The sequence below is a fragment of the Muntiacus reevesi genome, chromosome X (assembly GCF_963930625.1).
Source record: "Muntiacus reevesi chromosome X, mMunRee1.1, whole genome shotgun sequence".
Taxonomy (NCBI): domain Eukaryota; kingdom Metazoa; phylum Chordata; class Mammalia; order Artiodactyla; family Cervidae; genus Muntiacus; species Muntiacus reevesi.
In genome coordinates, this window is record NC_089271.1 from 97,646,327 (window position 1) to 97,718,415 (window position 72,089).

At 48.4% G+C, this 72,089-nt stretch overlaps 1 pseudogene; it reads right to left on the reverse strand.

Moving 5' to 3' along the window:
* Window positions 1-21,276: 21,276 nt before the first annotated feature.
* LOC136154612 (protein EOLA1-like) lies at window positions 21,277-45,490 on the reverse strand (annotated as a pseudogene).
* Window positions 45,491-72,089: the final 26,599 nt, after the last annotated feature.

Genomic DNA, 72,089 nt, shown 5'->3' on the forward strand with positions numbered 1-72,089 from the left:
GGCGAATCCATTCAAGGGAAGTACACAACAGAGTGAAGAAACTAAACCCACCCACCCACCCCCGCCACTCTGAGTGAGAGGACCAGAAGGAAAGCCTGCTGGTAGCCAAAGAGTGAGGGCAGAGAGTGGAGAATACCAAATATGACCAAGGGATTCCAGCAAGCTGTAGTAACCCCTAAGTTCGACCTGAGCTGTGCATGTAGGACTCTCACCAGAGGCAGAATACCAAAAGCTTGGAGAACTGCACCATTCCCCAAGGGACAGGCTGGGCCCTGTGTGATTCACAAACACTATGCATCTAAGTATCACTGTATCAACCAGAGCAAAATGCACATTTTTTTCAAGCACATGGGAAACATTCACCAAGATAGCATCCTATATCATCCAAACTAATTGAAAAAATTTAAATGATGCAGAGTTTGTTCTCTGACAAGAAAAGAATGAAACTGGAAGGCAAACAATATGGAAGGAGAAGAAAAATCTCAAAACACTTAGAAATTAATCAACCATCCATAGGTCAAATAGAGATTCTCAAGGAAGTAGAAACTGCACTGGGATGAATTAAAAGGAAAGTGCGATGTATTACAATTTATGGGATGTAGCTAAATCAGTGTTAAGAGGGAAAATTATACCATTTAATGTTTAGATAAAGAAAGAATAAAGATTAATAGATCAATAATCTATGCTTCCACCTTAACTTAGAAAAAAAAGAGAAAAATTTACCCAAAGAATCTGAAAACAAACAAACCAAAAACACAAGAGGAAAAGAAAAAAACTAAAATCAAAAATAAGGAAAGGAATTATGGGGAAAAAAGAAAACTGATTCATTGAAAAGATCAACAAATTGATAAAACTCTAGCCAGATAAGCAAAATTGAAAAGGAGAAGACAAATGACTAATATCAGAAATGAAATGCTGACTAGCACTACAATTCTACAAGCCCTACATTAAAGATGGTGGAAGGATAAAAAGAAAATACTAAGAACAAATTTATGTACAGTAGATAAATTCAAGAACTTAAATAGAATTGTACAGTTCCTCAAAATCCAGAAACTACACAACACACCCCTGATGAAATGTATAACCTGTATAGTACTACAACTATTAGTGGGAGATCAGAAAGTGTTCACTAAATAATGTCTTACTCACAGTTCCTGCAATCTAGTTGGATCAACTTTATTTGGTTCTCAGTTCATGAAAGGTCAACGTGACCACAAACACAAACAGGAGCAGTGACAAGTACGCCTCGGCAAACATCTGTAGGAGAGGTGACTGACACTTACATAGCCAACAGAGACAGAACTATTTTAAACCATGGGTAGCTTTATTTTTTTTTCCATTTATTTTTATTAGTTGGAGGCTAATTACTTTATAATATTGTAGTGGTTTTTGTCATACATTGGCATGAATCAGCCATGGATTTACATGTATTCCCCATCCCGATCCCCCCTCCCACCTCCCTCTCTACCCGATCCCTCTGGGTCTTCCCAGTGCACCAGGCCCGAGCACTTCTCTCATGCAACCAGCCTGGGCTGGTGATCTGTTTCACCCTAGATAATATACATGTTTCAATGCTGTTCTCTCGAAACATCCCACCCTCGCCTTCTCCCACAGAGTCCAAAAGTCTGTTCTGTTCATCTGTGTCTCTTTTTCTGTTTTGCATATAGTGTTATCATTACCATCTTTCTAAATTCCATATATATGTGTTAGTATACTATAATGGTCTTTATCTTTCTGGCTTACTTCACGCTGTATAATGGGCTCCAGTTTCATCCATCTCATTAGAACTGATTCAAATGAATTCTTTTTAATAGCTGAGTAATATTCCATGGTATATATGTACCACAGCTTCCTTATCCATTCATCTGCTGATGGGCATCTAGGTTGCTTCCATGTCCTGGCTATTATAAACAGTGCTGTGATGAACATTGGTCGTAGGCCTATTTTTTGTGCTTAGGTATCTATCACCTTACTGTCTCGACCTCTCTGTTGCTAGAAGGGTGGGTTTGCTAACCAAACACAGTCTCAGGTCCTTTTGACTTAAGCGAAAGTGAAACAGAATTACTAAATACTCCTTTCATACGCTCACTTTTGTGTAATAGTGACAGGAAGGCCAGGCCTGGAATTCAGACTGTGCGGGCACTTGTTTCTTGTGTACTGACATTAAACTCATACACTATCAGGGAAGGGCCAGAATGTTTATCCTGTTACAAGGGTCAAAGGTCTCTGTGTCTTGATATGTGCCAGAGAATACTTTAGGAAAGACTGGGTTTTATACTTCTGGAAGTCATCAGAATATTGTACTCCTCCAAACCTAAATTCCCTTCCTGTTGTGCCTGGTTGGTCATTTCCTCCTAAATGCCACTTTGGTTACCCAGCACTTGGAGGACGTGGGCTCAGATTGTCATTTTCTGAGGAGCTCTTTCTTGCCATCATTTTGTTCTTTCACAGCAGTGATCAGATTTTCATGAAAAATGGGATTTTTTAAAGCTACCCATGGCAGTTCTATTTCCAGTATTTTTAGATAGAAATGCAGTATTGCACATGACCATAGTTTAGGGAGTCCATAATACACAATGTGGATGCTCATCTGGTGTTTTCAGCTCCTCATGAAGACTTCATGCTTTCCTGGGTTTGGGGCCATGATGTTGAGCAGTCACTGGATGGAGTTTGACCTGAAAGAATAAAGAGAACATAGGTGAACTGAATGTGTGTCTTATTGAAACACTTTAATCTCAAAATGAGCAAAGGATTGTTCTTAGATGGGAGTTTAAATGCTGCCCTTCTTTTGAGGTATTCATCAGTACATTGCAAACTGAGAACATTTAAGCCTTCCTCATACCCAGAGAGGATAGTATAGAAGAAATCAGATCCAAATCCCATACCCAAAAGGAACTGAGGAGGATGAGAGGAGCCCAGGTGTGATCATGTCACTCTGCTGCTTAATTCTCTACCACCCATAAAAGAAAAAGCTTCACAGGTGTTGCCAGTGGAAACAAACCTTTCTGCCAATGCTGGAGACATAAGAGATGCAGGTTCGATCCTTGGGTTGGGAAGATCTCCTAGAGAAGGAAATGGCAACCCACTCCAGTATTCTTCCCTGGAGAATCCCATGGACAGAGGAGCCTGGAGGACTACAATCCACAGGCCTGCAAAGAGTCTGCCACGACTGAAGCCACTTAGCATGTAAAATAAGGTCCACACCACTTCCTCTGATATTCAGGGTCCCTCTAAGTTGGACACAAACCCCCATATATTCTCTATTTACACCATGATCCCATTTATTGCTTTCCATGTTGGAAGACTTCTCTTTCACTGCAGGAAATAGGGCTTAATATTTTTTGTTGGGTTGTAATTTGTGTCACAAGTTAGCCATTGTTAATAGTGATTTCTGGGCTGGTTATTTAGGAAATGATCCAAGTGCTAGCTTCCTCTCTTCCTTATTTCTGCCTCTGAGCTCAAGAGAGGAGAAAACCTGACAAACACTCCTTCAGCTAGGTGATCAAGGTAAATATCAGTGGTGATAAATCATGTTGATAGAATGTACCCTTGATATGATGTGATAAGAATGGCACTTTGTCTCTCTGGTCTTCCTCCCCAAAACACATTATCGCAGTTGAATACTTTGGACTAACACTTATTTTTATGATGACTGGATGTTGATTTTTATTTGATGCTTTTCTGTATTGACATTGGTCTGATTTTTCTCACTCAATCTGTTATTGTAATAAGGCAATCCTGGGCTTATGCATTCCCAGATCCATCCCTCATTCCTCCTTGCTCTGTTCTAGTGTATACAGGAGCCGGCTCTGACAGGCTGCAATCGAACTAGCAAAGAGTTGGCTGCCATTTTGGTTCAGCTTACCAGAGACACCAGCAAGAGATTAGAATCCTGGAAGACAGAGAAGTCAAAGATTTTTCTCCTTCCTCTGACTTCTCCCCTGGTGGCTCAGATAGTAAAGTGTCTGCTTACAATACGGGAGACCCGGCTTCGATCTCTGGGTCAGGGAGATCTCCTGGAGGAGGAAATGGCAACCCACTCCAGTACTCTTGCCTGGAAAATCCCATGGACAGAAGAACCTGATAGGCTACAGTCCATGCGGTGGCAGAGAGTCGGACATGACTGAGTGACTTCACTTTCACTTTCTGCATCAAGTGGCTTGTCCTTCAGTGGTTCCATATTCTCCATGGCTCCTGCCATTCAACCATGAGATTGACCCATCCTGGCTCTGAATCCTGTTGATTCCAACACCCAAGTTCCAGTAACACGATCTCCTTTCTTTGTCCTTCCATCCTAGAGGTGAGTGATTTCCTCATGTTGCTAATCATTGGGTTTCCCAATTCTCTCCTGCTTGACTTCTTACCACTTTTGTAACCAACCTCATGCATTAAGTTCTCTCCATTTTACATATTTGCAGTGGCTACTATTTTCCTGGACAATCCTTGGCTGTTACATGCAGCCAATTATAATGACTGATCTTCTAGTGTTAAACTCCTTTGCATTCCTGGCATAAACCCATCTCTGTCACCAGCAGTTACAAATGTTTGTCTCTTCTGTAATTAATAAAAATAATAATAAAACAAAATACCCCTGGGCTCTGAAACTTTCCCCAAATAAAGTATCTTTCACCATCATCTTCACAGCCTTCTCAAAACTAATTTTTTACACTCACTCGTTTTGGGGCATACATTGAAAAATTCAAATAGCATACATGATAGAGTGATTTAGTCAACTTGTAAAAAAAATTCAAGCAATATACATGAAGTTAAATAGCATGGCTTGTGTAACAGAGCCAAAATGATGCTCAAAGGAAAATATATAACCTTAAATAGATGTATTAGAAAACAAGAAATATTTAAATCACCCAAGAAACTCAAGAAGCTAGGTAATGAACATCATATGAAACCTTAAGTAATAGAAGGTAGGGGATTAATGAGGATAAGTGTAGAAATAATGAATTAGAAAGCAATAAGGCCAAACAAGAAATGCCAATTACTTGAAAATATTTATGAAAAAGACTTTTTTCCCCCAAAATATGACCAGATACTAAAGAAAAAATATAACATGTAAAAAATATAAATTAAAAGTGTATAAACTATAGATGCAAAAGATATTTAAATGTTGTAAAAACACAGCAAATATGTTGTATGATTCCCTCATAATAAGTAAATGGTGATCAAGGAAAATTTTCTCCATATGAAAGTATTTCAGGTAATAAGCTAAAATTGAATGAGAGAATTTGAAAATTGCCCCTCTGCAACCTCCAGTGGGTAAATGAAGGTGAGGATCATCAATGACTGCCAACTCAGCACAAAGGACAACAGGCATTATGTTCTTCTTAATGGAAGTACGTGGTGTCACCTAGGTAGCAGGCTTGTAAATAAACAAGTTAATCAAGCTTCTACCTGTTACTACCAATTTAAAAAACTGTTGAGGGGCTAATCTGATTTTGGTGTTGATGATCTGGTGATGTCATGTGTAGAGTCTTCTCTTGTGTTGTTGCAAGAGGGTGTTTGCTATTACCAGTGCATGCTCTTGGCAAAACTCTATTAGCCTTGCCCTGCTTCATTCTGTACTCCAAGGCCAACTTTGCCTGTTACTCCATCCAGGTGTTTCTTGACTTCCTACTTTTGCATTCCAGTCCCCTATAATAAAAAGGATATCTTTTTTGGGTGTTAGTTCTAAAAGATCTTGTAGGTCTTCATAAAGCTGTTCAACTTCAGGTTCTTCAGTGTTACTGGTTGGAGCATAGGCTTGGATTACCGTGATATTGAATGGTTTGCCTTGGAAACAAACACAGATCATTCTGTCGTTTTTGAGACTGCATCCAAGTACTGCATTTTGGACTCTTTTGTTGGCCATGATGGCAGAGACATTACTTTGTCAACAAAGGTCCGTCTAGTCAAGGCTATGGTTTTTCCGGTGGTCATGTATAGATGTGAGAGTTGGGCTGTGAAGAAAACTGAGTGCGGAAAAATTGATGCTTTTGAACTGTGGTGGTGGAGAAGACTCCTGAGAGTCTCTTGGACTGCAAGGAGATGAGAGGTCAACAGGCAGGAAGGCCAGGGGTCTCCAAACGGAAGAAATAGGCTGTAAGTGCCAGACATTTTTATCTCTCTTAAGTGGCAGGAGGAAACAAACCAGCGATATTTTTTTCTTCTCTATACAAATTTAAAAGGAGGTTTCTCTTAAAATGCTGTGTTGCCATGACACCTGGTTTCACCTGAAGCTAACTATTCTCAAACCTTGAGTTAACCAATACATTTTTTATGGAAATGTTTATCGTAAAGCTATGTTAATTTACCCCCAGACTCTGTAAGTTCCTCCGAATGGCCTAACCTCCTTCCTCAGATATCGTTCCCCTAATCTATGTAAACGAAACTATTTGTTTGGTAATCTGCCCTTCTACAAGATTCAAGTCAATCGTTTTATGACCAGGGATGAATTATCTGGTGCCATTCTAAATTCTAAGACATTCCTTTCTTTTCATTAACAGACTGTGAGTGACTATATAACTTACAGCTAAAGACTAGGAGGTGGGTACTCTCCTCCCCATTCTGATGCCTGTGTCAGAAGCTTTCTCTATCTCCTTTCTACTTTAATAAAAGTTTATTACACAAAAGCTCTGAATGATCCAGCCTCGTCTCTGGCCCTGGATTGAATTTGTCTCCTCCGGAGGCCAAGAATCCCACGTCTTATTGTTCAGCAACAACCTTTCAGAGATCCAACCAGTCCATCCTAAATGAGATCAGCTCTGGGTGCTCATTGGAAGGACCGATGCTGAAGCTGAAACTCCAATACTTTGGCCACCTCATGCGAAGAGCTGACTCATTGGAAACGACCCTGATGCTGGGAGGGATTGGTGGCAGGAGGAGAAGGAGACGGAAAAGGATGAGATGGCTGGATGGCATCACCAACTCGATGGACATGAGCTTGGGTAAACTCCGGGAGTTGGTGATGGACAGGGAGGCTTGCCATGCTGTGATTCGTGGGTTTGCAAAGAGTCAGATACGACTGAGCGACTGAAGTGAACTGAACTGAACTGAGGGGCCAAACGTGCTAAACAACATCAAACCGTTTCATTCAACATAATCTATATTATGGGAAACTTGAAAAATACAAAACCTGCCTTTTTTCACAACAAAAACTACAGGAAAAGAAGATGATGCAAAAAGTTTCCCTACTGATTAAAAAAGACTTAAGGAACAGAAAAAAATTTTTTTTCTAGTTGATATCAGAGGCTTTTCAGAATGAATACGGTCCTTCTGGTTGTTGTGGTACAAACAAACTAAAAAACAAATTAAGGTATAAGATAAATGTGGAAAATTGCTATATATCTGTTCTTGTTAAAACATTTAAATTTGGGGGAATGATCATTGTTTTGGGTTTGTGTTTTATAAAAGATTCCTTGTGTTTTAGATATGCATACTGACATACTTAGAGATGAAACACCCTGATGTCTTGGACTACCTTCACATTAGTCCATTGGCAGAGATGTGGAGAAGGTAAAGGTACATTGGAACCAGATTGGCCATGTACTGCAGATGATTGATGCTAGCTGCAAAGTATATTGGGTCCCTTAAGCCATTCTATATTGCTGTATGTGTCTTGCAGTTTCTCATAATAATAAAGTTTTATTATAACTATCATGCAATTAAATTTGAAATTCTGGGTGAAATGGACAATTTTATTTTTTAAACGACCAAATTGATCCATAAAGAAATAGAAAGTTTTCAACAATACGAACTTTAACTGTACTCAACACTCAAGCTACCGTCTGATGTTCCAAAACAGGCAATTTGGATGGCCAATTCTACCAAACGTCAGGGAAAGTTAATCACCGTCTTCAGTAAACTCTTGTGAAGCACACAAGAAAACTGGGAAATTATTTATTTTCTCAGACTAGCTTTCCTTTACCATAAAACCAGATGAGCACCCCCACTCCTGCCATGAAAAGAACACTTGAGCAAAGTTCACCCACACAGTAGCAAATATCCTAAGCAAACTAATAGCATATTCAGTATAGCAGTGAATTACATGAACAGACAAGTTATGGCTAAAGAATGAAAATAGGATTCAAACTAGAAAATAGCTCAATTATAATTCTCCAAAATAATAAATTAGGGGAAATCATTGAAGCATGTCAATGGATGTGGAAAAGCCTTTGAAATCAATTCAATATGAGCACAACTTTAACAAATTAAGATTAGAAAGGAACTTCCATTTCCTAATATCTACAGCATACATACTTAAATGTGAATTGTTGATGCTTTCCCATCAGAGAGCCAACAGCCACCAGGCCCTGCAAGCTCTGCCCAGTCCCTCAGGCGCATCCTGCAGCCCAACACATGGAGCTCCCCACACCCGCTCGCCTCCCAGATGAAGAACTGAGGCCGTGGGGCTTGGGCATCTTCCCAGGACCAAATGCTAGTGAGGGCCAGGGTAGGCTCAGAGCCCTGATCTCAATTCCTCTGGAGACCCCTCCCTTCCCGCCCACCCCAGGCCTCGGCCTGACCTTGCAACTTCTCACACCTTCCTCCTCTCAGTGCTACACGATGCCTCTGCCTCAGAGGTGACAAAAAGCAGGCCCGTGGAAGGAAGGGGACAAGGAGAATCAGAAGTGCTGTGGGGCTGCTCTGGGGTTTGCTGAGAGCTAACTCTACCGGCGGCCAGGATTTCTTTCCAGTCCCAGCGCCTCCTGTGTGAGGGCAGTACCCTGTTCCTGCTGCTGCCGTGGGACCTCCTGCCTAACTGAACCTGCCAGGCTGAGCAGCTCCTCGTTGCTGCCCCTGCTCAATGCTGCACAAGAGGATCTCCTGTCCTTCCCTAGACAGAGCATTCCGACTCCCTGCAGAAGTCCTCCGGCTGTCCCAGCCCTCACTCTGGAATCCCTCTGACATCTACAGTCCCTTTGCTTTGGCTAGTAAAATTTAGACACCTGGCAATCCTTCTGGGCAACTTTCTAACACATTCTCCAAATGCTTTCCCATTTGGTGTGTGAGTGCTCCCATTTGTCACGTAATCAGCTGGTTCCTTGGACATAAACCTGAAGTTAAAGAGAGGGATTTTTACTCTCCCCGCCCCCGACATTTGCAGCCAGATTTTAATGAGTGTCTTTGAAACTGGCCACCAGACCCATGCCCAGATGAATGAGCTTAGTAGGTGGTCAAAATCCAAAGCCTCCACCTTACGGGATAGATGAGGAAAGACCCCAGAAGTGGAGCCAAGGTTTTCAAAGCTGAACTCTTGAAAAGTGAGGGATCCTGCTCTGAGATGAAAATATAGTTCCTTGGTAGCTCAAATTTTAAAAGAAAAAATAATTAGCCAGGTTTCCTTGGCCTCTTGTCTGGTACCTGACCCACAGGAAGGTCATGGTAGTCAGTGTGTCTAATGGTACCCGAGCAGGTGCTCAGGGAAGTCCAGTTGTGTGGAGGCAGCTGAGACTCCCAGGAGAAGATACCCTTGCACAAAAGGAAAGAGACCCTTCTCAATCGACTGACGCTACAGTCAGTATTACAGTCAGGAATGCAAAGGGAAGTACAGAAATGTGCTATGTGGTTATGTGCAAATCCACCTGACTGACATGTACATGCTCCTCTTAAGATTAATGTGACACAGTGGAATATTACCTATTAAAAAGAATGCATTTGAATCAGTTCTAATGAGGTGGATGAAACTGGAGTCTATTTATTATACAGAGTGAACTCAGTCAGAAAGAATAACACCAATATATATGGAATTTAGAAAGATGGTAACAATGACCCTATATGCGAGACAGCAAAAGAGAGACAGATGTAAAGAACAGACTTTTGGACTCTGTGGGAGAAGGCAAGGGTCGGATGATTTGAGAGAATATCACTGAAACATGTACATTACCATATGTGAAATAGATTGCCAATCCAGGTTTGATGCATGAGAGAGGGTGCTCAGGGCTGGTGCACTGGGATGACCCTGAGGGACAAGATAGGGAGGGAGGTGGGAGGAGGGTTCAGGATGGGAACACACGTACACCCATGGCTGATTCATGTCAATGTATGGCAAAAAAAACCACTAGAATATTGTAAAGTAATTAGCCTCAAATTAAAATTAATTAATTAATTTTAAAAAAGATTAATGTGACATTGTGTTTGAAAACATTTGACATATAGAAGGCACTTAAATATCTTAAAAATATCAAGGCAAATATGGCCTTCTCAGAAACTCTTCCAAGAAATGAAGAAGCTAGTCATAACAAATGATAATGTCCACTCTTAATTGAGTGCATATTATGGATCACTGTATGAGAGGGACTACAAGTGCTCTTCCGTATTTTGTCTTCCTTTCCTCCACCCCAGACACAGGGGACGCTACATCGCCTGTCTACTTGCAGTTAGGAAGGGTCATGGGACTAGCCATCGCCACCAAGATACAAGCAGGTGCATTGTTGGTCACATCTGAAGCCAGTATGCCATCTCTGTGCTTTCTCTTTCACTCAGCAGCATACATGGCAGTTCAGTGGTAAAACTCCAGAATGGAAACAGCATGTGAACTTGGGCCCCCTGAGGTCAGAGTTAGTGTCAGGTGCTCAGTCATGTCTGATCCTTTGCAGCTCCGTGGATTGAGGTTCACCAGGCTCTTCTCGGATGCTCCAGGCAGGAATACTGGAGTGGGTTGCCATTCACTTCTCCAGGGGATCTTCCCAAACTAGGGATAGAACCTGCATCTTCTGTCTCCTGTGTTGCAGGTGGTTTCTTTACAGTCTGAGCCACCAGGGAAGCCCATGTTGAGCCATTCAAATTTCAGGTTTTGCCTGTTGTGTCAACTAGCAGTTACTTTAGCTGATATATAGCTACTATTTTGGCTTCCCTGATGGCTCAGATGGTAAAGAAACCACCTGCAATGCAGGAGACTTGGGTTCAATCCCTGGGTCGGAAAGATCCCCTGGAGAAGAGCACGGCAACCCACTCCAGTATTCTTGCTCGGAGAATCCCACGGACAGAGGAGCCTGGCGAGTTACACCCCACGGGGTCTCAGGGAGTTGGACATGACTGAGTGACTAACACTAACTAATAAAGGTGTTGGTAGAGTTACTTAAGTATTGTATTTACAGTGATAATAGTGCATGCACTCTTCTCGAAAAAGCTTTTAATTAAAACTTCAGAGAAATCATATTTTTCCATCCACAAAGTTTCTTCAAATTTCAGCCCCATCTTCAGAAATATCCACAACAAACGATCTGGTGTATGTAATTTTAAAGCTGATTCTAGACTCACAAAAATAATTGTTTGTGAGTCTGAGGATGTGGGGACTGATTATGACCATGGCGTGGCAGTGGCATGTGACAAGTTTATGTGGGCAGTACTTCAACAAGATGGCATGTGAAGGGAAGTCCCTCACAACAAGAGATCTTGCAGAGATATGGCGGCAAAAACTCAACACCCAGAAGGGCAAGATGTAATGGAAGTCCCAGAGGAAAAGGAATCAGAAAACGATGTCACCTTCTTGCACAGTGGGGAATCCCTGGGTCAGAGAGCTCCAAAAGGCAGCAGTGGCTTGAAGTCTTACGGTTGCAAGTTATATTTATCTCATCTATGCCCAGTTACTGTTATCTATGCCCAGCAGGTTTCAGTTCAGGTCAGTCCCTCAGTCATGTCCGATTCTTTGCAACCCCATGGACCACAGCAAGCCAGGCTTCCCTGTGCATCACCAACACCCAGAGTTTAGTCAAACTCCTGTCCATTGAGTCAGTGATGCCATCCAACCCTCTCATCCTCTGTCATCCCCTTAGGTCCTCCCACCTTCAATCTTTCCCAGCAGCAGGGTCTTTGCAAATGAGTCAGCTCTTTGCATCAGGTGGCCAAAGTATTGGAGTTTTAGCTTCAACATCAGTCCTTCCAATGAACACTCAGGACTGATTTCCTTTAGGATGGACTGCTTGGATCTCCTTGCCACCCAAGGGACTCTCAAGAGTCTTCACCAACATCACAGTTCAAAAGCATCAATTCTTCAGCACTCAACTTTCTTTATAGTCCAACTCTCACATCCATACATGACTACTGGAAAAACCATAGCTTTGACTAGACAGACCTTTGTTGGGAAAGTAATGTTTCTGCTTTTTAATTTTTTAATGTCTAGGTTGGTCATAACTTTTCTTCCAAGGAACAAGTGTCTTTTAATTTCATGGCTGCAGTCACCATCTGCAGTGATTTGGGAGCCTCCAAAAAGAAAGTCTGTTACCGTTTCCACTGTTTCCCCATCTATTTGCCATGAAGTGATGGGACCAGATGCCATGATCATATTTTTCTGAATGTTGAGTTTAAGCCAACTGTTTCACTCACTTCTTTCACTTTCATCAAGAAACTCTTTAGTTCTTCTTCACTTTCTGCCATAAGTGTGGTGTCATCTGCATATCTGAGGTTAGGGTGCAGTTTTTCAGGGTATGCCCAGAAAGCAGGTTCTAAATGGGGAAAATCAGTTTATTTGGACTATATTCAAAGTAATTAGATGTTCAAAAATTTAATCTTCTTGGGGAATATTTTAGGGTAGGGCTCCATCTCACACTTCTGTAACCATTCTGTAGCACACCCCACTCCTAGCCCCAAGCTTAACTTGCCTTCCTATTGTGCCTGATGGGTCATTTCATCCTAAATGCAACCACAGTTCCCCCAGCACTTGTGTGACACTGGCTCAGCTTGTCATCCTATGAGGAGCTCTCTCTTGCCACCATCTTGTTGCTTCACAGATTTGATCTGAGTTTCCTGGAAAGTGGGACTTTTTACAGTTACCCATGGGCTAAAATGGTTTGTTGATGTTGGCTGTGTAAGTTTCAGGCACCTCTCCTACAGAGGTTTGCAGATATGTACTTGTGTCATTGCCCCCGTTTGTGTTTATGGTCATGTTGACATGTATTGGGAGCCAAATATACTTGATCTGACCAGATCATGTGATCTGTAAGAAATTTTCTGATCTTCTACTGACCACCAAGGCCCAAGGTGGCCACCAGGACCACAAAGCATGACATGTGAGCTTTGACTTGAGCAACTCATCATCTAATAGGGGATCTGGCCACATACTCTTCACGGAGTTCTTGAGGCAAGATTATGGATTGGATTGCCATTTTCTCCTCCACTGGACCACGTTTTGTCACAACTGTACACTGTGACCTGTCTGTTTTGGGTGGCCCTGAATGCCATGGCTCATAGCTTCATTGAGTTATGCAAGCCCCTTTGCCTCAACAAGGCTGTGATCCATAAAGGGTACCCTGATGCTGGGAAAGATTGAAGGCAAAAAGAGAAGGAGGCTGCAGAGGGGGAGATGGTTATATAGCATCACCGAATCAATGGGCATGAATTTGAACAAACTCCGCAAGATAGCGTAGGACAGAGGAGCCTGGCGTGCTGCAATCCACGGGATTACAAGGAGTCGGACAAGACTTAGCAACTGAATAACAATAAATGGCCACATAAGAAAGTTCCTTCTTTATGTTCTAGAAGTGCCAAGGCATATAGACAACAAAAATGGGTAATTACATACATGTTTGGTTTTGAGTAAGAATCTTTAGTCAGACTTAGGTTTAATGGAGTTGTCAAAGAACAGAGGCTCTGAATCCAGCCAGCCTGGATTTCAATCCTGACTCTGCCACTTGCTGGCTATGTGACCTTGTGTAAGCTTTCAACCTCTCTGTTCCTCAGTTCCGTCATCTATAAACCACAGATAGCAATAGTACCTAACTCATGGGTCAGTTATGAGGACAAAACCAGGTAATATCTGTAAAGCACATTCAACAGCACCTGGCACATAGTAAATGCCAAGTGAGTGCTTATTAAATCAGCAAATTCTGACCTCACCAGACACTGCTGTGTAGGATTTTGTCATTCAGCTCAGTAAATGGAACTTGGGAAGTTTGTAAAACAGGGCTAAAACTTGTGCTCCACTGAGCTGTGATGAACTTGAAACACTAGGCCTTGTGGAAAGCATGCTGTATGGTTAACCTTAACGGAGGCCTGGAAACCTTCGGATCCTTCCATGCTCCAGAGTTTGCTATTGCACCTCTTGAGTGTTTTTACTGTTTCTGCAACCACCCAGTGGTCAATTCTGTGAAGTCCCTTAACATCCTGAATGTAGTCCATGAATACACCGGCTTATTGCAGGATGCATAAATACATCATAATAACAATGGTAACTGCCTATCATTACACTGCAGGTTATACAGTACATCATGGAGATGATCTTATTTGCTAAAACAAGCAACAGGGCACAATAGACTTGAGATTCTGGCTTTTGACTGAGCCGGAGCCAAATAAATACATTGGGAGCTCTATTCCTAGAGTTTTTGGCAGAACACATGGATGGCCTCCCTTCCCAAGACTTAAGCCTGTATTAGCTAAACTGCAGGGTATAACTTGCGTTTCACTGTCCCTGTCATCTCTGCTGCCATTTCAGATCACAGAGGTCACAGTAATGATTTGAAACCAGATGTTTGCTATTCCTTAGCCTCTTCTCATTTAAATAAATAAGTAGCAGTAGATCAACATCCTGACATGTGCTGCTCATCCCCAAATACTCATTTATGCCTTTCGACCACCCTCTCATGCTGGAATCAAGATTGCTGGGAGAAATATCAATAACTTCAGATATGCAGATGACACCACCCTTATGGCAGAAAGTGAAGAAAAACTGAAGAGCCTCTTGATGAAAGTGAAAGAGGAGAGTGAGAAAGTTGGCTTAAAGCTCAACTTTTTTGGCCTAAAGCTCAAAGATTCAGAACACTAAGATCATGGCCTCCAGTCCCATCCCTCTACAGCAACTAGAGAGGGAAACAGTGGAAACAGTGGCTGACTGTATTTTTTGAGGCTCCAAAATCACTGCAGATGGTGACTGCAGCCATGAAATTAAAAGACACTTACTCCTTGGAAGGAAAGTTGTGACTAACCTAGGGAGCATATTAAAAAGCAGAGACATTACTTTGCCAACAAAGGTCCGCCTAGTCAAGGCTATGGTTTTTTCCAGTAGTCACATATGGATATGAGAGTTGGACTGTAAAGAAACCTGAGTGCCCAATAATTGATGCTTTTGAACTGTGATGTTGGAGAAGACTCTTGAGAGTCCCTTGGACTGCGAGGAGATCCAACCAGTCCATCCTAAAGGAGATCAGTCCTGAGTGTTCACTGGAAGGACTGATGTTGAAGTTGAAACCTCAACAATTTGGCCACCTGATGCAAAGAGCTGACTCATTTGAAAAGACTCTGATGCTGGGAAAGATTGAGGGCAGGAGAAGGGGACGACAAAGGATGAGAGGGTTGGATGGCATCACCGACTCAATGGACATGAGTTTGTGTAAACTCTGGGAGTTGGTGATGGACAGGGAGGCCTGGCGTGCTGCAGTCCATGGGGTCACAGTCAGACAGGACTGAGGGACTGAACTGTATTGACCTGAACATCCTTCTCATGGGCATGTGCTTTTGTTGGCCATCAAACACATCCTGCTGCTATAGCAGAGGTAACTGGGAGCCTTGGCCCAAGTGGGAAATTCATATCTACAAGAATATTCATTGTTTGTGATCAGCTTCTAATTAGTTCCATCATTTCTGTGCTCTTCTGAGCCCACCTCTGTGTTTTTCCATATGTCTGCTTCCCTGGTACCTGAAGATGCATGTTGCTTTCCAGCACTGGTGGTCAGTAGCCCAGGGTAGACAAAATAACCCAGCGCCTGCACAGACAGTTCCCTACAGGGACAGAGCGCCAGCGAGATGAGCCAGACAGGCAGCTTCCTGTGATGCTTTCAGAAAAACAGCTCTTTGTAGGGGCCACTTCTGTTATAGGGACCCCAAACAAGTTGCTTTAAAATTAGTTGTGAATACATTAAAACTGCCATTACTCAAAATTGCCCAGTGTCTCAAGAAACTTTGCAGGCCTTACCTTGGGGTTTAATTCCTGAATCATGTCAAGAGCTGCCACACTTCCAGGCACGTGGGAGGTAGCCAATCAACTGTGACCCAATTTCCTGGGAGATGTCAGGCTGGTGGAGAAGCTGAAGGATTCAAGGGCATGCTAGTAGGTTTGTCCACACTTGTGTACACACTTGTGTTTTCACTTGTAACATAATGGAAACTCCTCCTTCCGTTTTCCCTGCCACCTTTGCTTTTAGATGTATATGATGTTGAACCTGAAAAGGCCTTGAGGGATTGTATATGACAAGAAAAGTTATCTTGGTCCTCCTAGTTTATTCTAGATTATTCTGGTTATTCTGGTCCTCCATGAATGACTCTTTCTGACTTCTCTGATCTAATCTTCAGACAGTCTGCTGCTCACTCCTGATACATGTATATCAATACCATTGTACCAGGGTATACCAGTATATTGGTATATACCAGTGTACCAATTTATACAGATGTAAACCCAAATGTACACTAATTGATGAATAAATAAAATGTGTATCTATGCAGGGCTTTCCAGATAGCTCAGTTGCTCAATGACTTATTATTCAACTGTTAGAAAAGAATGAACTAATAACCTAAGGGGAAAAAAGAAAGAAGTTCTGATACTTGTTCCAACCAGAACCAACCTTTAGCTAATTGAATGGGTTAGGTTCCAGAGAATGGCTTTTCTTTCTAGAGAAGGATGTGAAGGGTAATTTGTAGCTAGTTATTTTCTAGAAGGGGATTCAGATGTTGGGTAGGGCTTGGAAGTAGAGGTATATATACACTCACACACACATGAAAGTTTCTCTCTGGTTGAGCTTACTGGTGCAACACCTAGAGGAGGGATGTAACATTTTAAAAGGACAACTTTTGGAAGGATATGAAGAAAGTGCAACCCATGGCTTTAGTCATTTGCTTGTCTCTGATAAAAGCTGAAACTCACCTCCAATCCATGACAGGGCAGAAGCATTCCCAGTGTTCTTGCTGTTCAGGCTGAAGGGATGTAGCAAAATGGCAGGTATTCCAAAGCCCTTGTGAGGCATCTGCTGACTGATTATCAGCTGCAGTGTCAAGAGTAACATCAGCATCCCAAACACGAGGGTCCCTGGCACTCATCATGTGTGTTAACTTCCCTGAACAAGCACCAGCAGATGGTAGGGGAGGGGAGGCCAGGCTTGGATCAACACTCTAGGGTGGTAACACCTGTTCGGGGTTTGGGAAGGGGGAGTTGAAGTTCTAAGCTCACTGACCTGCTTCAGAGATTGAAATCTGCTGTTTGATGCTGCAAGACACAAGTTCATTCTCAAGGAGGAATTGGAAGAAAGGAAAACTCCATAGTCCATGTCACACAGCAAGGTTTGAACACGCGGTTGGAATTGCTTCAGAGGCTGAGTTAGTAGTGGGGGAGGCTCTGGTTTGCACAGTCAGGCAGGGACCTGCTTGTGTGTACAAGCTGCCTCTCACACATATTCTGGTCAATCTGCCCTGGGCTCTGCGTAGGCCCCATCTATGGGGACAAATACCTTTGCCAAGTGAGAACAAAGGCAGTGGCCTCTACAGAAATGAAAGCTACAAGTGAAGCCTCAAGAGGTATAACTAGGCTACTGCTCTCTGAGCCAGGCCCTTGGTTGGACATATTGGGTGGTAGGATGAGAGGAAGGAAAATAAGGATGGCAATGTTATCAGGAGCCAGAAACACAGGCTTAGAGAACCGCCTTTTCCCCAGAGCCACTGACATGTTAAGTGGCCTCTTACCCGACTAGGCTGGCCAAAACTGGATTGACTTTGTGTCTCTGTCTTTTTCCCACCCACGCCAGTACCTGAGCCTCCACACTCATCCAACCACCAATGTCCACCAATTTGAAGTCAGAGATGTCTCGACCCCGCTTTCTCCTATGGGCCATGGTCTGAATTCAGGCCCTCGTTATTTCTGGTCTTCTAACTGCTGTCTACTCCCAGGACCTCAAATCTGCCTTCCACACTGCTGATGAGGAACTATCTAGGAGCACTGGCAGGACCACTGAGATAGGCTCTGGGCTTTCTGTAGGTAAGGGGAGGAAGTCTCCAGTTCAAAAGCAACCCACATCAGCACTGTTGGACAGCCAATCTGGCATTCCACCCTGCAACCTAAGGGGCAGAACAAGAGGCACGGAGCTGGCTGGCACTCCCGGAGGAAGTGGACTCTCAAGAAATGGGCCACGCAGAAATGTGGGCCTTGCACCTCCTCTGCCCTGTATGGAAATACCCAGTGCTTCCCACCTGACTCTTAAAAACTGGTCTTTGCACTTCATGTAACATCTTTCTTCAGGGGATTTCACAAAAGAAGCTCAAAGCAATCTGCTCATAGACCTGGTTCGCAGGCATCCGTTCCCCAGCAGTGTCTGAGGGCAGGAGGAGAGGACAGGGGAGCAGGGCCCTAGCACTTACTTGGGAGAGTTTCTTCTGCTTAGAAATTCCTTTCTGGTCCTCTGAAATCTAACATAGAATCCCATTTAATATGAGGAATATAAACGAATAGCACTGTGTGTTTGAGCGGGAGACTGAGAACAGGGTGGGGAATGGGGCGCAAAGAAAGGCAGGAAACAGAAGGACTGAATGGTTAACAATGCTACCTCTTCTGGGAAGCAGGATGGGGGTGGGCTTTGTGGAATGATTGCTCCTTTCAGTTCTGGGCTATATGATTTGTTGTTGTTGTTGTTGTTTTCAAAAAAGTATTTTTTTCCATTTATTTTTATTAGTTGGAGGCTAATTACTTTACAATATTGTAGTGGTTTTTCTCATATATTGACATGAATCAGTCATGGATTTACATGTATTCCCCATCCCGATCCGCCCTCCCACCTCCCTCTCCACCCGATCCCTCTGGGTCTTCCCAGTGCACCAGGCCCGAGCACTTGTCTCATGCATCCAACCTGGGCTGGTGATCTGTTCCACCATAGATAATATGTTACTCAGCCATTAAAAAGAATTCATTTGAATCAGTTCTAATGAGATGGATGAAACTGGAACCCATTATACAGAGTGAAGTAAGCCAGAAATATAAAGACCATTACAGTATACTAACACATATATATGGAATTTAGAAATATGGTAATGATAACCCTATATGCAAAACAGAAAAAGAGACACAGATGTACAGAACAAACTTTTGGACTCTGTGGAAGAAGGCGAGGGTGGGATGTTTCAAGAGAACAGAATCAAAACATGTATATTATCAAGAAAGTATTTTTATTACTCGGGTGATGTAAAAAAAATTCAATCTCTTTTTAACATAAAGTATCATGAATACTGGTGAAAAATGTAATGAAGCATTATCGTGGGCCAGTAAACCAATACCATGCAAATCTCAAACTGCTAAAATATTAAACAAGTAATGAACATTTATATTGAATATAAATATAAATGAATATTGCTCTTGCTACTTCAAAGCAAGCTTTAGATCCTGGTTTCCTTGAACTTAAAGACATGGAAAGGAAAATATTTTTAGTATTAGGTTATCAATAGAAGGTACTCATATCTTGCTTGTAGGGGCAGTTAGAGAGCTTAATGTGTTTGTCAAAACTTAGCAGTGTACAGGGAATATAGTGAATTTTACTCCATGTAACTTATGCCCCCCAAATAAGTAAAAGAATAGGTTATCATTAGAGGATGGTTGGCTGTCCACAAGTAACTACCACTGCTAATTGCAGATTTTCTGCATGTAAGACTGTTTATCAGTTTAAATATATTATTTCAAGTAATCCCCTCAATAAGTGTGACATCAATGGGTCATTAATTTCCATTTACAGATAAAATAATAGATGCGTGGAGATGTACTGTGAGCAATGACACAGCTGGCAATCAGCTGGTCTGGGACAGGAATCCAGCTCTCACACCATGCACCTGCACCGCCCTACACATATCCATCCAGAGTGTCCATTGGTGATGCCATACTCCTTCCTGCTGGACATCCTTGGCCTCTCCAGGGAAAATCTGGGGTGAACTCCCTTCAAGTCACTGTTCAACCGTGTCTTTGGGTCCGCCTTCATGTCTGAGTGATGCCAAGGCCACCAAAGGCAGCAGCCTTGCACTCCCTGCCCACATTCCCACATACTTCTCCCAGAGCAGCCTTAGTGGATGATGCCCCAGTGTCCACCTGGTCAAGTTCCAAATAACCATCTGCCCACAGATGGACCCACCCCATCGGAAGAGCAAAGCTAGAAGGATTGATCTAAGTAGCATGGTCCAGCCTCTATTACTCCATGTCCACCAAAGAATTCATCCCTGGTGCACCATTTAATCTCCAGGGTCGAACTCAGCCCCAGTGTCAGGAACCTCTTTGTGGGACTGAACCTCATGTGAGGCAACTCAGGACACAGGAGCGATGTGTCCAATCACGATTTGCTTGCTGGTGGATAGGCTCAAGCAACTCTGGTGTTCTACTTGCAGGAGGGAAGAAAGCCCATCAATGCCAGGGACAAGCAAGGGCAGTGTGGAAAGCCAATGGTGTGGGGGGTGGGTACAGGAGGGCCCTGGCCACCAAAAGTCCCCCCACTGGCCTTCAGTCACTTGCTGCTCAGACACAAAACCCAACAGCAGAGTGGGAGGGGTAGTGAAGTGACTCTATGCACCTGCCAGGAGCTAGAAAGGGGAGCAGGTACTGGGGCTGGGGACAGGGGTTGGTGGGGGCAGAATTCAGAGAAGAGCAACAGACCCCAGGAAGGGTACAAGCTTGGGAGAAGGCCCAGGCGCCCTGGGAAGGTCATGAGAGAGGGGGGCTCGGGGCCTGCGGAGGGACGAGGGGTGCTGGCCAGTGGCCTATGAGTTTTTGAAGACGGACGGTGGGCTTCTCCAGTGTCTGGAGAAAGCTGCAGAGTGTGGGGACAGAAGAGGATGCAGGGCTGTGGTGGGGAGTTGGGGCAATAAGCAGATTTCAGAGATGGGGAGAGGGCCTCAAGGCTTGGGAGAGGGAAGAGTGCTCCACGGAAGAGAGGGAGTTCCGGGGAGAGGGCTCAGGATCAGAGGATCAGGATGGAGCCACAGGGTCTTGTGAAGAACTGGAGTCCTGGGGATTTCCAAGAGGACACCAGGGGTCCAGGGAGGTCAACAGGGTCCAGGGAATGGATGCTGAGCTTAAGATAGGGCACTAGGGTCTTGGGAAGGAATTCAGAAACAAGGGAAGGGCAGGCGCTCTCAGGAGGAAGAAGCACGAGGTCGGAGATGGGAGCACCCAGAGTACGGGGAGGGATGCGGGACTGGGAGAGGGCTTGGGGTCCTGGGGAGCAACACAGAATCCATAGGAAGAGCGTGGGGTCTTGGGAAGAGATGCAGATTCCAGGGATGAATGCGGGTCGAAGGGCTGGGGCCTCAGGGGGCTGAGGCAGTGCTTTACCTGCTTCAGATGGGGTCATTGTCCAGGTCCCGGCAAATGCACCACAGGTTCACGTAGAGGATGAGCAGGATAGCAAAGAGGAAAAGAGCCACGAAGATAGCCTTGGTCACGGGAGAGACCAGGGTCTGCATGGTCCCCCCGAGGGGGCACCGTGGGGTCCTGGAGGAGGGACAGCAAAGAGAGCAGTGAGGGCTGCCACCTGCACCCATGGAGAGGCACCCTGACAGGGAGGAAACTTCTGTGGGCCAGCATCCCTGGGGCACCTGCGTGCGTGGGGCCATGGACTTGCCTGGTCTGGCAGAGACATCAGGTCCCCTGGACCCCCAGCCCCCAGGACTCCTTCTGTGTGGTGCAGCCTGGAGGCTCTGCCCTTGGCCGGTGGGAATCAAAGAAGCTTAAGGATGAGGGAGAACTGTCAGGCGCTGTGGGGCACCTCCAGAGTAGACCTGGTGTCTCCTTGAGGAGAGAGACTGGGGAGAGGTGTGGGGGTCTCCCCTATGTTCCCCAGGCCATCCCTAAAAGACGATCCCACTCATCTCCCTGGCACTTCGGGAAAGGACAGATTGGGGAGATCATTCGCTAGGCCCAGCCTGTCCCATCCTGTGGCCAACGTGACACACAGACAGTTTCCTGCTCACAGTGACCGGTTCCAGGGCCATCACCATACTTTGGTGAATCTTTGGGAAAAAGTGAAAGTCGCTCTGTTGGGTCCGACTCTGTCAGTCTCCTCCGGCCATGGAAATCTTGAGGCATCACTGGAATGAGTTTCCACTCCCTTCTTCAGGGAATTGAACCCGAGTCTCCTGCACTGCAGGCAGGTGCTTTACCATGATTCCTAGAAACCAGGGAATCTCTGATCTCTAAGAAGGGAGGAGCCAAAAGTAGCCGCGAGGAGCCAGGGCTGCTTGAACAAATCCCGAACCTCTCAAGGACCACCAGGGTGTGCCTACCTGTGTCTGGGGAGAGCCAAGGCCCACTCTGGCTGCTTTGTCTCCATTGCAATCCACGCCCCTACTCCCACCCCAACGCCTGCCCTCCTGTGCAGTCCACCGCTGGATTGGACCAATAGCATCCACATCACCCGGGTGCAGAGAAGAGAACTGCTATCTCAGGCTCCACCCAGCTACGCAGCGAGGATCTGCATATTAACGAGATCCCCAGGAGGGGGAGGGGCTTCCCCGATGGCTCAGATGGTAAAGAATCTGCCTGCAATGCAAGAGACCCAGGTTTGATCCCTGGGTTGGGAAGATGCCCTGGAGACCGGAATGGCAACCCCAGAATTTCATGGACAGTGAAGACTGGCCAGGCTTCCATGGGGTCACAAAGAGTCAGACAAGATAGAGAGACTGATATGTTCACTTCCAGGAGGGGAAGGGGGCAACTTACCACGTGTTCACTGCCCCTTGTGCTGTGGTCCTCTGCCTTGTATAGTCTGTGAATGCAGGGTCATTGTGTCTTCCACAGTCAGGAGTGGTCTCCCCAGTGGCTCCTGCGTGCCTGCTTTGTCGCTTCAAGCCAGTCCTGCGTTGGTCAGCGGGTTCTTTAACCCCTACCGCCACCTAGTGGCAAATAATTCGCCTGCAATGCAGGAGCTGGGCTGGGAAATTTCCTTGCAGGAGGAAATGGCAACCCACTCCAGCTTTCCTGCCTGGGAAATTCCATGGACAGAGGAGCCTGGTGGGCTACAGTCCATGAACAACTCAGCAAGAACGAATAGTCAGAAGTAATTGAGCCTGATTTCTTCAGTGGAGACTCTGGAAGCTCCAGTTAGTTACTCACCTAGCAAGAGTTGTTCTCAGTTCCTTAGGAGCGTGATTTCATTCATTCTTGAGAAGAAATTTCTCTGTGACTGAAGAGCAAGGACCACGGAGAAAAAAAATGATCTTAATGGTTTAAAGGAAGAGAGAAGATAGGACTTCTCTTCCCAGCCCCATCCCACTTCCGAACCTCTGTTCTTGGCTTTCTCCTACTGTCCAGGTGGTTTCTCAGGTGGAGACAGGCAATAAATACTGATTTCTGTGCTCTGTACATCAACCCTGCAGTCCAGCCTGTTCTAGTGGGAGGGAGAAGTAGCGCTTTGCCCATGGGATTGTCAGAAAGCATGATTGTCGCATTTGCAAGCACTGACTGCACAGGCCAGGTCACCTTTCACTCCCTCAGCTGCCAACATACCATTTACCAGCCACTGTCAGGAGAACATTGCTGTTGGATGGAATGAGACCACGTCCAATCTGAGTGAGATCCTGTGTGCTCAGTCGCTCAGTTGTGTCCGACTCTTTGCGACCCCATGGACTGCAGCCCGCCAGGTTCTTCTGTCCATGGGATTTCCCAGGCAAGGATACTAGAATGGGTTGTCATTTCCTCCTCCAAGGGCTCTTCCCAACCCAGGGATTGAACACTCATCTCCTGCATTGCAGGCAGATTCTTTACTGCTGAGCCACATCGTGAGATATCTCTGAATTGTCATATCGCTGAACAAGCTTAGCTGAGTTCAAGCAAGGAGTGTTTTCCCATTGTCTTTGCTGCTAAATCCCTTCACTTGTCACTGCTCATCTGAGTTAGTGTATCATGATTTTCTCTGCTGAATGTTTCCCTATGGTGGTAGCAACTTTCCTTCTTCAGCACCAGGCAGGTGAGCAGGACCATCCAGTGTGTCAAATATTAGGCACCTACTGATGAGATGGTTGGATGGCATCACCGACTCAATGGACCTAAGTTTGAGTAAACTCTGGGAGTTGGCGATGGACAGGTAGGCCTAGCAAGCTTCTGTCCAATGGGTGGTAAAGAGTCGGACACGACTGAGGGACTGAACTGAACTGACTATGTGCAGGGGGTACGACAGAAACCAGGATGGGAGTCTAGTGAAGGCCTTAGAACAGCATGCAGATACCTAGGGCAGAGGCGGGTGTGGGGTTTGTCTACTCAGATCTGAGCAAAGTTCAGAAGAGAGACTGAAGAGTGAGGTCAGATATGGATGGCAGAATGGGAGGAGGCTTCGTGGAAGAGCTAGCAATAGGAGAGAGGGGAATGTCACTGCATGTACCGCTAACCCAGAAGGGTCAAGTGCAGTCCTATGTGAGCAGTCCCAATAGGGTCATTCTGTGGCTAGAACAGAAGGTTGTGGTGCAGGGCAAGACAAATGGAACACAGAAATGAAGATGCTGGTGGGGGCTCGATGGCTGATAAAAATGAATGAAGCTGCCCAGCTGCAGGGGAAACACTGGCCCGACACAAGAGCCAACTGGTGTCAGTGCTCCACCCCCACCATTTTTTTTTAATTGAGCTGTAAATCCAGATTTTGATGTGGCCTCTCCCAATTTTAAATGGTTGGCAACCGTTGTGGAAATGCTAAAAGCATCCTTTCTCTCATACTGACATGTCTCCCAGTTCTGTTCCCCCACATATGACTCCCTTTGCTTTTCTCTTCTCTCCTTTCCCAGGGTCACACTGCACCGAGCCAAGAAGGTACCTGTGGGTAACAGGTGGTGGGTGGGAAAGGGTGAGGGGTAGAGAAAGTGCCATGGTGATTGAAACTACCAAGCTCAAAGGAAACTATAATTAAGGTGAGAAGACAGCCCTCAGATTGGGAGAAAATAATAGCAAATGAGGAAACAGACAAAGGATTAATCTCAAAAATATACAAGCAACTCCTGAAGCTCAATTCCAGAAAAATAAATGACCCAATCAAAAAATGGCCCAAAGAACTAAACAGACATTTCTCCAAAGAAGACATACAGATGGCTAACAAACACATGAAAAGATGCTCAACATCACTTATTATCAGAGAAATGCAAATCAAAACCACAATGAGGTACCATTACACGCCAGTCAGGATGACTGCTATCCAAAAGTCTACAAGCAATAAATGCTGGAGAGGGTGTGGAGAAAAGGGAACCCTCTTACACTGTTGGTGGGAATACAAACTAGTACAGCCACCATGGAAAACAGTGTGGAGATTTCTTAAAAAACTGGAAATAGAACTACCATATGACCCAGCAATACCACTTCTGGGCATACACACTGAGGAATCCAGATCTGAAAGAGACACTTGCACCCCAATGTTCATTGCAGCACTGTTTATAATAGCCAGGACATGGAAGCAACCTAGATGCCCATCAGCAGATGAATGGATAAGGAAGCTGTGGTACATATACACCATGGAATATTACTCAGCCATTAAAAAGAATTCATTTGAATCAGTTCTAATGAGATGGATGAAACTGGAGCCCATTATACAGAGTGAAGTAAGCCAGAAAGATAAAGAACATTACAGTATACTAACACATATATACGGAATTTAGAAAGATGGTAACGTTGGCCATATATGCAAAACAGAATAAGAGACACAGAAGTACAGAACAGACTTTTGAACTCTGTGGGAGAAGATGAGGGTGGGATGTTTCGAAAGAACAGCATGTATATTATCTGTGGTGAAACAGACCACCAGCCCAGGTGGGATGCGTGAGTCAAGTGCTCGGGCCTGGTGGGCAGGGAAGACCCAGAGGAATCGGGTGGAGAGGGAGGTGGGATGGGGGACTCGGATGGGGAATACGTGTAACTCTATGGCTGATTCATATCAATGTATGACAAAACCCACTGAAAAAAAAAATAAAAAAGAAAAAAAGAAAAGAAACTACCAAGCTCATTTACTCTCCAGAGAGGCAAGCAACAGGTTCCTGGTAGGTGCTCATTCTCCCTACCAGTCAGAAATAGCACCCAGGAGACCAAGACGAACAACTGTTCTACCAGTTTTATTGACATATATTTTACATACCAGAAATTTTACTCTTCCCTCATTTTCAGTGTATCATTCAATGCATCTCAGTATTGAGTATGATGCTTGCTCTAAGTTTTTCTTTATAGATACCCTTACCAGGTTGAGGAGCTATTCTCCTATTCTTAATTCATTGAATAGTTGTTATTATAAAAGTGTGTTGGATTTCGCCAAATGCTTTTCCTGTATATATTGAGGCAATCCCGTGGTTTTTGTCCTTTCTTCCATTAATAAATACATGACATTAATTGATTTGCAGACGTTAAAACAACTACATATCCGGGATAAACCCAACCTGACTATGCTGTATCATCCCTCTTATGTGGTGCTGGATCCAGTTGATCAGCATATCGTTGAGCATTTTCTACATTTGTCATGGTGTATCATTGTCTTTCCTTTTGCTGACTTTATTCAGTTTGGTATATAATACCGGCTGTGTAGAAAGAGTTGGGAAGTGTTTCCCCTCTCTTTAACACTTTGGTACAGTCTGGAAAAAATCAGTCTTCATTATTTTAATGCTTGGCGGAATTCACCAGTAAAGCCATCTGAACATGGGCTTTTCTTTGTGGAAAGAATTTTTACATACTAATTCAAAATTCTTACTTTAAAAAATAATTTCTTTTATTTTTGACTGTGCTGGGACTTTTTTGCTACATGCAGACTTTCTCTAGTTGCAGCTAATGGAGACTACTCGCTTGCTGTGGAGCATGGGCTCTAGGGTGCACGGGCTTCAGTACTTGGGGCACATGGGCCCAGTTGCTCCATGGCACACAGAATCTTCCAGAGATCAAACACCTGTTCCCCGCTGTGGCAGGCCGATACCTAGTCATTGGATGACCAGGGAAGTCTCCAAAATCCTGACTTTTAATAGTTTCATTTAGATATTCTATTTCTTCTTTTTAAACATTCTTTGAAATATGTCTATTCATACAAATTCATATAGCACACGATTCACCCATTTAAAGTGTAAAATGCAATTATTTTTGGTGTGTTTGAAGAGTCAGACAAGCATAATCACAATCAATTTTAGAAAATTTCCAGCACACCAGTAAGAACCAAAGTGAATGAACATTTACAGAGACTGTATCCACCACCACCTCCCCCCAACCCACCCCAGCAATGTATGTGTGTGTGTTCAGTTGCTCAGTCATGTCTGACTCTTTGCAATCCCATGGGCTGCAGCCTGCCAGGCCGTTCTGTCCATAGGATTTCCCAACCAAGAATACTGGAGTGGGTAGCCATTTCCTTACCAGGGGATCTTCCCAAGCCAGGTATTGAACCTGTGTCTCCTGTATTGGCAGGCGGATTCTATACCACTGCACCACCTGGGAAGCCCCCAGCCTGAGGTAACCATTAATCTTCTTTCCTTATCTGTAGATTTCCCTCTTCTGGATATTTCATATAAGTGGAATCATAATATGTGGACTTCGGTGGCTGGCTTCCTTCACCTAGCATGGTGTTTTTGAAGTTCACCCACACTGTCTTTTTTCATTTTGTTCTTTATGCATTTCGTGTCACATCTAAGAATCTACTTCTGAAATCCAACGTCATAAAAATGTACCTCTGTTTAGAGACACAGATGGACAGAATTTTGGACTCTGTGGGAGAAGGCGAGGGTGGGATGTTTTGAGAGAACAGCATCCAAACATGTATATTATCTAGGGTGAAACAAATCACCAGTCCAGACTGGATGCATGAGACAAGTGCTCGGGCCTGGTGCACTGGGAAGACCCAGAGGGATCGGGTGGAGAGGGAGGTGGGAGGGAGGACCAGGATGGGGAATACATGTAAATCCATGGCTGATTCATGTCAATGTATGAGAAAAACCACTGCAATATTGTAAAGTAATTAGCCCCCAACTAATAAAAATAAATGAAAAAAAAAAAAACAGCAGAAGAAAAATGTACTTCTGCATTTTCTTCTGAGAGTTTTAATGGCTCAGGTCTGGGAATTGATCAAAGGACTGAGGCTCTCTGCTTTTGTCATTCAAAATAGACTTTTGTTCATTTGACTGGTGACATCTCTGCTTGTACAGATCATGTAAGAACTTACTGGGTTTCCTAACTCTTTTACTTCTAGGAAGATCGTGAACAGCTAGATAAAACCATAGAGCTGCCCAAGTCAGACTCTTCTGATTGGTGCTTTGACTCTGCTCTCCATTACTGTAACCAGGCCTACCATGCCCTTGGTGGTTGTGTGCAGCCACTTTGCTCTGGCCATCTGAGGATCTAAATACTCCCACTGCCCTTAGGTTTCCCAGTTCAGAGACTGCAGTTCCTACCGTGAGTTCTGGCCTGCAGAGAAGAGCACTCACAGAGTTCTTCAAGTGGCTTCCCTCACAGTCTTGATAAAAGGCATGTCTTTGGGATTCTCCCAGTATTTGTGAACAGGTGTTAAATGACAAATCCACACCAACAGTCAAATCTCCATAAACCTCTGAATGGCTTCCTCTGTATTAAACCAATGCAGGTCTGACATTTCCACTCACTGTGGGTCAACTTTTGGCGCGTAGTTCAACCAACCAGACAAACTAATAAGAGCCCTTTCTAACTCCCTGAGTTGCAATATTAAATACAGAATTTATGCTTAGTGAATCACTTTGGCCTGATCTAGCTTTATATAGGGAGGCTGATCCCACTGGGGTCAGGAGGCTGCTTCCCAGAGACAGTGGGGAGGATTCTTCTACTGGCAAGAAGGACTCACCAGACTCAATGGGCTCAGTGTTCCCAGTTTCATCAGGGTCTCCGCACACAGCTCTATCACAATGTACAGAATCCCATTCTTTCCAAGTCAGGGCCCTCATTTTAACAGGAAACTCTAGGGGCAGAATTCAAGTTCAAGTCTAATTCAACCAGTTGAATGATGAGCATTTGCATGTGATCATTAGCAATCTCAACCCTGTATCTATAGGAGATTCATGTCTCCTTATGGGTACACATAGAATCTTTTGGGTCTTTTACTGTAAACTGAGCTAATCCTTTTCTTTCACCACTCTTTCCAACTACATTGGAGGCAACCAGAAAGCTCATCATATGTATCGATGTTCCAAAAATGTTCAAAAGTATCATATACACAGTCACAGAACACCTTGCATCCAGCACTTCTTTTAAGTGGTTCATCAGGCATATCCAAAGGAGATATTTTCCATATATCTGTTGCCATAGACTATCGATGCTGTCTTTAATACAGAATCATTAGCACCTTTAATCCTAATCAGATTACAGAGCTAATTCTAGAAACCCCAGAACCAATTAAGAAAACTCACTTTTTAAATTAAGTATAGTGGCTATACAGAACTATATGTTACAGATGCACACTATAGTTATTTAAAATTTTGAAGGTTATACACCTTTATAGCTATCACAAAATATTGGCTATATTCCCCATGGTTTGCAATATACCCTTGTAGCTTACTTTATACATTATAGTTTGTACCTCTTACTCCCCTATTCCTACTTTGCCCCTATCTCCTTCCCTCTCCCAACTGGTAACCACTAATTTGTTCTTTGTGTCCGAGAGTCAGCTTCTTCTATTTTAATATTCAATTGTTGTTCAGTTGCTCAGTCATGTCCAACTCTTTGAGAACCCATGGACTGCAGCACTCCAGGCTTCCCAGTATTCACAATCTCCCAGAACTTGCTCAAACTCATGTCCATTGAGCTGGTGATGCCGTCCAACCATCTCACCCTCTTTCCTGCCCTTCTTCTGCTGAATTCAATATTTCCCAACATCAGGGTCTTTTCTAATGGGTCAGTTCTTTGCATCAGGTGGCCAACATATTGGAGTTTCAGCTTCAGCATCAATCCTTCCAGTGAAAACTCAGGACTGATTTCCTTTAGGATGGACTGGTTGGATCTCCGTGCAGTTCAAGGGACTCTCAAGATTCTTCTCCAATACCACAGTTCAAAAGCTTCAAGTCTTCAGTGCTCAGTCTTCTATATGGTCCAACTCACACATCCATGCATGACTACTGGAAAAACCACAGCTTTTACTAGATGGACCTTTGTCAGCAAAGCTGTGTCTCTGTTTTTTTAATACACTGTCTAGGTTTGTCATAGCTTTTCTATGTCCATGGAACTCTCCAGGCAAGAATACTGGAGTGGGTTGCCATGCCCTTCTCCAGGGTATCTTCCCAACTCAGTGACTGAAGCTTCTTCTCTTATGTCTTCTGCCTTGGCCGGCAAGTTCTTTACCAGTAGTGGCACCTGGGAAGCCCATTTGTTAATTTTTGCTGTTATTTCCTTTAATATAGGAGCAAGCATCTTTTAGGTTCATGGCTGCAGTCATCATCTTCAGTGGTTTTTGGAGCCCAAGAAAATAAAGTCTGTACAGTTTCCATTGTTTCCCACCTATTTGCTGTGAAGTGATGGGACCGAATGCCATGATCTTCATTTTTTGAATGTTGAGTTTTAAGTCAGCTTTTTCACTCTCCTCTTTCACCTTCATAAAGAGTGTTTTTATTTCCTCTTCACTTTCTGACTTAAGGGTAGTGCCATCTGCTTATCTGAGGTTATTAGTCTGTTTTATTTTTTAAATTCAACATCTAAGTAAGATCAACATCTAAGTAAGTATTTGTCTTTCTCGGTCTGACTCATTTCACTTAGCATATTGCCCTCAAAGTCCATCCATGTTGCTGCAAATGGCAAAATGCCATTCATTTTTATGGCTGTGTACTATTCCATTATGTGTATGTGGTGTGTGTGTGTGTGTGTGTGTGTGTGTGTGCGCGCGCGCATGTGTGCCATGCCTCGTTTATCCATTCATCCATTGATGGACACTTAGATTGCTTCCATATCTTAACAATTGGAAATAATTCTACTGTGAACATTGGGGTGCATGTATCTTTTCAAATTAGTGTTTTTGTTCTTTTCAGGTATATACCCAGGAATGAAATTGCTGGGTCACATAGCTCAATTTATTTTTCTGAGAAACGTCCCTACTATTTACCACAGTGACTGCACCAATTTACATTCCCATCAACAGTGCTCAAAGATTCCCTTTTTGCCACATCTTTGGTACCATTTGTTATTTGTGTTCTTTTTGATGATAGCCATTCTCACAGGTATGAGGTGACATTTCATTGTGATTTTGATTTGCATTTCCCTGATGGGTTAGTGATGTTGAGCACTTTTCATGTGCCTGTTAGCCGTCTGTATATCTCCTTTGGAAAAGTTTCTATTCACTTTTTCTGCCCATTGTTAAAGTGTGTGTTTGTGTGTCTGTCTGTGTGTGTGTGTTTACTGACACTATGTTTTTAAGCTATTTATATATGTTGGATATTAACCCCACATCAATCATTTGCAATATTTTCTCTCATTCAGTAGGTTCTTTTCATTTCTTTTCAGTGGTTTCTTTTGTTATGCAGTGGCTCTTAGGTTTAATTAGGTCCCTGTGCTATGCTAAGTAGCTTCATTCATGTCTGACTCTCTGCCACCCTATGGAGTGTAGCCCGCCAGGCTCCTCTGTCCATGGAATTCTCCGAGCAAGAATACTGGAGTGGGTTGCCATGCCCTTCTCCAAGGTATGTTCCCAACTCAGGGAGTGAACCTTCTTCTCTTTTGTATTCTGCCTTGGCAGGCAAGTTCTTTACCAGTAGTGCCACCTGGGAAGCCCATTTGTTTATTTTTGCTGTTATTTCCTTTACTATAGGAGATGGATCCAAAAACAAGGCTATTGTGATTTATGTCAAGGAGTATTCTGCCCATGTTTTCATGCAGAAGTTTTACATAATCAACCTTACACATCTGTCTTAAATCCATTTTGAGTTTGTTTTTGTATATAGTGTTAGATAATGTTCTAATTTCATTCTTTCACATGCAGCTGTCCAATTTTCCCAGCACCACTTACTGGAGAGACTGTCTTTTCTCCACTGTATGCTGTATTCTTGCCTTCTTTGTTGTAGATTAATTGACCATAGGTGCATAGGTTTATTTCTTATTTCTATCCTATTTCATTGATTTGTATGCCTATTGTTGTGCCAGTACCATAGTGTTTTGATTCCTATAGCTTTGTAGTATAGTCTAAGGTCAAGAAGCTTGATTCCTCCACTGCTGTTCTTTTTTTCTTTTTAATTTATTTGACAGAGCCTGGTCTTTGGTATGGCACATGGGATCTTTGATATTCATTGAGGCATGTGGGATCCTCAGGCGTGGCATTCGGAACCCTCAGTTTTGGCACTTGGGATCTTTTTAGATGTGGCATGCAGTGTCTTTACCTGCAGCTGCAGCATATGAACTCTAAGTTGTGGCATGTGAATCTCAGTTGAAGCCTGCTAACTCTTAGTTGCTGCATGTGGAATCTAGTTCTCTGATCAGGGATCAAACCTGGGTCCCCTTTCTTTGAGAGAATGGAGTCTAAACCACTGCACCACCAGGAAAGTCCCTCCAAGGCTGTTCTTTTTTCTAGAGATGGTTTTGGCTATTTGGGGTCTTTTGTGTCCCTACAAATTTCTAGTTCTGTGAAAAATGCCATTGGTAATTTGATAGGGATTACTTTGAATCTGTAGATTGCCTTAGGTATTATAGTCATCTTACAAAATTGATTCTTCCAATCCAAGAACATGGTATAGTTTTCCATCTTGTGCTGTCTTCAGTTTCTCTCATCAATATCTTACAGTTTTCAAAGTACAGGTCTTTTGCCAACTTAGGTAGGTTTATTTCCAGGTAGTTTATTTTTTTGATGCAGTTAAATGGGATTATTTAATGGTCAATGAGATAATATCCTGAAGTTATCTTTCTGCTAGTTGCTGTTAGTGTACAGAAATGTGAATAGACTTTTATATATTAATTTTGTATACTGCAGCTTCACTTAATTCATTGGTGAGCTCTAGTAGTTTCTGGACCAGGAAGCTGGGAGGTCTCTTGGCCACAACAAAAGGGAACCTTAAGCTGCCATGAGCAGCCAAGGGGCTAAGAGATGGTTGATCACCTTTCAGGAGTATGCAGGGACAGCCAGAACATACAGAGAGGGAAGGGGGGGAGGCTGGGGATTCAGCAATTGGCAGGGAGTAACATGCCTCAATCCTGACAGTTGAGGAGGCAACCAAGAGTGTTTGCAGGGTCCCAGGTAGTCTAAAATGGAACTTGGCTTTCCAGGGATCTGAGGCATCCCTGGATCACATGGGAGGGCACTGCGTAGGGCTTCTGTCTATGGGGAAAAACCTGGGCAATTCTATCTCACTCACCCGAGCTGTCTCTAGAGGCGTTTAATTCAAGTGGAGTTTCAGCCCCCAGTTTGCAAAAGTTGAAAAGGAAGCCCATCCCTTGCTGGTGACAGGAGACTTCCAGCACAGAGCCAAGGCCCACTGGGAGATCAGTCCTTATGCACCTTAGATGCAGACTTGCTGTGAGATACAGCCCGCTTTCCCGTAACCACGTGGCAGGCTTAAGTGTCAGGAACCTCGCAACCTCCTGTACCTTCCCTGAGTCCTCAGGACCCAGTGAGACAGGTGCCCCTAGGATTACCTGTGTAGGGAAGCAGAGGCTCAGAATTGGTGAGCCATGCAGCTGGGGATCAGCAGGGCTGAGGTGCCCGCCTTGGGGTCTCCTCATCTGAGCACTCTCTCTCACCCACTGGGCTGGGCTTCTGGGCCCCAGCTGGCTGATACCTCAAAGTCAGAGGTATTTCTGATTCTGGAAATCTTGGGAAGATTCTCAACCCCAGGACCAGAGTTGGAGTGGAGGGCATTAATAGAGTGGGCCGCCCATGTGAGCTGCCCTGCATGGCTGCCTCTTTGATGCCAGAACATCAGGCCCCGGAGCAGGATGGCAGCTGTCACAGCCTGGACACAGAGCCAGATGGAGGTGCCATGGACAGTGGTCTCAAGAAAGGGAGCCACACTTTGTGCGGAGGCTCAGGTGACTGCCCCCTCCCACGTGCCTGGGACCATGGTGTGCAGAGCAAGGGCAGCCTGAGTTGGACATGGGCAGGCTGAGGAGCCCAGAGGACAGTGGCTTGTCCTCCTCCTGTGTCCCTGGGACTTTAGCCAATTTCTCTACAGCCCCCACCCTGGGGTTCCCGCAGACCAATGGCAGGGCCCGGAGAGGGTCTGTGTGGGGGCCGGCTGCTTGGCCAGCAACAGTGCACAGAGGGCCGGGTGGCTGTACCCTTGACCATGGATCCCCACCCTGGACGTGGCTGTGTTTGAGCCCAAGGTTGCCATGCCCAACCCTCAAGTCAACCGTGAACACAGAGGAGGGGCTGACTTTGAGGGTCACACGTCTGTCTGTATGTGTCTGCCTGGCGCCAGGGCTCCAGGACCAGAATGCCATGCCTGGTTTACACAAAGGCTGGGCCTGAAACTTCCCACCTGTGCACTAGTGTCATGGTGCCCACTGCCATGATGACTGTGGACCAGGAGGCTGGCACGCTGACTAGCCTGGGTGCAGCCAGCCCTTTATTAGGTCACTTAATGACTGTCTTGTGATGTCAGCCCCGAGCAAGCAGAGGCCTTTGGTGAGGGGCCAAGCACCCTTGTGAGCCTGGACTGCTCCTGGCCACTGTACTGTCCCTTTTCCAGGAAAGAGGGATGCACCACCCTCCACATGGCTGTGGACAAGGAGGGCCCCGTGATGCACAGGGTGCCCGACTTGGGGGGCTTCACTTTCTTCCAAACACAGGGGCTCCAGCCCTCAGCTCAAGGAGCTGCACTCCTCGCTGTGGACCTTTCAGTTGCCCTGGCCTAGCCCGTGCCCACGGGCCACCGCAGCTTCAAGCTGCTGCTGGAAGAGAGTGCTTTCCTGGCTTTGAGTGGAGAGCCTTTGTTGAAGAGACCACACACAGAGTGTGGTGCCCTGCCTGGGGGGAGAGGGCAGCCTCCCCTCCCTCCCCTTTCCCAGGAAGAGGTGGACCATCATCAACAGTCACTGCTTTGTGTCCATCTACTGGGAGGATGGCACTTGCATAGGCATCAGTGAGGAGCTCTTAGAGAACATTTTGGAGAGGGTGGGCTCAGACAAGGTATTTGGGACAGACTGTATGAAGAGCTTCATCCACCAGTTTAGCCTGTATGGATTCAGCAAAGTGTGCCAGGGTTTGCTCACCTCGCTCTGCCTGACCAACCTGCTTACAGAGGAGCCCGCCTGTCTCCTGAGCAAGGTAAAGGCAGGGGAGTACCTGCTGGGCCCTGGGGGCAGGGTGGGTGCCAACCTCAGAGCCGCCAGGGACGGCGGCAGGTCTGCCGGGAAAGCTATGTGTAAAGACAGGACTGGGGACTGGCGTATGTGCCCTGGGTGGAAGCAGGTGGGAAGAGGGGTTTGTGTGCCTCTATGACTCCCTCGTGGCTCAGACCTGAAATAATCCACCTGTAAGGTGGAAGACCTGGGATCTATCACTGAGTTGAGAAGATCCCCTGGAGCAGGGCACAGCAGCCCACTCTAGTATTCTTGCTGGGAGAATCCCCATGGACAGAGGAGCCTGGCGATCTATTGTCCATGGGGTCGCAAAGATTCACACATGACCGAGAGACTAAGTACATGACTCCCATAGCTGTGGAAGAGAAGTTTAGTGCAGGGAAGCATACGTCCTTTCCTGGGAAGTGTCCTGGTCAGCCGTGGAAGTGCAGGACAGGGATCAACACCTGCAGAGAAAGCAGAGAAGCTTCTGCAGTCTGCCCGCTGCAAAAGTCGAGTCTCCTCTCTGGGTCTTGTATCAATACTCTTGGGCCACTCTGAGTCATTTTCCAAGTGCGAGAGTCAATGTTGAGTTAGTGAGTGATGAGGATGTGCAAGCTGGGACACTGCCTCCTGTGGGACAGGGTCCCACTTTCTCCATGAGGCCTGGGAATAGCTGGGTGAGAGCACCCAAGGGTCTAGCCAGGAGGGTGCTAGTTTCAGTAAACCTGATGAGAAGGGAACTTTGCTATTCTCTCTCTCTCTCTCTCTCTCTCTCTCTCTCTCTCTCTCTCTCTCTCTCTCTCTCTCTCCCTCCCCCTCCCTCCCTCTCTCAGTGAATCCCAGTTACAGTTCTGCTGCAGTCCCCTGTTGGAGAGAGACAGCCCATACCTCCTGGGGCAGATGAAGAGGAGAGGGGTGTTAAGCCTGTGTCTCAGCAGGTGGAGGGCAGGAGGGCAGCCCTAGGCATCACTCTTGCATCCAGCACAATGCAGCCACAGGACAGCCTGTCACCTTGGCCTGAGGGTGCCCAGGGCACCGCGAGCAACCTGAAACTTGCCCCCACCACCACCATGGCCAGGACCTAAGCCGTCCCTGCTGCTGGTCCGGGGACAGCAGCCACACCCCTCTTGATGGGTCCTGATGCCTGGCAGCCCTAGGGGATGCAGACTCTAGCCTCACTAGTCCCTGTCCTGAGGAGATGACCCTGCCCATCGAGAGCCTATGGCTCTGCTTCACCTGGCCTCCTGCCCAGATGGCTCCTCTTGTGATGGTAGTGGGCCCCACCACTGTGCCCACCCAGATCTTCAGCCTGCCCCCTAGCAGCTCCCAGAAGCCACGCTGGTGCTTCTGTGCACCTCCGTGATGCACATCGTGGCTCAGCCCCAGAACCCCTTCTGTTACTGCTCAGGTAGCCCCTCTTTCTCATCATCTCCAGCCATTCTTTCCTGTAATCCCCACCCCCTTCAGGTGCGTCCCCAGAGGACGCCAAATATACACCCTATTCAGAGAGGTAGAGGCAGACCTGTGGTCAGAACACTGTATGGCAATAAAGTGCTTGATAACATGAGCAATTTCCCACCCAGCCCACGTCTTCAGTGCCTTCATCCTGGGTCCGGCTGATCATTTTGAGTCCCCTCAGGCAGCTGCTTGCCCGTGAAGGCAAAATAGATAGCCACCCACCCTCAGCATAGTGCGGGCACCTCATATACAGCTGGGGAAGCCCTTCAGATGCTCTAGACCCACTCATTTAAAAGACACATCAAGGGCTTGACAAGAGCCTGGTGGAGTGGCTTCACAGGTACAGGGACATTGTCCATCCAGCAGGCTACTCACTTGACAAAAGAGGAGAAATTAGGCCTCCCCTTCTTGGGGGCCCCAAAAGAGCCCTTACTGTCCTGAGATGCACAGGGCTGGAGCCTGTGGTCTCTGCCTGAGGCCTGCAGGTGTTCAGGTTGGGGGCTCGCTGGTGTCTGGACAGCAGGCTTGAGGCTTGGCTTCATTGCAGGGTCTGCACCTGGTGACATTTTCTTGTTTCTCTTTTCTTTTCCCTTTTCAGCTGAGCACTCCGAGGGTGTGACACATCAGCACCCTCTGCTTGCTGGGGTTTATAATGCAGTTTCTCTTAAAAGACTGTTTGTCCTGAGGAGCATAGCAAATAGCCCTCCAGGGTCTTGCTGCAGAGACAATGGCTCCAAAGTCAGGGGAGGGGAGAGCGCACACAGCAGATCACCGGAACCGGAAGGCTGGGTCTCCCTTGTTAGCAGTCTGTCGCAGGCAGAGGAGGCCCTGAAAAGTGACACAGGGCGGTGCAGCCCAGGGCTCTGTCAGCCTCAGCACTGAGCTGTTGTGACGCCCAACCGGGCTGCTCAATTCCAAGCCAAAATGCAGCCCCTTATGAAGGTCCACAGCCTGGGGAACTGCTTAAATTTCAGAAGGTTTCATTAGCTTTTCTGTCTTGACATCCATATGCCTCCTGACCTGGAATCACATGCAGACACTGCTACCTAAAGACTACGTTCCCAGAAACCTCAGCATGTGTGGCACCTGCTTACCTGTAAATCTATAGAGAAAGCAGAGATGTGCAGATTGCAATCACAAGTCACCTGCTTGTCACAAAAAGCAACTTTTATTTACAAAGTCAAGACTGCCTGATATCAAAAGAGACCCATGTGGTACTTCACCCCCACCACTCAGTCCTTGGTAGATTTTGACTGATGTCTGCAGAGTGAAGTGGCTAAGCACACATCCTCCTGGGCCAGGCAGAAGTGGCAGCCTGCGGTCACACAGGATTGCAGGGAGGGAGCATGGTCTTGATGAGCTGGCCCTGGACAATCAAACTGTCATGAACCCCACACATGCCCAGGTCACCAGAGGAGAGGCCAGGCAGCTCCAGAGGCACAGGTTAAATTCAGTCCCCAGGGTCGAACGGGTGACAGTGTCTAAGCGAGTGGAAATGCAATTTAACCAGACAGGGTGTCTCAGAGAGGGGGCCTGCCTCACAAGGGCTCCAGCTAGGTAACGGTGACCCTGGAGGCCCAACCAGGAAGACCCTGGGGAGCCGGTGATCCATGGCCAACTCACTTCCCACCAGCTCTGCCTGAGCCTCCCTCGGCCCAGCGTTCATCTTGGATCCTCAGTGGCCCCTTCTTCCCCTGTGCTCCTTTGCTCTGTCCCTTCACAAAGGGAGGTGCCATGGCCAGACATGGATGAGGTGGGGAGGCTGGAAGAGGCTGATTTCTGGATGACAGAAACAAGGCTTAGCCTGTGGTGAGCAAAGCTGGCAGTGCTTTGGATTGCCAGGTCTCTGCGGGAGGAACTGCCTGGGACTCCCTGGGAACTGTCATGAACCAAGGGCCTGGGATGACTTGAGCTACAAACTGCCAGGGGAGGGTGATGAGTCCCCACAGCCTGTGTCTTGTGAATGCCCGACCCCACAAGCAAGGCCTGTGACTGGGCAGCAAGGTGCTCAGCCGTCTGCTGAGCCTCTGGAAAGGAAGGGAAGGTCCCCATCTCCAGGGTCTGAGGTCACGGCCAGGGGGCCTCCCAAGGCCCAATGCAAACCCCTCAGATGATGAGCTCTGTATGTTCCCACCCTCAGCAAACCTGGGGATGCTCAAGCCTCACTCAGGCAGCACCTCCAGCCTCTGAGCGTTGCTCTGGGGAATTGTAGAGGGGAGACGGCAGCCAGGCTATCGTGGAGGCTGGGCCGAACTACAGTTTGCCCTCAGAGGCCCCAGGGGCAGGGCAGGTCAGCGACCCACCCTCCTCTTGAACGTCTCTCCTTCCTGGGGGAAGAGTCTAAAGTCGCCCGACCAGTGGGGACTTTGAACACACGACTCACAAGTTGTGGCCCCCGAGTGCCCCTCTGGCCACTCTGCACAAGAAGAGCTCATGGAGCCGGGGGTGGGGGGGCATCCATGCAGACCAACCAAAGAGAGCCACCAGGAGACGACCCTGGGGATACCCCAGAGAGGAGAAGTGTGAAGTCACTATGAGCGGCCACGGCCACCTCCAGGCTGCTGAGTTCTTGCTAACTCTCCTGCCGCTGCCCACACTCTTCAGCTAAAACATCATTTATACAAAAGTTTCCGAAGTGTGGTGACACTGAGGAGCCCTGGTGGGAAGGTGAGTGGTTGCCAGTGCTCCCCCAAGGTCATGGGCACAGCAGCACCCCCATCCAGCATCTGTGCTAGGACTGCAGCCTTCTCTCAAAGGTTAACGAGGTGCCCTCCTGAGAGAGGACAATGGGATCCAGTCACCCCGGAATAGAGGATCCTATGGAATACAACTCCAGCCCAACTGGGACTCCTGGGGGCCCTGGTCTGGGCTGTCAGGCTGAGTCTCCACACCGCAGCCCCCTCCCCCCCACTTTGTCAGTTAACTCAGGGAGTCATAGGCTTGGTCTTTGGGGCCAATCTCAGGTGGGCAGAGGGAGGGGCCCATGTGTTGTGGAGACTCGAGGTGAGGACCAAAGGAGACTGAGGGTCCCCAGGGGGTGCACGTGCAGCCCTCCTGACAGCCCTGGATGACTGTGGGGCGTGGTGTCCAGGTGTAATGTCACTGATCCCGCTGGGATGGGAGAAGTGAGGGCCTGGGTCAGGTGCCCGGGTTCAAGTCAGCAGAGTGAAAGAACCCAGCTGTGCTAGGAGTCAAGGTAGAACCCTGAGGGGGGCTCTGGGGCCCCAGGACATCCAGATCAACACTGATCTCAGCCCTGGGAGACCACAGCAGGGCTGTAGGAATGAGCCCCCTACTCCCGCTTGCTTCTCAGGGGTACTGGCTATGGAGGGCCTGGTTCTAAGGGGAGCAAGGTCAGGGACAGATGATGGTGCTCAGACCTGCTGGGAGTCAAAGTGAGGAAAGAGCAGAAGGAGAGTGGAGGAATGCCCAGGGCATCATCTCATCTCTGGGAAGCCCTGGGTTTGGAGCCCTGGTGTCACGTCCACAGGCTTCCCTTTGGGGTCTCAGTGAGGTGATGGCCTTGGAGTGATGGCCCTGCAGCTGGTAAACACAAGGGGCATCCCTGGAACTGCCAGGGCTCAAGATGAGGACCTTGAGGGAAGAAACAGGGAACCCCTCCGGTCCCGGCACCTGCTGTCAGCCCGGGACAACTCTCACGGGGGCATGAGCTCTGGGTCTCAGGGACATTGGAGACTTGATATAAAGGGCGAAGCCTCAGAGATTGGAGGGGAGATTCTTAGGTTCTGAAGGAGTTTAGGTGAGGTCCTTGAGGGGGGGTGCTGAGGGGAGCCTGGACCCCAATCAGAGGAGACTTAAGAGAAGCCAGTCCTTGCTGTTGGTCCTTGACATCCCTGGGGTAGGATGAGTGCAGGAGAACATGGTCAGACTTCCTGACATACAGGTCTCATACTATGGACACGGTGTGGGGGAGGAGTTCCTGATATCTGGGTCTCAGACTGAGACTTCACATGTGAGGTGGGGACTCAGGAAGACAATTTCCCAGGTTCTGCGGGGTGTCAAGTTGAGGATCCTAGGAGGGACTAGGGGACCATGGACCCCAATCAGAGGGCACCTCAGAGAAGCCCATCTCCGTTGTCAGTCCAGGGCGACAGTGGAATAGAATGAGTGAAACAGGCATGGTCAGATTTCCTGACATCCGTGTCTACGAGAGATTGGGGCCCTGGTATAAGGGACAAGGCTTCAGTTGGGGAGAGGCATGAATCCAGGCCCTGCCCGGGGGCAAAGTGAGGTGCCTGAGGAGAACTGAGGGGACCCTGAGGGAGGATTGATGGAACCCGAGAGATCCGTGCCCCTGAAGTCATTCGTGGGAGCCCTTGAGGTGAAAAGAGCACACTAGGCCCGTCTGCCTTCCTCACATGCAGGTCTCAGAGAGACTGGGGGCCTCATGAGAGAGGGAGGGCCTCAAAATGGAGGACAGGATAATCCTGCATCCTGCCTGGAGCCCAGCCTCCATGAGAGGAAAGAATGAGGCAGTTAGACCCTAACATGAGGAGGGATCCTTGCCTTTGATGGGCGTCTTGGAGGCCGCAGAGTGGGGTGAACAGGGTGAGCAGTTTCTTGACCTCTGGCTTAGGGACCTCGAGACCTGAGGTGATCAGGCGGAAGGCTGAGGCTTCAGGTCCACAGAGGGTGGGCTTCCCGGATCCCGAGGGAGGACTGAGCAGACCCCTACCCCTGTGGTTAGTGCTGGATGGCCAGGCAGGATGTCAGGAGGAGCTGAGAGCCTACGGGAGACCCTGAGAAGGTGTGGCCACATGTGGGGCTCCTTAGCACTTTCTGTTCTTTTTCTGAGTTTCTATGCAGGCCCCCAGAGGGAAGGGATCAGGTTGTGCCACGGGAAAGGTGATCATTACAAGGGAACCCCAAGGGGGCCTCCCACCACACAACTGGGGTGACCTCACAGAGTCCACCCGTTTTACCATTCCAGAATGCTCAGGGCTATGCCACAGGATACTGCTGAGGTGCCCCCTCCATGTCTCTCACAGGAACCAGAAGGCAAAGGTAGAAGTCTGAAGCCCATGTCCTGAGGTCAGAGAGTAGGGGAGGTCCAGCCAGTGCTAGGAGTCAAGTAAGGAGGGTGTCCTAAGTGTGCAACAGGGCTTCCCTTCCCAGAATAGAGGGGACCCCACAAGGGCCTAACCCCCACACCTTGTCAGCCCCAGAAATCTTGGACTGTGCTGTCTGCACCCTGGGGAGCCACCTCACACCCTCCTTCAGGCAGCCAGGGGACTGGTCACCCCAGAGGCATGCCCATGTGAGGTCTGAGAGCACCCCTCAAGGGGAGACCTGTAAGTGGTCTGTGTCAGACCACTAAGGATGCATTTCTCAGCCTAGGCCACTCACAACCCCTCTCTCCCCCAGGCCCATCATCCTCATCTATTCCCCTGCCTCATTCCTGTCTGTGGTTTGATCCCAGGCATCACACTCGTGGTCAGGATGACTGAGCTGAGCAAGCCCAAGGAAGATCTTTAGGATCCAGGAGAGGCCCAGGGCCCGGTGAATGTGTAGCTCTTGGGGGCTGAGGCGGGGGAGGCTGCATCCACCTCAACCTCCTCGCTCCCAGTCTCCTCCTTGCTCCTGCAGACAGAGGATGAGACGGTTGGATGGCATCACCAACTCAATGGAAATGGGTTTGGGTGGATTCTGGGAGTTGGTGATGGACAGGGAGGCCTGGCGTGCTGTGGTTCACAGGGTCGTAGAGTCGGACACGACTGAGCGACTGAACTGAACTGAACTGAACTGACACAAATTTTAAAAGGAGGTTTCTCTTAAAATACTGTGTTGCCATAATGACACCAGGTTCCACCTGAAGTTGACTATTCTCAAACCTTGAGTTAACCAATGCATTTTTCTTATGGAAATGCTTGTCTCAAGCTGTATTAACATACTATGCTTTTTACCCCAGACTCTAATGACTCAGAACTGACTTGACAAACCATTATGTTATACTCAGACATTGTTCCCTTAACCTATGTAAACGAAACTATTTGTATGGTGATCTGCCCTTCTACAAGATTCAAGTCAATTGCTTTATGGCCTGGGATGACTCCTCTGGTGCCAAGAGTATCCCAAAATACATCTTACTGATGAGAGGCCTGGTGCCATTCTGAGTTTTAAGACATTCCTTTCTTTCATTAACAGACTACTAGTGAGTATATAACATCCAGCTCAAAACTAGCAGGGGGGTACTCTTTCTGCCGCCTTCAGATGCCTATGTCAGAAGCTTTCTCTACCTCGTTTATACTTTGATAAACTTTATTACACAAAAGCTCTGAGTGATCAAGCCTTGTCTCTGGCCCCGGATTGAATTCTCCTCCGAAGGCCAAGAATCCCAATCTTCATGGGTCAGCAACAACCTTTCAACCTGTTACTCCATCCTGATGGCACTCTTTTCAGTCATGGTCCCAGTCGAAACCCCTGAGTCAAAGGAGGAGCAGGGAGAATCCTCAGATTATAAGTGTGCCCTCTGTGAGCAGGTCAAGAACAAGCCCAATCGCTGAGCTGCCAGATCCCGAGGGACACTCAAAAGCACTCTTTTGTAATCAAAATAGATTTCTGGCTCTAATAAAGTAAAGCAAAACTCCACTGGAGATAATAAACAATCAAACAAGAACTGCGAGTCTGTGTTCTTTCTATCTGTCCATTGTATTCACACATGGCACAAGATGAGCCAGAAAAGGCTAGAAGCCCACGCCCCATGCAGGCTTTGGTCCAGTTCCCACGGTCCCTTTTCATCTGAAACAGCAGCATTTCACAGATTCATCCAAGCATCTGACTCATGAGCCGAGTGCTGAGGCAAGCCCAGGACAGACAGGTCCCTGGGCCTTGCCTGCCACTCAGCAGACGGCCAAACTGGGCTCCCGACCTTTGGGGTGTCACCTTCCATGAGTCATGCACCCTGCAGCAGAAGAGATCCTCAAGTGTCCCCCAACGATGCCACAAGTTTCTGATCAGCAGCTGAGTGTCCCAGCTCCCTATCCAGGGGCCTCCCCAGGAGACTCACTGGAAAGCAGGGTCACGCCAGCCGCCAAGTGCCTTGCAAACACATTACCCCAAACCCAAAGACAAGTACAAGGTTTCCACACGGTGAACACCAGCCCTAGTCGCTCTGCCCTCACAGCTGTATTTAGGAGCCTCTCTTTGGGCGTGAGGCGGCCAGGCACTGCGTCCAACACACATGCTTTGAGAGCCAAGGGACACTTTACAGTAGGACAAGGGTCACGTGCAAGGATAAACAGCGGCCTGTTTCTGGGCCTGTGGGCCTCTCTGCCTGTCTATGTGCAGCCCTGCCCCCAGTCTTCCCCTATCACCCCCTGGTCATTGTTCCAACATCCGGAACTTCGGACCAGAACAGAGAGGGAAAAACACTAACCTGTTTCCACAACACATTTCTCTCAACCACCCAGATCCAGCAGGGCCAAAACAACTGGCAACGCCATCAATTCATAAAGGTCTAAGTCCCAGAGACTCTCACTGATTCCAGAGCAGCATCACATGAGGGGAGTCCCTGTCCCTAGCCCCGCACCAAGTGGGCACCACAGCACAGGGTCGATTCAGACAGAACCAGATGGGCAAGTCCGAGCGCTTCGTATCAGCATGTTCTGGTCTCTCGGTCACTTTCCTCTCGAGAGCCCAGTCTGGACAGGCCTCCTGCCCAAAGAGGACCAGGTGCTGGAGGATGTCCACCTGGAAGATGTCCTTCCCGCCCCTCCCATCGATGGACTGCAGCAGCCAGCGGGGGTTGGCAAGCGCAGTCATGTACTTCTGTTGCAGGTCGGGTAGCAGGCCTTGATTCTCCAGCTCCTCCACCTAGTCGGGACCTAGGTTTTCTAGGCACAGCAAAATGCTCCCGATGACCATGAGATGTGTGCAAAGACAGGACACAGAATGAGAACAAGGTCATTCAAAGTTGCACCTGCTTGAGACTAAGACCATATCATGGAGGGAACCCGAGGTGAACTGGGTCCTCTGGCTGAGCATTTCAGACGGGCTCACCTCAGCAAAGGGAACTCACAGCGAGGCCAAGCGAGGGAGGGAGCAAAATGAAACGGAGAGGCCTGGTGCCCCATGAACCCACCAGGCCACGGGCAGCTCTCAGTCTGCCCACTGCAGGCCACAGGGACAGAGCAGGAGGGCCCCAGCAGGGGCCAGCAGACATCAGGTCCCCAAGGGATTTACCAGCAGACAGGTGTTGCTGTGGGGCCTCACCCCTGGGGAGTCAGGGGACTTGCTTAGGCCCTGCTTCAGGCAGTGTGGGTGTGGAACCCAGGCTTTGTGCTTTACTGCCTCTCATGGTCTCTGCCGGGCACACAGACACACGTGGGGAAACAGACACACAGACAAGTGCCACGTGCAGACCTGGACCCACCTCTGCCTCAAGCACAAACGGGGACTGAGGCCCAGAGTGGTGAACAGGCACCTCGGGCAGCTGGCTCCCAGCCAAGGGACCCTTGCTGTCCCTCTGAAGAAACCTCAGCCACCACGCCCAACCTCACAAACTAGTTCAACAGAAAACAAACAAGCACAATCCGGCCAAGATCCAGGGCAGTGCTGGGGGCCATGCGGGCAGCAGGAGGCAGGGCATCACTTACCCACGATCACTCCATGACTGAACTTTACCCCGTCCCGCAGCAAGGCCTGGATCTGGGTGGGGCTCATCCCCAGCCTCTGCTCCAGCAGCTCCCGCCAGGCCGCGTCCTCCCAGTCCCGGTGTGCCATGTGGACGGCCAGGGTATAGTGCTGGTGGCCACGTAGCATGGGCTGCTATGGCATCTCCATCTCCAGGGTCTTGACACCGTTTAAGACAAAACCCGCATAGGGCCGTCAGAAGAGCAGACAGCCGAACTTCATCTCCCAGGGCTCCCAGGTCTTCATGCGGCTGCAGAAACACAAAACCACAAAGGTCAGGAGTGTGATTCAGTGGCCTGCAAGCTCACAGCCCTGGGCTGGACCTCAGCCCCACGAGCCTGAGCATCCTCCAAATCTGCTGACACAGAAAGCATGGGTCAGAGAAAGCTGGCTCTTTCCATCTATCTCCACACAGTTCACTGATGGCACGGTGGTAACCCAGAGGACCCACCCATCCCATGCAGTCTGTGGGGAGGTCAGCAAGGAGGGTGGGACAGTGGGAGAAAGGCATGAGGTGAGATCCAAGACAGAGGGCCCTGAAACCCTGAGAGCACTGAGGAGGGAGCACAAGCCCCCTGGCTTCACAGCCCAGAGACCAGGCTCTGGTCCTCTCCCAGCACAGATAGGCATTGTCCTGGGCTTGGCTTCCCCCACTCCCTGCCACCACCCCACTTTTCAGCTCTGCGGCCCCATCACTGCCCATGCTCTGCAGATCCCCCATCTTAGCCCAGGGATGATGAGGGCAGATCTATGCTAACCAATGTGGACTCGGCCATGGGGCACCCTGGACCTCAAAAGCCCTGCCAGGTGTCTTCCCTGTAACTTTGGGAGCCATTTTCCACCCAGTCCTTCCCATACCACTGCCTCCACTGTCAGCAGATGTCCCGGGCCCTGCTCAGAGCCTAGAGAAAGAACAAAGAAGAGCAGGAACTACTGAGATGGGTGCACTCCATGTCATCACCAGTGCCTAGGATGGCACCATGTAGGGATCACAGAATTCAGACTTCAAATAATCCACTAGGTTATCGTCACCTCGTTCGACGGCTGAGGAGGCACGGAGGCATAGATATGTAGCCCATGACTGCAGGGGACTTGAACACACGCACCACCATTCTCACTTCTTTCCCTGTACCTGGAGGGGGGTGGTCCCTGCTCACTGGAGGGGGGTGGAGGCAGAGGAGCAGAGCCACGAGCCTTAACGTCAGCAGGGTCTCAGCACCTTGCAAGGGGCCTCCGTTTCCACATGGCTGTGAGGATGGGGACAAGGTCCCACGGGCACCCCGCTCAGGGCCTTCTGGGCCTTTCCCTCCTGGAGCACAGCAGAGTCACAGTTCTCACAGGCCCACGAGGCCCTATGTGATCTAGCTCCTACCCTGGTGGCCTGCTCTTCTCGACCCTGGATTCACCCCCAGTAGCCACAAAGGCCATCTTTCCATCCTTTTAACATTCCAGTGTGTTCCTTCCTCAGAGCCTTTGTAGGGTGTGAGGACTCACATTGTGTACCCTCAGAGTCAGGTGCTGGAGTCCCAATCCCAAATACCTTGGCGTGACCTTACAGACAAAGGAAAGTTCTTCACAGAGCTGATGGAGGTCAAGTGAGCACAATAAGGATGGACCCTCCTCTAACAGTACAGCTGTCTCCATATAAAGGGCACATTTAAAGACAGACAGGCACACGAGGGAACTGGGGTGAAGAGGAAGGCAGAGCTCTCCAAGCCCAGACACACCCACCAAGGCCAGCAATGCCCTGGAAGAGATGGAGGAGAGATGGGAGAGACGCTCCACAGCCCTCATGAGAGCCAACGCCAGCCAACACTTCGACCTCGGCTGCCGGGCCTCCTGAACCAACATGGATCCTAGTATGAGCCACCCAGTGTGATTCGGATGTGACTGCCAGCAAATGAAGCCAGAGTGTCAGCCCTGTCCGAACATCTCTCTGCAGGGGCAAGTGGGGAGTGGGGGGATGGCTTCTCCACTCCCAGCACCTCGGGCACACTCTTCTACTTCTGCACATCTTCATGTGTCTGTATACACCTGCCAGTGTCAGGGGTCCCACAAGTTACTGATGCTTCCCTCTTGATGGAAGGGAAGGGAAAGCTCATTCTGCCAATACAGCCACTCGACATGACCACACACTCATTGAAAAACCATGCAGGAGGTGGCCCAGGCCACATGACACACACCTGAGGTGCTGACACACACCAGCAAATGGCCTCCCACAAAGGCTTCCCCTGTTTCCACTCCACCAACCACAGGCAAGGGTGTCATGGCCTCATGCACTGGCTGGCCCTGAGCATCATCATTCGGTTGAACGTTTGCCCACCTGCTGGGTGACAAAGGGTCACACTCTTCACCGGGTCTGGCTTGGTTACAAAGGACCTGGCTGGCCCCGGGGCTTGGCCATTGCTGTGTCTTCTACTGGGGTATGTGACTGGATCCCAGGCTTGCCCAGTGGCCACCATTCAGTTTCTCAGCCAACCCAATCCCTTCCTCCTGAGAGCCTCCAAATCTCACCTGTGTGGGTGGAATCCCTGAGCAAGAAGTGGCTGCAAGCACTCCTACAGCCTGAAGCAGTGGGTGCCTGCTTGATGGCCAGAGGAGAAAACATGCTTCTGCCTGCTTGACTGGGCATCTTCACCTGCACGAGGACCAGAGGAACAGGGAGAAAGTCACCAGTGACAATACAGCAATCTTGGACAACAGCTACCACGGTCTTCTCCTTGGCAGGGCCCTCAAGCCATGGGTTTCCAGGAGGGCCCAACTGATGAGAAACACATGAGCAGTTTCCCTCAGGGTGGGTTGTGCTCATCACAGCAGCTGGCCTGTCCTCATGTGGCTGGGACAGGGACCCCATGATGTCTCAGTCCATAGCACATAAGCCCATCTCCCAGGAGTGATTGTGATTTACAGCCCAGGAGACCCTGCAATACAGGAGAAAACAACTGCTTCCCTCACACTGCCACTCTGGAAGGATCCAGGGGCCGCCACAGTCAGTGGGCTGCCCTCCATGGACTCGTGGTTGGGCCCCACCAGGAGGGGAACTGGGGACAAGCAGCTGAGCCCTGCAGGGTCAAGCTTGGGTCGGGACGACTCGCAGGGGGAGGGTGGGCCTTGTGTGAGGTCATAGTCCAGGGGCAGGGTAGGAGGCTGGAGGGCAAGTCTGCTGGCATCTTCCCATGTGGCCCAGGGCATCACTGGGATGCACACATGGAAAGAAAGTGGGCGGGGATTGTGGCCGTGGAGGGGGCCAGAAGGTCTGCCTCGGCCCCCTGGCAAGCACTCCTTGTCCCAGAGCCTGGAAACCCCCGCCTGGAGGTATCATCTGTACATGAGGCAGGCTCCGCCTTCCTGCAAGCAGAGAGAGTCACAATCGCTTTGGGATGGCTGGGCTGCGGCCACCAGGCAGGACAGTGATCTGCCACTGGGACCGAGACAGCTGACAGCACCGGCTGGCCTCAGTCGCATCGTGCCCACAAACACTGACGCCCATCATTTCCAGTGTGTTTGGCTTCCCTTACTCACGTAGGCACGCAGGTACGTAGGCACGCAGGCACGCAGTTACATAGACACGCACGTAGGAACAAAGGTGCATTCCCTCACTGGCGCTGTCTGCTAGGAGACAAACTAAGATCCGCCCAGCTCTGAGGCACCTGGAAGGTCAGACAGGGAGGAGCCTTGAGACCAGGGGCCTGGAGTGGGACCCGGAGGAGGACCAGGAAGTGAGCAGCCTAGTGGAAGAGAGGGGAGGAGGTGGGAGGAGCAGTGTGGGAGGAAGAGTATGGGAAAGACCGGGGTGAGGTGGAGCTTCTGGAGAAATACTTGGGGCTGGGGTGGGGCGGGGTGGAGCAGAGCTGGACTGGGAAGGAAAGGGGCTGGGGCTGGGCTGGGTTGGGGTGGGACTGGGGTGAGGCTCCTGCCTGGCTGTGGGTGGGGTGGAGCCATCAGAGGCAGGGCGTGGCTGCAAAGATGGAGCTGTTTGCCTAGGAAACCCACGGAGAGTGGGTCTGTCCAGCTTCATGGCAGAGGCCAGACTGTGCCCTTTTGAGTCCTTGCCATAGGTGTCCAGTCTGCGAGAATCGGCGAGAGTCAAAGTGACCATGACCCAGTGTCTTCAGCGACTGCATCTGAACTTCAGAGTGGACCCCAGGGGCCAGGGAAGTGGAGAGAGGCACGACCTCTGGGCAGAGTTCCCCATCGCTGGGCTGAGGCTGGCTCCCCTCCAAGCCACCCTGAGACTGCTGGCCCGGTGCTGAGCAACAGTCTATCTGTTTTTTTGCAGAGGCAAAAGAAAATCCTCAATGTGTTTCCTGCTGCCCCTGGGACCTGAGATGTCTCAGAGAAAGGCAGCTTTGCCTTCAGAACTGTTTCCTGAACTCTTCCTTTCGTCTGGGAGCTCAGCTCACCCAGAGCAACCATCTGACTCTGTTCCTATCCACCACCCTGCCTGCTGTGTCCCTGCCTCCCAAGTGCCTGATCACGGTAAATGCTCCTCTTCCTGTCCCCACTGCTACTAGCTGAACTCAGGCCTCATGGGCCGGGGTGGTGCTGTCAGCCTAGGCCCCCCACTAGCCTGGAAACCTGTCTCTCCATCTCCAGCTGGTGTTGTACATACCATTGATTCTGTGTCACACTGCATGCACATCTGTCCTCAACCCCGGATGGAAACCACAGTTGAGCCCTCTCCTGTTTAAGCCCCAACCTGACCGTGGTGCCCTGGGGGGCTTCCTGTGGTCCCAGGTCTCCTTCCTCATCGCCCAGCACTCTGGGTGACTGTGCTGGCCCTGGGCTCTGTGTAGAGCACATCCAGGACCCCACAGTTCAGCTCCTGCAGTTCCTGCCCCTAGACGGCTGGCTCCTCTTGTCCTGACAACCCTCTGTCCTCCTTCCAGGCACAACCGTAACATAAGTGTCCGTCTTGCTCTTTTCCGTCTGCCCAAGTGTCCCTTGCTCTCATCTGGTAGTTCTGGGGCGCCCTGGATCTTCCTGCTGATGCCTTTGCCCTCCTTTTCCTCCCAGGCTGTGGCTGCTGTGCATGAGTCTGGACCCCCGAGGGTCACCGAGTCCCTGGAAGGCAGGGTCGGTGTCTCACTGGTTCCCGTTAGCTGGGCGCCCACGCAACTGCTGCTTTGGGAATGTTGAGTCCGAGCAGTGCTTTCCCTTCTAACATGCAGCCTCTTCTCTCCTTGCAGAAGCCTCCCAGCCACGAGTTGAGGGGCAGAGGCTGCCTCCTGGATTTGAGGTCTCAGTGCTGCAGGGACCCAAGCGATCACCATACCCAGCTCCCTCATGCTGGTGCTCTCCTCCTTGCCCCAAGAGTGGTTATCAGCTACCTCCATATACCCCAAAACGTGCTGGTAGTGGTTTCAGATCATGAGGGAGGGTCCTGTGAATGGTAGGTGAGCTGCTGCTGTTCTTCCCTCATCCTGGCTCTGAACAAGACCTTGCCCACTGAACTGGACACCTATGATGTGTGGCTGCTGATGGGGGCAGCTGTGAGGACCTAATCTGTGGCGTTTCTCTGCACCTGTCCCTTTCCAGCTGCTGGCGCCAGCTCTCCTCACGTGCCCAGATGTGCAGACCGAGCCCCGGGGAGTGTTGCCTCCCACCCCATCTGGGTCTCTGAGGCTTGGTGAGGGTTCCACTTTGCTCCTGCTCTGCATTTGCGGCAGCACTGACCTGGGAGCGCTCGATCCAGATTCTCGGTTTCCCTCGTGTCCTCCTTGGACGATGTGGTTTCCTCTCTGAAATGCCTGTTGCCCATTTTTCTGCTGAGCTGTGTGTCCTTTCTGTGCCGAGTTGTGAGCACTTCTTTTGGGCGCTCATCCCGCCCTAATGTTTGTATTGCAGATTTGTCCTCTTCTGTTTGCAGGCTAGCAATGGACTCAGTATTGGCTTGGTGTCTCAGAGCCATAAGTGCCCCACAGATCAGCATGTGTCCATCATGCCCTCCCAATGGGGGTCACCATCCACCACCAGGCTTGGCACCTGGGACGAGCAGTCCCCAAGGAGACACTGCTCTGGTGTCCAGCACTCTGCCCGTGAGAGAGGGGCCCTTCACATCCGTGTCAGTCCCTCGGTCCCTGCCTAGCTTTGGTTCTGGGTCTTGGACTCTCACATGCAGGACAAGCCCAGGGGCAGCTGTGTAGCTCCGGGAGGTCAGCCAGACCTACTTTCCCTCTGTCCCCAGGGCAGCTCCCGTTGACCACAGCCCTTTCCATACAGGCCAGATGGAGGGGCCAGCCTGAGAACCAGACGCATTTCTGATTTCATCTCAGTTCCACTGCAGTTCTTTGAGAAGACGCGGCACACATGGGACCTGCGGACACGGGTGGCCATTCTGCTGCCGCTACTTGGGGTACTGATTGCCCAGGGGATGGGGCACCACCCAGGCTGACTGGGGGAGCTTTTGTAAGCCTCTGGTGCTGCCCTGCTCGCATTCACATCACAGGCCTTTATATCACGTTTGACCCGGGGGTGTGAGGTGCTGGTTTGCACGTGTCCATCACTCCCAAGCTCTGGGGTCTGCATGTTCTTCACTGTCCTCCATCTGGGCAGGTTGGCCACGACCCAGGTGCCACACCCCCCAGCATTGGAGGGGGCTTCCAGACACCATGCTGAGGCGCACAGACCAGATCCAGCTGTTTAGTTTTTGAGAATGAGGAGCAGGGAGGGCAAACTGGAGTGCACATTGCCATCCCATACCAATGGTGAGAGGACTTCAGTGAGGGGACTCTTGTACTCTGGGTGGGAGCCCCATTGGTTATCCTTTGAGTACCTGTGTGCCCACTGTGGTGACTTGGCCAAGCAGAGTGGGTGTGAGGGGTCAGGAGCAGAGGATGCCCATGATTTGCCACCAGAGGTGAGAAGGTTCCCCAGTTCATGAGTGGGGCATGTATCCCCCCTCTTTTTCTGTGTTTCTCTTTCACCCACTGGAGTTCACACCAAGTTTCCATTTGGCCTTACCATCTTTCCCTCACATCACATGTTCCCCCAGGTTCTGAAGGACTCCTCGACAGACATCTCGCTAAGCCCTGAACCTGGCTCTGGGGGATACTGCATTCTAGGCCTCAGGCCCTCCCAGCTCAACCAACTGATGAATCCTCGGGACTAGCCCCATGTCTCTTGACTGCTGAGCCCCTGTGCCCAGAAAGCCCAGCCCAGGGGGTCATCCCACAGGGGCCACAGAGTCAGAGTTAACCATGTCTCTCACATTGCTGTCAACTTGACCCTGTGTCTGGCAACTTCCATTCCTCTGGTCGTCCCACCTTCCTGTGTGGGTTCACCATCTCAGAGCCCGAGATCCCTTTGGGCGGGCCTAGGCTTGTTCCCATGTCTGTTTGCTGTGGTGCAGTAGCGTCCTTCATCCAGGGACCTGCCCCATCCCTGTTCCTCAGTTCCAGACCTGAGAACTGGCTCAGGGGCCAAACATGGGTGAGGTATTTTGACCTGTTTACCGGGGTGGCTGCCCTTGTCCTCAGTGTCGTTTTGGACTGTACCTTGGTTGGTTGCCTACCTATCAAAGCTCTGGGAGCCTGCGTTGCATGGTCCACCTTCCCTGCTCTGTGGGCCCGGCCTCCGGGGAGGCAGCAGCCCTCATCATGGTCCCTGGCTCCTGGCCGCCTAGTGCAACCCCACGACCTCTGCTGCAGTCTCTGCTTGGTGGCCGGGCAGTAGGTGGCCAGTTCTTCCCATGCTTCCTTGTTCTCATCCTGGTAGTGCTGTGGGCACTGCCACAGATCGGGGCGGCCAGTTCCCCTGCTTCCTGGGATGGAGGGCACCTGTGAGGGAGGCCTCTGGTCCAGTTTGCTCCCTTGAGGGTGGGGGGCACCAGCTTAGAAGTTCAGAGATGTCTGGGATGTCCCAGTCTTCTGGGGCTTGCCTTCCAGTCTCCCTGGCCTTTGTGTCACTGATGCATTTTTTCCTGAGAGGACATCAGATACCAGTGGGTCAGTCCTGCCTTGGCGGAACATTCAGTGTCTTTAAGTTCAGCCACTCCTGTCGAATCCTGGGCCAATGTTTAACCCTGCCTGAAGCTTTGTCAGCTACAGGGGAGACCCTGCCCCCTCCCTTGGTTCTCACTGTTCTTCATCCTAGGCTGGTCAGCTCCCTGCAGACAGCAAAGCAAGGAAGTCACTTTCTTGTATTCCCCCCCTCCACGTTCCACACACCTAGATCTTCTCACTTGCCAGGGAATTCCTCTCCCCTTGCCAACCCAGCACAAGTTCTAGCAGCTGGGCTGTGGCCTTGAGCCCAGGGCTGAGTACACACTGACTACCCCCAGGATGGGTCCTCATAACCCATGGGGCAGGGATGTCAACCCCCTACCAAGACCCCATCGTGCCACTTCTCCTCAGACCACTCCAGAGCCAGCCTTCTTGGGATGGGTCCTTCGTGAGGCTGTTCCCAGGGGTGGGGAGGGTAGGGAGTTGGTGCAAGAGGCTGGCTGGGGACTTAACCACCAAGGGGACAGGGAGCAGACATGGCCGGGCAGGGCACCCATCACCTGCAATGTTGACCTGACAGTTCCTGCCAGCCCGTCGGGAGGTGCAGAGCACAGACAGGCATTGAGGTGTCCACAGTGGGCCCTGATGGTAGGGCGTGCAGGGCGTCGCATATCCATTCACACCTGCATCACTTAGGTCTGGGGATGGGGAGGCTGGAGTGCATCTTCCAGACAGATCTGTAAAGCACAGAGCCTGAAATGAGGCAGAGGTTGGGGGGCATGAAGCCTGGGGAACCAATCCCTGAGTCACATCGAGGGGCCATGGAGGGCTTTTCAGATGGGAGGGCCATCTGTGCTGGGTCTTGTAGTGAAGAGGGTCTCTTTGGCAGGGAAATGGAGGAAGGGCACCCAGAAGGGTCAGACCCATGGAGGGAACTGAGCCCAGGTGTGTAGCTGAACCAAGTGAGCTTGTGGAGGGCCCCCAGCCTGACACTATCTGTATAGGTTCCCTGAGGGATTTTCGGCAAAGGATTTCTAAAGCCTTTGATGCGCTGTGAAGTTTCATCCACTGCCTGCAGAGGCAAGGCTGCGTGCAGGCATGTGCAGCAGCCAGGTAGGCTAGGCAGGCTCTGGTCCTCCACAGAGGTGGTGTGGGAGGAAGCAGACACTCTGCTCTGCCATCTCAAAGCTCGATTGGTCCCCAGCACCACCAGTGCTGGAGCGTAAGTCTCAGCAAATCACTCCCTCTCTGAGTCTCCGTTTCTTTATCTGAACGATGAACACGGTGTGAAATGTCCCCATTAGGAATAGTCCTATTTGCCGGTGTATCTGATGAGAGTGAGGCAGTCTGGGATGATTCACATAAAAGCAGTCTGTAAACCAGAAAGCACCTACTCTGAATAGTAGTTGAAGAGGCATCTCTTGCCAAGAGAGGTTTCCCCAGAATGAGTGGGAATGCAGCCATATACCTTGAAGCCTGCATCTGGGAGACAGGGAGAGAGTGAAGAGCCTCCAATTAGGAAAAGAGGAGAACATGGACACCACTGGCCCCCAGTGCCAAAGATTCTATAGGATGTGACCTGGGTTGGGACTTGAGGGCCATCGGCAGATTTTGAGCAAAGATGTACATAGTGGCACCTGGGACAGAAGGCAGTGTGAGCTGAGTCAAACTGCCAGGCTTTGTGAACTGGGGACTGTAGCAGGACCAGGAATCCATGAAGCTGGGGGCCTCTTCCCTGAACTGTGCAGGAGACAGCATCTGACCACTGCCTCAGGTCCATTATCTGCTTTCCACCACTCCATCACCCAGAACACTTCAGCAGCCAAGTGTTTTCACCAGCTTGACCTAAGCACTTTTGGTAGTAAAACCAAAAATGGATGATACCAAGAAGCTATTTATAGTATCCCGAATTTTCCCTACGTAGCTCACTTGGTATTAACAGTCACATGGTTCACTGCAGCCACATCAGTGTGTTTGCCAGCCCCTGCCTGGGTGTTGATGATCTCTGTGTCCCCGTCAATGATTTCTAAATCCATAAACTCTTGTGGCCCCCAAGACTTTTGGGCAAAGCATTGGGAACAAGTGATCCTAGCCCCAATAAGACCCAACACTTTCAGAGGACTGACAGAGGCCCAGGGGTACTGGATGTGTTACCTTCCTCCAGCCTTCTGCCTAGAGGGATGCCCTTCCTGGGACAGGCAGGACCAAGGGCCAGCCCCAGGTCAACCTAGATAACTACACACCCCACCATCTGCCAAACAGCCTCAGTATGTGGTATCTTTTGGTACCAACCATGGTCTTCTGTGGTAGAATGGGAGGACCTAGAGCAAAAAAGAAGAAGGACCCTTGGCAAGCACGTGTAGTCACTAGTTGGTAATGCTGAAAACCTGTCCACTGTCTTGTTTCAGGAATCCGGAGCCCTCTGTGGTCTCCCAGTACAGCCCCAGAAAACCTGGGTCCATGCACACAATTTTGGGGTGTTAACGTGATTCAGGAGTCTCTGGTTTTGAGATACAAGCGATGACACCGGAAGCTCAGGAGCATTAGGCTCACCTGGTTGACTTGATTTCATAGCACACTTTTCAAGTGTCGATAGGAAATGCATGTAGAGGAGGTGAGCGGAAAGGGCACTGTGCTGCTGCTGGTGCTACTTGCCCTGCTGGGCTGCCTTCTCTGTCTCGGGGAAACCTGAGTGTTACCTTTGGACAAGATGGAAAGCTGCCTTTAGGGAGTGGCACCTGGGCCTCACTTGCTCCATGCTTGGTAACTAATCATTTTCTTAGGATTAACCTGGACCCTAAATTGCAAAGGCCAGGTTTTTCCTGAGCAAAAGTGTGGTTTCCGGTTAGCCCATGATCTGGAAGCTGCCTCTTGCTTGCCCACCCCAACCGGCTTCTGTGCCCCAGTGACCCTCCAGGTACCCGGGTTATCCATGAGGGTGTGTGGCCATCAGCTACACAGTGCAGGGCTGAGCAGCCCAGATCAGTGTCCTTGCCTGGGTTTGTCCTTGGCATTGTGGCATCATGGCTCAGGGGCCAGGGTTTTAGATCTTGAGCCAGTGATGACCCTTTTCCAGCCTCAGTTTTCACATCTGTATGCTGGGTGTAGTAACAGTGCACAGTCACTAGGACACCAGGGAGGGTTCCATGTGTTGAAAGGCTGGGATAGATTTGGTGCACAAAGATGTTATGGGGAAGGGGACCAGGAAAATTATGCTGGGGTCTTTCATCTGCTTTTGGGACCTACCTTTGGCTGCAAGGGCAGAAAAGTGTGCTCCATGCCACCTGGTTGCCAGCCTGCTATCGTGTCCCTCTGGGGATCTGGGCAGTGTTTTTGAGCAGCTTGCTGTTGGCATAGCAACATTGCCAGAAGAAATATCGATTACCTCAGATATGCAGATGACACAACCATTGTGACAGAAAGCAAAGAGGAGCTGAGGAGCATCTTGGTGAAAGTGAAAGAGGGGGATGAAAAAGTTGGCTAAAGACTCAACATTCAAAAAATTAAGATCATGGCATCTGGTCCCATCACTTCACAGCAAATAGATGGGGAAACAATGGAAACAGTGAGATATTTTATTTTCTTGGACTCCAAAATCACTGCAGATGGTGACTGCAGCCATGAAATGAAAAGACACTTGCTCCTCAGAAGAAAAGCTATGACCAACTTAAACTACATAGTAAAAAGCAGAGATATTACTTTGCTGACATAGATCTGTCTAGTCAAAGTTATGATTTTGCCATAAAGAAGGCTGAAGGCCAAAGAACTGATGCTTTTGAATTGTAGTGTTGGAGAAGACTCTTGAGAGTCCCTTGGACTCCAAGGAGATCCAACCAGTCAATCCTAAAAGAAATCAGTTCCAAACATTCATTGTAAGGACTGATGTTGAAGCTGAAACTCCAGTACTCTGGAACCTGATGCAAAGAACTAACTCATTGGGGGAAAAAAAAAACCCTGATGATGGGAAAGAGTGAATGCAGGAGGAGATGGGGGTGACAGAGGATGAGCTGCTTGGATGGCATCACCGACTCGATGGACATGAGTTTGACCAAGCCCTGGGAGTTGGTGATGGATGGGGAAGCCTGGCGTTTTGCAGTCCATGGGGTCACAAAGAATTGGACACGACTGAGCAACTGAACTCAACTGATGGGCCCAGATGCTATGCTAAGCAAATCACACATACTGAGTGGTCGCTATAGATTTGAGTATACCATTACACCCACTTAACAGTTGAGGAAGCCAAGATAACAGGTAGTAAAATCGTAGCAACAAGATTTGAGCAAAGAACCTGTTGACCTTGTTAGTCCTCTGACTCACCATGAGACTCAGCCAAGTGACAGTGTCCCTGCTGCTCTGGCAGATAGGTTGAAGAAGTGGGTCAGTGGGGGAAAACCACAGGGAGTGAGGGGGCTAGAACACACAGAGAGAGCATGATATAGCTCAGGAGGAGTTGCCACTCACAATAGGCGGGTGTGCAGGCCAGGTGCCAGGTCTTTTGATTAGCCCAGAATGGCCAAAAAACCTGAAGTTCAGTAAGAGATCTAGTTTTTGAATGTTGGCTTCCTAATTTTATAAAGACACTCTCCATACCAACCGACTACACCTGCCACTCACACAGAGCCTACAGGTGGCCCTCTCCTTCCTCCACTGCACTGGCTCCACACAGTGTGCCCCTTGCCAGGGGTTTGCTCTCAGACATTGATCTTCTGTCTGAAAGTGCTCCCACCTGGGCTCAAACTGTCTGCTCAGCTTCAGGAACTTATGCTGTTAAAGAGTGGAGAAAGATTTGGGGAACCCGCCTGCTTTCATGTCTCTTGTGGTTTACTCAGCTCAGTTCGGACTGTACCTCCAAGCTTTCCCACATCCTCTCTGTAGGGATCAGTGTCCTCTTGGCCAAAGTTCCCCCAAGGCTTTGCACCGCATCTGGCTGTATCCTTTCTTTCTTTTACCTGGTCATTTTCTCCTCTCTCCCAGTTACACAGTCAACCTCTTGGGGCAAATCCAGTTCAACCCAGTTCAGTTCAGCTCAGTGACTCAGTTGTGTCTGACTCTTTGCAACCCCATGGACCACAGCATGCCAGGCCTCCCTGTCCATCACCAACTACCTCAGTTTACCCAAAATCATGTCCATTGAGTCGATGATGCCATCCAACCATCTCATGCTCTGTCTTCCCCTTCTCCTCCTGCCTTCAGTCTTTCCCAGCATCAGGGCCTTTTCAAATGAGTCAACCCTTCACATCAGGTGGCCAAAGTACTGGAGTTTCAGCTTCAACATCAGTCCTTCCAATGAACACCCAGGACTGATCTCCTTTATGGTGAACTGGTTGGATCTCCTTGCAGTCCAAGGGACTCTCAAGAGTCTTCTCCCACACCACAGTTCAAAAGCATCAATTCTTTGATGCTCCACTTTCTTTATGGTCCAACTCTACATCCAAACATGACTAATGGAAAAACCATAGCCTTAACTAGATGGACCTTTGTTGGTAAAGTAGTGTCTCTGATTCTTACTATGCTGTCTAGGATGGTCAAGACTTCCAAGAAGTAAGTGTCTTTTAATTTCATGGCTGCAGTCACCATCTGCAGTGACTTTGGAGCCTTAAAAAAAAGTCAGCCACTGTTTCCACTGTTTCCCCATCTATTTGCCATGAAGTGATAGAAGCAGATGCCATGATCTTAGTTTTCTGAATGTTGAGCTTTAAGCCAACTTTTTCACTCTCCTCTTTCGCTTTCATCAAGAGGCTGTTTAGTTCTTCTTCACTTTCTGCTGTAAGGGTGGTGTCATCTGCGTATTTGAAGTTATTGATATTTCTTCCAGCCATCTTGATTCCAGTTTGTGCTTCATCCTGCCCAGTGTTTCTCATGATGTACTCTGCATATAAGTTAAATAAGCAGAGTGACAATATGCAGCCTTGACATACTCCTCTTCCTATTTGGGATCAGTCTGTTGTTCCATGTCCAGTTCTAACTGTTGCTTCCTGACCTGCATACAGGCTTCTCAAGAGGCAGGTCAGGTGGTCTGGTATTCCCATCTCTTTCAGAATTTTCCACAGTATATTGTGAGCCATACAGTCAAAGGCTTTGGCATAGCCAAGAAAGCAGAAATAGATGTTTCTTTGGAACTCTCTTGCTTTTTCAATGATCCAGTGGATGGTGGCAATTTGATCTCTGGTTCCCCTGCCTTTTCTAACCAGCTTGAACATCTGGAAGTTCACAGTTCACATATTGCTGAAGCCTGGCTTTTGAGCATTACTTTACTAGCGTGTGAAATGAGTGTAGTTGTGCAGTAGTTTGAGCATTCTTTGGCATTGTCGTTTTGGGACAAGTCCAAAGTCTTACTAATTACCTCACTCTTCCCATCTTTCCCCAAGTCTGATCTCAGTACTTAATAGGTTTACCTTTCTAATGCTTGCTGAATTAAATATTAAAAATTGCAGTACAGATGAGGCTTGCCTTCATATTCTTATTAATGACAAGGCACGTTCTGTTGTTTTAATAAAGAACTAAAAATACAGCTATGTTGCCTCTTTAAACCTGCTTTCCCATCTATTAAGTATTATCAAACCTATAGGAATCACCTAATAGGTTTAGATTGCATAGCACAGCGCCTGATGCATAGATTGAACTCAGAATAGGTCCATTCAACTTGTTGCGACAGCTTTTATGATTTAATACAATCGTTGTTTAGACTCTTTTCCATCCCATGAACTGTAGCAGTCCAGACTTCCCTGTCCTTCACCATCTACCGGAGCTTGCTCAAACTCATGTCCATTGAGTCGATGTTGCCATCCAACTGTCTCATCCACTGTTTCCCTTTCTCTTCTTACTGTCAGTTTTGCCCAGCAACAGGGTCTTTTGCAGTGAGTCAACTGTTGGCATCAGGTGGCCAGAGTATTGGATCTTCAGCTTCAGCATCAGTCCTTCCTCTGAATATTCAGGGTTGCTTTCTTTAGGATTGAGTGGTTTGATCTCCTTGCAGTCCAAGGGTCTCTCAAGAGTCTTCTCCAACACCACAGTTCAAACGCATCAATTCTTTGGCACCCAGCCTTTTTCTGGTCAAACTGTCACATCCACACATGACTACTGGAAAAACCATAGCTTTGACTAGACAGACCTTTGTCAGTCAAGTAATGTCTCTGCTTTTTACTGTGCTTTCTAGGTTGGTCATAGCTTTTCTTCCAAGGAGGAAGTGTCTTTTGGTTTCATGGCTACCCTCACCATCTGTGTTGATTTTGGAGCCCAAGAAAATAAAGTATGTCACTGTTTCCATTGTTTTCCCATCTATTCACCATGAAATTATAGGACTGGATGCCATTAGGTTCATTTTTTGAATGTTGAGTTTCAAGCCTGCTTTTTCATTCTCCTCTTTCACTTTTATCAAGAGGCACTTTAGTTCCTCTTTCCTCTACCATAAGGGTCATGTCAGCTGCATATCTGAGGTTATTGATATTTCTCCTGGCAATCTTGATCACAGCTCAGGCTTCATCCAGCCCAGAATTTCACATGATGTACTCTGCATAGAAGTTAAATGTGTGACAATATACAGCCTTGATATACTCTTTTCCCAATTTTGAACCAGTCCACTCTTCCATGTTGAGTTCTAACTCTTCCTTCCTGACCTGCCTACAGGTTTCTCAGAAGGAAAACAAGGTGGTCTCATTTTGCCATCTCTTTAAGAATTTTCCACAGTTTGTTGTGATCCACACAATCAAAGTCTTTACAACACGGTCAATGAAGCAGACATAAATGTTTTTCTGGAGTTCTCTTGCTTTTACTATGATCCAATAGAAGTTTGCCATTTGATCTCTTGTTCTTCTGCCTTTTCTAAATCCAACCTGTACACCTGGAATTTCTTGGTTAACATACTGTTGAAGCCTAGCTTGAAGGATTTTAAGCATTTTGAGCATTAACTTGCTAGCATGTGACATGAGCACAATTGTGCAGTAGTTTTAACATTCTTTGGCATTTCCCTTCTTTGGGATTGGAAAGAAAACTGTCCTTTTGCAGTCCTGTAGCCACTGCTGAGTATTCCAAGTTGGCTGGCTTATTGAGTGCAGCACTTTAACAGCATCACATTTTAAGATTTAAATAACTCAGCTGAAATTCCATCACCTCCACTAGCTTTGTTTGTAGTGATGATTCCTAAGGCCCACTTGACTTCGAATTCCAGGAAGTCTGGCTCTAGGTGACTGATCACACCGTCGTGATTATCTGGGTCATTAAGACATGTTCTGTATAGGTCTTCTGTGCATTCTTGCCACCTCTTCTTAATCTCTTCTGCTCTGTTAGGTCCTTACCATTTCTGCATTTCAGGATTTAATACAATAGAGCTAAGATTTACTGAAAGGCAAGGCTGATCTTATTGAAGGTGATCCACACATCCTGAACTGAGATCCCAAGGAACTCATGAAAGTTCTCTTCCAAATTAAGACAGCAGTTAAAGTTCCACCTATTCGTTTTTTGCCTGTAATTGTTTGCTTGAGACTGGTGTAAACACCGCTTTCTTTCTTAACAGAAACTTTAAAAATCTGAGTGTTGAATATGCTCATTACTCTCTGTCATAGGCTGAATTGTGTGCCCCCCTCCAACTTAGCCTGTTGAGGCCCTAAGCTCAGCAGTTCAGAATGTGCTTCTGCTTAAAGATAGGGACTTTAAAAGGGTAATTAAGGTTAAATGAGGTCATATGAGTGGGCCCTAATTCATTCTGACTGTGGTTCTTATAAGAAGAGGAAGTTTGGAGTGGGCATGCACAGGGAAGGTGCCATATGAAGATTCAGGATGAAGACCACCATCTACAAGCCAAGAAGAGAGGCTTCAGGAGAAACCTGACCTGCTGACACCTTAATCTTGGACTTCCAGCCTTCAGAACTGTCAGAAAATGAATTTCTGGGGCTTTCCCGGTAGCTCAATAGTACAGAACCTGCCTGCTAATGCAGAAGACACAGGTTTGATTGCTAATCTGAGAAGATCCCACATGCCACAAAGCAACTACCCCATGCACCACTACTGTTGAGTCTGTGCTCTAGAACCCATGGGCTGAAACAGTTGTAGGCTGTGTGCCCTAGAACCCATGCTCTGCAACAAGAGAAGCCACCACAATTAGAAGCTTGTGCACTACAACTAGAGAGTAACTGCTGCTCACCACAACTAGAGAAAAGCCTGTGCAGCAACAAACACCCAGCACAGCCAAAATAAATTTTAAAAATTATTTTTAACAACAGAAAATGAATTTTTGTTGTGCATGCTACCCAGTCTGTGACCCTTTGTTCTGGCAGTCCTATCAAACTAATACCTGTTTCTTCTTTTGGATCTTTGCCTCTTCCTAGTGATGTAAGTAGCAGTTACTGATGTAACTCCAGAAAATGGGGATCTGCTTGAAGGAAATGGGAGAAAACTATACTTTGGGAGAAACATGTTTGCCTAAAAACTCTGTCTCCTGGCTTAATATTTGGGAGTTTTTCTGAGGAAGACCTCTGTGGCAGATCCTGCCCATGTCCCCTCTGCCTCATGGCGATGGCACATACCAGCCAGACATTAAACTGCCAGCATCTCATCAGTGGCTTGGAGGATTATTCCTCATGCCTGAAACCTACTTTGTCAGTGCTCAAGGAAGACTGAAAATGTCAGAGAATTGATGCTTCATGACCCATCGGAACTGGAGTATAAATACCCCAGCTCCCTCATCCTCAAACATGATAACTCAGATAACTCTCCTTAGGCTTGTGGAGTTCTCCAGTAGCATAAATCTCCCTTAATCTTTCTTGAAATGCACCTTCTCTTGGCTCCCTTCCTATCTCTAGGGAAACTCTCCATCCTTCCTCTGCAAAGCACATCTCCAAAGGAAAGAACTTGCTTTAGAATTCTTATTTTAGGCTGTGATACTGGTGGACCCAGAACTAGGTACAACTGCCCTCTAGCTACCTGTGTGTGCATATGAAACATCTGTAGTTAAAGATGTTGCTGTGGTTTCTAATTTAACGAGACGAGATACTGCATTGGGGCTTTCCTGGTGGCTCAATGGTAAAGAATCTGACTGTCAATGCAGGAGACTCGGGCCCAGGCCCTAGGTCAGGAAGATCCCCTGGAAAAGCAAATAGCAACCCATTCCAGTGTCCTTTCCTGGAGGATTCCATGGACACAGGAGCCTGTTAGGCTACAGTCCACGGGGTCATGAAAGAGTTAGACATGTCTTAGTGACTAAACAACAACATTGCATCAAATTCCTGCTATGGTAAGGTAGTGGTTCATCAACTGATGAACACTGGGGCCTCTTCTTGCAGGAAAGGGTGTTCTGAAGTCCTGCCTTGTGGAAAGGCCTTTGCATCAAATCAACTATGCTGCATTTTTTTTTCTTCTATAAACCCTAAAGCCCAATCTTTTCAGTACTTGTGAGCTTTTTAAAAAAATTTTTTAAATAGAAGGATAATACCTTTGCAGCATTTTGTGGTTTTCTGTCATACATCAACAAGAATCAGCCATAGGTACACCCATGCCCCTCCCTCCTGACTTCCCTCCCATCTCCCTCCTCATCCCACCCTTCAGTCTGTCGCAGAGCCCCTGTTTGAGTTGCCTGAGTCATACAGCAAATTCCCATTGGCTGTCTATCTTACATGTGGTCTTGTAAATCTCTATGTTACTCTCTCCATGCATCTCACCCTCTCCCTCTTCTCCTCCCACCGTGTCCTCATTGGCTTTGCTTAGCCTGTGCTCTTGCATCACATCTCCATGATGGGTAGGTGTGTTTGCATCAGGATGGGGTGGATTTATTAAGTTGTTTTGTGCATGAGACACATGTTTCCTTATGGGGGTGCTCTAATACCTGTTGTGATGTTTTCATGGTCCATGGGGACGCAGTTGGGAGGGTTGCTTCTGAATAGGAGTCCAAGTGACTATGAGAGAAACAGACTTCTGAGGAACAGTGCAAGCTGCCCTGGGTGTGCAGTAAAGCTTCTGCTAAGCCCGCTGACCCTAAGCCCTATCTCGTTACTCTCAGGCTGCTGTTGAGCATCTCAGAGGTTGAGGTCTTCTCATTGACTACTCAGAACAATGCTATGGATGCTCCACACTGAGTAACTTTCAACCTTCTAGGCTCCCCTATCCCCGTGAAAACTATTTATAGCCAGGCCCACAGTTCTTAAATGAGGAGCCCTGGGACAAGGCTGTGGATGAATATGTTAGCCAGGCCTCACCTGACCGTACATGTAACCTCTGCAGCTGGTTTGCTGACAGGATCACTTGTCTTTGCCCCGAGAGGAAAGGTTTTGTCAAAGAAGCTATTTCTCTGTCACAACTTCTCTGAACCTTTTTTATTAGTGCGTTAATCCTAACAAGTATTGCTGGCTTAGAGGATTTATGTGAGTCAGCCAGGGATCTACCATCATAGTGTTTAATCACCTTCATTGCCATGTGATCTTCAGCTCACAGCGGTTAAACAGCAGTTTAAAGGGCCATGAGTGTCTCACTCCATGCATCCCTGCCAAATTATTTACCTTCTGCTCATTGACTGGTAAAAAGGATCCCAGGCTTGCCCAGTTTCCACCATTCAGTTTCTCAGCTAACCCAACCCCTTCCTCCTGGGCATCTCCTAATCTCAACTGTGTGGGTGGAATCCTGGAGCAAGAGAGGACTGCAAGCACTCCTACCTCTGGAAGCAAAAGGTGACTTCTTGGTGGCCGGGGGAGAAAACACTCTTCCACCTGCTTGTCTGGGTGTCTTCACCTGCACAAGGACCAGAGGAACAGGGAGAAAATCACCAGTGACAAAACAGCCGTGTTGGACAACAAGCCACCACAGTGTTCTCCTGGCCAGGGGCCGCAGGCCACAGGGACCCAGGAGGGCCCAAATGATGAGAAACACACGTGCAGGTTCCCTCAGGGTTGGTTCTGCTCATCACAGCAGCTGCCCTGTCCTCACATGGCTGGGACAGGGACCCCATGATATCTCAGACCTCAGCATAGAAAGTCATCCCCCAGGAGTCTTGGTGAGTTACAGCCCAGGAGAACCGTGCAACAACAAGAGGACACAACTCCTCCCCTCACACTGCCACTCTGGAAGGATCCGAGGGCCACCACAGTCAGTCAGCTGTTCTCCATGCACTCATGGTTGGGCCCCACCAGGAGAGGAGATGCAGACAAGCAGCTGAGCCCTACATGGTCAGGCCCAGGTTGTGGCAGCTCACAGCAGCCCACCATTGGAGGGGTGTCCAGACACCAGGCTGCGACCCACTGAACTTATTCAGCTGTTTAGTTTGTGAGATCGAGGAGCAGGGAGTGAGGTCTGGAGTGAGCCTTGCGACCCCATAGCCACGGTGAGAGGACTTCAGTGAGTTGACTCTCATGCATTCTAGGCTCTCCCAGCTCAAGACCGACTGATGAATCCTCAGGACTGGCCCCGTGTACCCTTGCTCCTTGACCCCCTATGCCTAGAAACCCCAGCCCTTGGGGTTCTCCTGAAGTGACTGCAAAGTCAGAGTTAACTGGGTCTCTCATATCGGTGCCTAGGTGACCCTAAGTCTGGCAACCTGCACCCCTCTGGTGGTCCCACCTCCTTGGGTGGGTTCATCATTGCAGAGTCTGAGGTCCCTTTGGGAGAGGCTGGGGTTGTTCCTGTGTCAGTTTGCTGTGGTCCTTCCCCTGGGGACCCAACCCATCCCCGTTCCTTGGTGCCAGATCTGAGAACTGGCTTTGTGGCTGAACCTGGATGAGGGATTGTGACCTGTTTACTGGGGCGTCTGCCCTTGGCTTCAGTGTCATTTTGGACTGTAGCTTGGTTGGTTGCCCATCCATCAAGCCCCCAGGAGGCCACGTTGTATTGACCACATGCCCTGCTCTGTGGGTCCAGCCTCCTGGGGGGTGGCAGCCCTCGTCATGGCCCCTGGCTCCTGGTGGCTCAGTGTGACCCTGCGGCCTATGCTGTAGTCCCTGGGCAGTGAGGATGGGGATTGGGGGGTGTCATCCGTCTCCTCCATCATGTGACCTGGTGAGCCCAGCCTGTGTTGCACAGTGTCTTTGCTCTGCTTGGCAGCCGGACAGTAAGTGACCAGCTCTTCCTGTGGTTCCTCGGCTCTTGTGCTGGTAGTGCTGTGAGTCCTGCCACAGATCAGGGCAGCCAACTCCCCTGCTTCCCGGGATGTAGGGCACCTGTGAGGGAGGACTCCAGTGCCATTTGCTCTCTTGGCGGTGTGACTGGGTGGGGAGGGGGGACCAGCTCTTTATGGGGTGAGAGGCTGGGCTGCTGCCACAGGCTCAGAAGTTCAGAGATGTCTGAGATGTCCCAGTCTTCTGGGACCTGCTTCCTGGTCTCCCTGGCCCTCGTATCAGGGATGCAGGTTTTCCAAAGAGGACTTCTGATGCCAGCAGGTCAGGCCTGCCTTAGTGGAACATTCGGTGTCTTTAAGGTTCAAACACTCCTGTCGAATCATGAGCCCATGTAGGTCCACTGCCTGAAGCTTTCTCAGCTACCAGGAAAACCCTGGGAAAGCCCCTCCCCCCTTGGTTCTCACTATTCTTCATCCTAGGCTGGTCATCCCCCTGTGGACAGCAAAGCAAAGAAGTCACTTCCCTCTATGCCTCCCATGTTCCATATGCCTGGATCTTCTCACTTGCTAGGAAATGCCTCTCCCCTTGCCAGCCCAGCAAAGGTTGTAGGAGCTGGGCTGTGGCCTTGAGTCCAGGGCTGAGTGCACACTGACTATCCCCAGGATGGGTCCTCATAAGCCGTGGGGCAGGGGATGTCAACCCTGTACCAAGGCCTCATCTCACCACCTCTCCTTGGACCATGCCAGGGCCAGCCTTCTCAGGATGGGTCCTTCATGAGGCTGTTCCTGTGGGTGGGAGGAGGGTAGTTGGTGCCATAGGCTGGCTGGGGACTTACCACCAAGGACTGGGAACAGACAGGAGTGGGTGGGGCATCCCTCTACCTGCGATGTTGACCTGACAGTTCCTGCCAGCCCGTCAGGAAGTGCAGAGCATAGACAGGCATTGGAGGTGCCACAGTGGGCCCCAGTGGTCAGGCTCTCACAGTGCCTGAGGCCTCGTAAGTGCTATTGACTAAGTGGGAGAACTGAAACCAGGAACTGGTGCCTGAGTGGTGGCTGTGTGTACACACAGAACACCAAGTGCCTTTGCCCAGGTAGCACTGTGCTCTGCCCTGCATGCAGGCTGGAAGGAGGGGTTCTTGGTGTCTTTTGCATCATGCAACTGCTGGGTGGGGCAGGAGAACTGCTTCCAGTGTTCTGGTCACCTGGCCATCTGCTAGTTGTGGTGTAAGCACAGCCTGATGGGAGAGGGCAGGTCTGGGTACCAGAACTCACAAGGCAAAGTGCATTCAGCTCCAAGGACATCCATCCTACAAGAGGCTCCTCCACCGCACAGGGCATCAGGTGTCCATTCACCCCTAAATCACTCAGGGCTGGGGGTGGGGAGGCTGGAGTGCATCTTCCTGGCAGACCTGTCAAGCTCAGAGCCTGAAACAAGGCAGAGATTGGGGAGCATGAAGTGTGGGAAAGCAAACACTGATTCCCATCAAGGGACCGTGGAGGCCTTTTTAATGGGAGGGCAGTCTGAGCTGGGTCTTGTAATGAAGAGGATCTCTTTGGCTGGGAAATTGGAGAAGGGCCCCCAGAAGTGTCCCATGGAGGGAACTGAGCCCAGGTGTGCAGCTGGAGCAAGGTCATGGGAAAGGGCTGGGATACTAGACTGGGTCAAACTCAGACGCAACTCTTAGGGCATCTGACCTGTGCCCTGCGTACAGTTGCTCGGTGCCCTCACTTGCAGTTTTAAAGGTAAGCCATTGCTTCTCTCCCTGAGAAGAATTCATTGATTCAGTCATTTAGTTAGTCAGTGACTGGAGAAAAAAAAAAAAAAAAAAACTTTGTGTGCCTCCCATACACAGGGTCAGGCAACAAGTAGACAAGAGAGACACACAGGTGAGTCAGGCGATGACCAGCATGGTTCTTTCCAGGATGAGCGGCCCTGGCAGCTGGTGCCTATCCTCACTGAACTAGACAAGGGCGCTGTCTTCTTCAGGCTGACTTCTCCTGGCTTGTGTGGAGGTTTCCAATTCTTCCTGACTCCAGAATGAGGTTTAGAGAGATGACATTAGGTCTTTATGGTCTGAGAGTTATTGCTGGGATAGAGGGTAAGATGGTTAGATAACATCACCAACTCAATCGATGTGAATTTGAGCAAACTCTGGGAGATGGTGAAGGACGGAAGCCTAGCATGCTGCGGTCCATGGGGTCACAGAGTCACAAACGACTTGGTGACTGAACACACACAGAAGTGAAGGTGTTGAACCCAGATTCTCCTGGCCCCCAGAAGAAGGTTGATTTGCCCTCTGTGGCACCCAGGGTCCCCCAGGCTGAGCAGCGTGGCTGCTGCTGATGCATTGGGCAGAGAAGGAAGATGTGATACAGGTTTCCCCAGACCAACTCCCCGGCAGCATGAACCATGATATCTTCAAGTGCCAGGGGGAGTATAGCAGTGTGGGCCCCTCGCTTACTGCCTTTGAAGGAATAGTGCAGGCAGTGAAGACAAGACGATATGGGGGGCTGGCCTTGGCCTGCTCTATTTCCCAACTAGAGTGTTCCAAAATGACACTTGGAGGAGGCTTTAAGAAAGGGGTCAGCTTGGTGTCTGAAATGACACTAGGGTTTGACAGTAATATGCTGCTTGCTCATTGTGCCATTTGCTCGCCCACTCTTCCAACTTCACTTTTTTTTTTTTTTTTAATTGATATATAGTTAGGGCTTCCCTCATAGCTCAGTTGGTAAAGAATCTGCCTGCAATGCAGGAACCCCAGTTCAATTCCTGGGTGGAAAAGATCCCCTGGAGAAGGGAAAGGCTATCCACTCCAGTATTTTGGCCTGGAGAATTCCATGAACTGTATACTGCATAGTTCACAGGGTTGCAAAGATTCTGACATGACTGAATGGCATTCACTCATATTCACATAGTTGATTAACAATGTTGTGTCCATCTGGTGTATAGCAAGGTGATTCACTTTATATATATATAAACACTTCCAGATTCTTTTCCATTATAGGTTATTGAGATATTGAGTATAGTTTCCTGTTCTTTACAGTAGGACCCTATTTATGCATTTTATACATTTTTGTTCAGTCGCTCGGTTTTGTCTGACTTTGTGACCCCAAGGACTATAGCACACCAGGCTTCCCTGAATTTCACTGTCTCCCGGAGTTTGCTCAAACTCCTGTCCATCGAGTCAATGATTCCATCCAATCATCTCACCCTCTAGCACCTTCTTCTCCTTCTTTCTTCAGTCTTTCCAAACATCAGGGTCTTTTCCAGTAAGTTGGCTCTTCACATCAGGTGGTCAAAATATTGGAGCTTCAGCTTTAGCATCAGTCCTTCCAATGAATATTCAGGCTTGATTTCTTTGGAATTGACTGACTTGGTCTTCTTGCTGTCCCCAGGACTATCAAGAGTCTTCTCCAGCATGACAGTAGTACTATTTTATACATAGTAGTGTGCATCTGTTAATCGCAAAGTACTAATTTATCCCTTCCCCTTCTTTTTTCACTCTGGTAACCAAAATTTCTTCTCTGAGTCTGTTTCTGCTTTGCAAATAATTTCATTTGTACCATCATTTTAGATTCCATCAATATGTGATATCATAGAATATTTGTCTTTCTCTTTCTGACATACTCCACTTAGTATGATAACCCCTGGGTCAACACGTGTTTCCGCAAATGGTATTACTTCATTATTTTTCAGAGCTGAGACGTATTCCTGTGTGTGTGTGTGTGTGTGTGTGTGTGTGTGTGTGTGTGTGTGTGTGTGTGTACCACATCTTCTTTATCTATTTATCTGTTGATGGACATTTACATTGTTTACATATCTTGGCTATTGTAAATATTGCTGCAATGAGCATTGGGATGCATGTATCTTTTCAGGGTAGAGCTTTGCCTTTTTCAGGTGTATATGCAGGAGTGGGATTGCTGGATCATATGATACTTCTATTTGTAGTTGTTTAAGGAACCTCCATACTGTTCTTCATATTGAGTGTACCAGTTTACTTTTCCACCAACTGTGTACAAGGGTTCCCTTTTCTCTGCAACCTCTCCAGCATTTATTCTTTGTAGTTTTTTGGATGATGGCCATTCTTTCCAGTGTAAGGTGATACTTCATTGGAGTTTTCATTTGCATTTGTCTAGTAATTAGGAATGTTGAGACATCTTTTCATGTGTCTTTTGGCCATCTATGTCTTCTTTGGAGAAATATCTGTTCAGGTGTTCTGACCATTTTCTGATTGGATTGTCTTTTTTTTTTTTTTTTTTTTTTTTTGCAGCTTAAATTTTAATTAAAGGCGGTTAGTAATAAGAGCTTCCGTGGCAAAAAGCTCCAGGCAGTGCTTGGAGGGTATGAATATAAAAATGAGGTGCTAAACCTAAATGTCAATACATTGTAAAATATTACTTTTCCCTTTCCTCCCCTGACCATTTCTGCCTTCTTAATCTTTCTAACTTTCCCAAGGCATGGAGATGTCTGATACATATCAATGGATATTAAAATGGATTCTTAATTCTCATTACCACAAAGATATAGCAACCAAATTTGCATGTCCCTTGCCTTGCACTTATAGCAGGAGACCAGGCATTGCCATAGATGCCCATTATTTGTATTCCAAAGGTCCATGAGTGTAGATGGCTCCTTTTTTGAGTGAATGTGTGTCTGTGTAGCTCATAGGCTGGGCCGATGCTTAGGGCACACAGAGGGGCTATCTATTTGTGCTCATTATTTGAATGACATGATCCACAGCCTGGGCTTTGGGATCCAGGGGCCTGGGTTTGGACATCAGTTCCTCTCTTGCTGTGTAGCTTTGGCACTTACTATCTCTGGGTGTCTTTCTCCTCTGTTGAAAACCAGATAGCACAAAATGCCACTCATATCACAGGGCTTTTCCAGGGCACAGCCTTGGACATCATGTTGTCTCCCACTGGATCTCAAGGACTGTCTTTGCTTCTACTTCTGCAGGTGGGAGGTTATCCCAGCAACATTACATATAAAGATTTTTCTTGATTCCCAGGCTTTGTAAACTTCAAAATTCTCTAACAGTGTTCAAGGGACTATAATGTGATTTTGGCAAAATTCCCTTATGCCATTTGGAAGATTTCAGGTGTGCATTTAGAAAATGAGATGATTGGTCCAGAACTGTGATTCTCCAAACTTTGTGTCCATGGGATATCTGACCGGGGGATAGAGTGTGGTTCAGCTTTCTGAACAAATCAGAGGCAAGCTGCTCAGCTGAATTGAGGCCTGTTCCCCAACCCCCTTCTTCCTAAACTCTTCCCGGCCCACTCCTTGGATCAGTTCAATTCAGTTCAGTTCAGTCGCTCAGTTGTGTCCGACTCTTTGCAAACCCATGAATCGCAGCACACCAGGCCTCTCTGTCCTTCACAAACTCCCGGAGTTTACTCAAACACATGTCCCTTGAGTCGGTGATGCCATCCAGCCATCTCATCCTCTGTCGTCCCCTTCTCCTCCTGCCCCCAATCCCTCCCAGCATCAGGGTCATTTCCAATGAGTCAACTCTTTGCATCAGGTGGCCAAAGTATAGGAGTTTCAGCTTCAGCATCAGTCCTTCCAATGAACACCCAGGACTGATCTGCTTTAGAATGGACTGGTTGGATCTCCTTGGAGTCCAAGGGACTCTCAAGAGTCTGCCCCAACACCACAGTTCAAAACATCAATTCTTTGGTGCTCAGCTTTCTTCACAGTCCAACTCTCACATCCATACATGACCACTGGAAAAACCATAGCCTTGACTAGACGGACCTTTGTTAGCAAAGTAATGTCTCTGCTTTTTAATATGCTATCTAGGTTGGTCACAACTTTCCTTCCAAGGAGTAAGCATCTTTT